The 63,052-nt window shown below is 49.5% G+C and overlaps 2 protein-coding genes across 7 annotated transcripts; one reads left to right on the top strand and one right to left on the bottom strand.

The window, feature by feature from the left end:
- The first annotated feature begins 2,368 nt into the window (after window positions 1–2,368).
- AGPAT2 (1-acylglycerol-3-phosphate O-acyltransferase 2) lies at window positions 2,369–23,959 on the top strand. Of its 2 annotated transcripts, none has more exons than XM_067541828.1 (6): window positions 2,369–2,689; window positions 12,735–12,868; window positions 14,929–15,104; window positions 15,478–15,567; window positions 17,724–17,796; window positions 21,010–23,959. In XM_067541828.1, exons 1-6 carry the CDS (start codon window positions 2,487–2,489, stop codon window positions 21,186–21,188), a joined length of 855 nt encoding a protein of 284 aa, XP_067397929.1. In that variant the 5' UTR covers window positions 2,369–2,486; the 3' UTR covers window positions 21,189–23,959. The 2 variants fall into 2 exon arrangements, with proteins under 2 accessions (XP_067397929.1, XP_067397928.1); XM_067541827.1 differs by having other exon boundaries at window positions 15,472–15,567.
- Window positions 23,960–25,732: 1,773 nt separating this feature from the next.
- Window positions 25,733–52,642, bottom strand: EGFL7 (EGF like domain multiple 7). Of its 5 annotated transcripts, none has more exons than XM_067541832.1 (11): window positions 52,553–52,642; window positions 51,912–52,187; window positions 45,731–45,801; window positions 37,729–38,003; window positions 35,419–35,541; window positions 34,826–34,938; window positions 32,502–32,597; window positions 30,992–31,171; window positions 29,278–29,342; window positions 28,699–28,861; window positions 25,733–26,044 (listed from the first exon to the last, which is right to left on the bottom strand). In XM_067541832.1, exons 4-11 carry the CDS (start codon window positions 37,806–37,808, stop codon window positions 26,022–26,024), a joined length of 843 nt encoding a protein of 280 aa, XP_067397933.1. In that variant the 5' UTR covers window positions 37,809–38,003; window positions 45,731–45,801; window positions 51,912–52,187; window positions 52,553–52,642; the 3' UTR covers window positions 25,733–26,021. The 5 variants fall into 5 exon arrangements, with proteins under 5 accessions (XP_067397933.1, XP_067397931.1, XP_067397934.1 ...); XM_067541830.1 differs by having other exon boundaries at window positions 37,729–37,926; XM_067541833.1 differs by having other exon boundaries at window positions 45,731–45,798.
- Window positions 52,643–63,052: the final 10,410 nt, after the last annotated feature.

Here is a 63,052-nt window from a genome sequence, read left to right as displayed (position 1 = left end):
TAAATCAATTGCAGGAACTAAGTGTAAGCCTGTATTTATTTTATTCACTGATCTATTTTCTCCCAAATCCTTTATAGACTTTTAGGTGCCAGTCTTGCAAAGTATCCTACACAGGCAGATATCTACGCCTACACAGAGCCCTACTGTGACTTCTTCGGGGCTCTGTGCAGATGTTAAGAGCGCACTCGCAGAGCCGCTTGCACAAGTGGAACTGAAGGCCTTATCTACACTAGAAGGAGTTTGTTGGTATAGCTATGCCAGTATTGATATAGTGTAGATGCAGTTAAAGAGGCAAAAGAGTGTTTTTGCCGGTATAGCTTATACCAGTTCCCCAAATGAAATAAGCTATCCTGGCAAAACACTTTTTTACCTGCAGAACTGTGTGTACAGTAGGGCATTTGCAAGTATAAAAATGGTGTAAAAATCACCCCCCCCCCCACCCCCCAAGCGACATTGCTATCCTGGCAAAAGTTTCTAGTGTAGACCACGCTTTAGTGAATTGTCTTAACCTTTTTGCTCCTTTTCTCTTTAAACACCCTCACATTTTTGGGCATGTGTTTGTGTTAGTCTGTGTTTAGTCTGTTTGTGTTTACTTCTGATCCTGCAACCCTGGTGCCATGTCTACACCACAGACGTCTCTGATATAGTTACATCGGTCAGCATGTGAAGAGTTATGATCCCCAACCAACACAGCTGTGGCAGCAGGCACTCATAGGGCAGACAAAGTTATATGAGCAAAACTGAGCTTTTAGCAGGTTACCTTGTTTGGCTTGGGGTGGCTGGAATAAGCTGTACTGGTAAAAGCACAACTTTGCCTCTATGACCTGCGACAACACTAGGAGCGCTTTGCCCATAAAGCATACTGATATTCCTATAATCGTAAAGCACTCCTAGCATAGACTTGGCCTTACTCATTTGAGTTGTCCCACTGTAGATCACCTCGACTGGATTTTCAGTGATGTAACTCCATTGCCTTCAAGGGAGTTGCTCCAATGTACACCAGTGTGAGATCAGAATAATGCCCAATAAGGATTATTCATGCATTGCGGGAGCAGCGCTATAATGGGTGGAGTGCGTGTACAATGAGAAGCGTCTGTCTCTTTCCATAATAAATGTTTGGCAATGCTTGCTGACTTCTCAACTCTTTGTCACTTTGGACTGTGACTACAACCCTACTGCCACCTCTACTGAGCAATCCTCACAGCAGAACCGGATCAAATCCCTGCAAGCTAATCAATATGGAGGAAAGAAAATTCAACTGCTGGGATGACACCAACCAGTGCAGCAAATGTTCTCTCCACTGCAAAGCACTAGAGGATAAAAGACTCGATCCAAATGAAAACTCCGTCATTCCTATGTATTATCAGTCCCTGGTCTCCAGCGACCACAAACCAGAGATGGAAACTGGCAGATACAAAGCACAGTCTAAAACCAGAGAGCAGGGACTGTGCAGCCCATGTGGCAGAGGAGAGATGGAAGCACAGAGATCCTTTCCACTCCAGGGTCTGAAAGGCCAGGGTTTCATAAGGAGATTTGCTCAAATGTCAGGGATCATAAAAGCTGCCTCATCAAAAAGACATGAAGGAAAACTGTGCCTGACCCGGGGAGAAAGGAGAGAGACCAAAGCCAGCATCACACCGCATAGCAATTCACCACTGGATCAGGAATGGACAACGCTGACAAACGGACCCAGGGAACGAAACCCTGGACACAGCGTGTGGCCCTCTCCTGGGCAGGTCAGACCCTCCTCCCCTGACGGGCACTGCAGGGGCCTGACTTTCCCTTTGGCAACACTTGCCTAGCTTGTGTGGTGCTGACAAAGTCTCACTCAACATTGCAGGAAGGGACCATCAGTGCTGGATAGCACCGGGCCTGGCCCGGGGGACAAGGGGACTGATTCCCCTGCAGCCCCCCAGAGGGTCTTGCCTAATAATATCCTTGGCTGGGAAGTGGCTGCTGGTGCTCAAGTGCCAGCGAGGAAAAAAGTGTGGGGGGGGGGGGAGAAGAAAGTGCAAGTGTCAGAGAAAGTGAAAGAGTGAGTGTGTCAGGGTGAGCAGGGGAAGTGTGTCGGGGTGAGAAGGAAGGCCAGAGTGAGTGTGCCAGGCTGAGCAGGCGGGGAAGGGCAGGGGAGCAGCGTGCGTGTGGCGGGGCGGGCAGGGACTGGGGCAGGGGGCCCCGTCTGTCAGGGCCGGGCCGAGCCGAGGCGCCCGGGCAGGGCCCGGCGGGGCAGGCGGAAGGGGCGCTGCGTTCCGCCCCCGCGTGAGGGAGCCGGGGCGTGCCCGGCCGTGCCGTTCCCCTCCCCCGCCGTGCCCCGGCCGGGCGCACCGCCCCTTAAGGGCGGCGGAGGCGGCCGGGCCGCACCTTGCTGCTGGACTGGCGCTGCGCGGAGAAAGTTCGCCGCCGCCGCCGCCGCCTAGCTCTAGACCGCCGCGGCCGGGCAGGCACAACCCGGCTCCCGCCGAGAGCAGGACAGAGCCCGGCCCGGCATGGACCCGAGCTGGCTGCTGGGGGGCGCGGCCCTGCTAATGCTAATGCTGCTGCTGCTGCTCCCCGCGCTCGCCGCGCTCAGCCCGGCCGTCCACTTCCAGCTCAAGATCAGCTTCTACTGCGCGCTCTGCCTGGCGGCGTCGGCGCTGGCCGTCCCGCTCTGCCTGCTGCGGCACGGCGGCCGCACGGTGCGCAACATGAGGCGAGTAACGCCGGGCCGGGCCGGGCCGGGGGATCCCCGCCGCGCCGCCTTGGAAAGCCCCCGCCGGGCCGGGCCGGGCCGGGGAGAGGGGGCGGCCGCGCGGTGTCCGGCGGGCGGGGAGGCGAACGCGCTGGAGCGGGCGGGCCCGGGCTGGGGGAGCCGCTGGCCGGGCTGCGGGGCTGTGCTCGCCGCGGTGGGGAGAGCGGCGCGTCGGCAGGCGGGGAAGGGCCAAGGCGGCGGGTGGCTCGTTCAGCTCCCCCCCTGGGCCCGTCACCGTGTGGCCTGGCCGCTGGGTTTGGTCAGCAAACGCCTAAGGGATCCCCACACCCCCACACCGGGGGCAATGAAGAGAGAAGAGCCTGGCACTGTCACCGCAGCTCTGCCCTCTCCCTCCCTGCAGCGGTGTCCCCATCCCGCCGTCCAGTGCCGTGTGGGGACCACCCTGGGGCTGGCCATGCAGGTAACCGCTGTCCCTGGGCTCGCCGGCCGCCTGGGAGGAGGCAGTGCCAGGAGATGGTTAGGGCTTTTTGTTTCTTAACACCGCTGCCTTCGAGGCTTACCACCAACTCGGGTAGTTCGCTCCTGGGAGCTGCCGAGGACCCCAGAGCAGCAGCTACTGACCTGGGCTGCTGAGGGTGAGTGGTTTGCCAAGGGAGGTCCGGCTGCAGGGTGCCGGCCCTCCTCCTCCTTTCCAGCTGTTAAACTGCATTAGCAGGTGGCTAAAAATACATTTAAATGTTTTCCTAACCTTGTTTGTCCATGGAACCAGTTGCTGTTTCAGCCCCCAGGGTGTAAATGCAATTGCAAATTGTGGTTATGAAGGAGAGGTTTCCATGCGGTCTCTGTTAAGATGTGATCTGGCCCATAAAAATACTTGGGAATCTTTCTTTATTATTAGACTGCCCCCCCATCTGCTGCGTACAGGTGTAGTAGTTTTGTTTTGTAGTGGGAGTGTGGGTTTGCTGTAGGTTTAATGCAGTCCATTGCTAGCTGGAAAACACGTGTTCGTGGGAACAAGGTTTTTTAAAATTGTATGACTTGAGTAGTTTTAATCTCTTTAGTTTCTTATCCGCCCCATTGCCTAGGGTAAAACACAACTGACTGAGAGGGGAGATCTATTAGACTGAGCAACTCATCACTCACTTATGCAGTAGTGCACCTGGTGGCTGAAAACTGGGAAGGAGGGTGTGAGGCTGAGCAGTCACTTAAAATGTATTCTCTGGCTTACTTCAATCTCCAAAGAAAGCTAGTGAGCTGTGTTCAGGCCTAGGTAACCTGTGCTAGTCGGAGCCCTGACTTGTTTTGCCTCTGCTTAACAATTTGTCCCAACTTGCATTTAGCTCAATACTGCTTCTTTCCCCAGACCTGAAAAAGAGTTCAGCATAGCTTGAAAGTGTGTACTTTATTGGACCAACTTCTGTTGGTGGAAAAGATAAGGCTTCCCTATTGCCTCACCAGTGCTACACTTGGAGATTATGCTGCTCTGATTTCGACAATGTTCGGTCCTGGCTGGGCTGAGAATCTGTGGGAAATTGCTTGGTCACCGGCTGGTGAGAACACTTGGGACTTTCACAGCAGCAGTGTCTTGATCATGCTGGCTCTGGCACTGCTGAAAGTGATGGTCCTTGCCTGGACTCTATACAACCGACCACTTTCCAGAAATCTGCAAGTGTGAAAAAATCCATTGTGGTAGCTGGGAGCAGAGGTGCAGTTGTGATGGATTTAGAGCAAGGGGTAGTCAATTATTTTTTGTCAAGATCCAGATTTCTTGGTCAGGGCATAGTCAAGGTCCAGACTCCAGAGAAATAATTAAAAAACAATGATAATAAGTAAAACAAAAACTTTAGGATCAGTTCCAAAGCGTCTGGCGGTCTGGATTTGACCCCTGGTCTGCCTGTTGACTATCCTGGATTTAGAGGTTATTTGTAATAATTAATGAAGACTATGTTGACCAGGTTATTGGGATGCTTACTATAGGACTGTATTGGTTTAGTTCAGTGTTTCTCAAATAGTAGAACCGCGCCGCCAAAAACAACTCCAATAGCGCGCCACGGAACCGCTGTGAGCGCACCGTGGAAACCAGCCTACACCGCGCTGCCAAAAAGGGGAAGATTTCCTGGACTTGTCGGCGGAGGGTATCGCATGGCCGCGCAAGGGTGCCGTGGCGAAATATAATTGAGAAACACTGGTTTAGTTTAATGGAGGGCTGCGGTAGGGAGGAACAAGCAGGAAGGAGAGAAAATGGCTCAAGACAAACCACTTCTCAGCAACCACTTGAGAATTAGGAGACGATGCCAGGACAGGAAAGGGCCTGGGAATAAAGACAATCAGAAGAATGGTGGCAGGTTTAAAAAATAAATTCTTGGCTATGGGGTATAGTTTGGTAAGCCAGACTGGGATGCAGGAACCTGCTACAGTGTCTGTAGAAGCTAAGCCTGCCTGGGTTACCATCGGTGGATCTTTAGGTAAGATAGATATGCTGGTAAACTTTTAAAATCTAAATGCTTTGTTCCTCCTGCAGTATGTGTATACTTGGTTTTAAGAAGGCTGTTTGATCACTGTAGACCATATGCCTTTGAAGTCTGACTAAACACAGTCAAAGCTGCAGGATAAGAATGGCTGATGCTCAATGTACTGTAACCCAGGGCCCGGTCTGAAAGTGGAAGAATTGTGGCATACCTCCCCTGGAGAGGTAAAGGCATGAGGCCTAAGGCATGAGAGGTTCACTCTGAGACCAGCAAGTGTTCAGAGGTGCAGCCAGTCCTGTAACCGACAGGAGTGTTGAACTGGGGCATGATGGTGGAGCCTCTCCTACAACAGAGAAATGCTGCTGTAGAAATTTTCCTACTGTTGCTAACACTGCACTGACTCCACGTGTCTTGGCTATACTGGGAGCCTTGGTGTAGAGGAGCTGCTGAATATTTAAACCACCCTGGGGATACCTGCTCAGAGCAGGGTTAAACTTCCTTGTTCCCAAAGAACGTCCTCCTGCAGTTACAGCTGTTCTGAAAGCAATGTGGTGTTTGCTCTTGTCTGTCTGTCTGGAGCACAGTAACCAGATTCTGCTTCTGTTATCTGTGTGCGCATGTGACAGCTTTGTTTTTATGTCCGCTGCCATAGCTCCATCTCTCCCCATGCCTTCCCACTTCTCACAAACCAGTTTAACTCATAATCACTGCTGTTTCATTTTAGTGTGGGGGTGCTTCTGCATTAGGGTCATATGAGTTTAATTATATCTTGTGAGCAACCAAAGGGGTTGCCACAGAGCAAACACTGATATAGCCTGATGCTAAAAATTGTCGTCTTTTTTTTGTTTCATAACTCAAGTATGTAGCTGGACGTGCTGTCTATTGAATGAGATGTGAAAACATGGGGCTCACCAGTAGCTGTCTAAGCTGACCCTCTTCTGAAGTGTAGGGGTTAACTTTGGTGTCCTAGCCAAATTCCAGGTGGGTTTTACATCTGTAAAGTCCTTGGATGGTTTCCACAGTCTGACATCTTTATAATCATGTCCCATCTCTAACTGTTGCTGTGTGCCATTAAACAGCTTGTGTTCCACCATGGAGGTAGCTATCTTTTAATGGTGGGTGGAGAGAAATATTCATGGATGGCAAATAAAGATTATCTGAGGCAAGCCAGTGACATTCAATCCTCACTACAGTGCAGTGGTGGTAATGCTGTCATGGAAGTTTAGTAGCTCGAGTGTGCCTTCTGCATGGTGTAATCTGTGATGCAGGAGCAAGCCACGCTGTGTTGTCTACCTATGGGCAAAAAGAGTTGATTCAGAATGGCAGTTTCCCTGCTTGCTTCAGGTCGTTATTTTAAATGCAAAGGCTATTGGTGTAGCTATAGAACCAGTGCCCTGAAACTGTACCTTTGACAGCAGTGGCCTGCCAGTGCCAGAGATAGGGATAGCCCACCTAGTGTTCACTTGGTGTAGGGATTGTTTGCGTGCAGCTCTTAATAAAGCCTTGCAGATTTGCGGATATCTGCATCTGTGGATGCAGCTCTCCGCAGATCATTTTTGCGGATGGGATGCAGCTGCAAATTTTATTCATGCAGGGCTCTACACCTAAGCCATTCCGAATGCACAGCCACAGGTACTGGGTTTTACAAAATCCAGGAACCATGCTGCATGTTACCTCCTGGCACCTTAGCTCTCTGTTAGCTGTTTACATATACAGCTGTCTCTCTTGCAGAACATCCTTATAACAGGGATCGTATTATTTTACTGAAGAATCTTTCTTCAAAGTATATACAAAATACTTCAGCTGAGGATACAGAAAGGCTTGTAGCAACCACCACAAAACCAGAAGACTCTTCAATCTATTGAGAACATACATTGGTCCTTTTCACTGAAAGTGTGCTGGATACAAAAGTACTTCTAAAAGCAAATACTTGTCCTGGGCTCTTGCTGTTAGTCTTGCTACTGTGATTTCTCTTTAGATCTGGAGGAAGGAAGGAAAATCTAATTGCACTTCATTTGACCTCTGAGGCAGCGTTCTAGTATTGTCAAAGCAACCCGCTGCACTTAAAGGAAAGTCACGCTACAACTGGATGTTTAAAAATTTCCTTGGGTCATTGACTGAGAACTCTGAATCTTTCATTACTCTCCCCATATATATCTGTTTCTTTTCTTTCACTTGCCTTGGGCAAGGAAACTAGGCAGATCCATTTCACATCCTGGCTTCTCTGTGGCCCATCGAGTCTCTTTGTTTTGTTGGTGATCTCTCTCTCAGGCACCAGAAGTTCTGTTGCCTTGATAAAGAGCCAAAAGCGTTCTGTAGGCATGGGTAAAATATATCAGCACATTGGAGAAATTGTCATTATGGCATCGTAGGATTTTTAGTTGCAACATCTGGTCTGAAGACTCTCGCTTCAAAAGGGGAATCTTATCAAGGGCTTTTCCTTGAACAAGCATTCTTTGGAGTGCTGATGGACTTGTCTTTGTTTGGCTTTTTGTCTCTTTTTAAATTAGTCCTCAGTATACAGCCATCCAACCATCTCCGCTACTCGGATCTCATTTCCCTTCCTTGCCCACATGTGTGAAGGGAAAACCCAGTAAAAACCCAAAGCCTCCAGGGAACTCAGGAGTTGAAAAAAGTAAAACTTGGCTACTGTGTCAATATTTTATTGTGACTTCTAATTTTGCATAAAGGATGAAGACTTGCCAGTCTGCTGCTGTTCTATTGCTTAACATAGGCCAAAATAGATGCAAACTTATCCGTTCTGACAATAATTTGGGGCCCCTTGAAGATCGTTTGGTGTGGCAAACGTCCCCTCTCTACCCCAGCTAGTGCTAGACCTGTCCAGAAGCAAACTATCTACTGAGGAATGCTCTGGGGGAGGCTCCTGGCTCTAGCTTGTTCTGGTTAGAACAAAGGTCAGGTTATTTTAAAGTGCAGCTCCACCGAGGCAGGATTGCACATGCCTGAATGATAGGCTTTCTGGCATGGCAGCTTCCTTTATTGTATGTGAGCCAAGTCCCGTGTTGGGAGGGGGAAGAGTATTAATGGAGTGTCTCCTGTTCTGTTTGGTACAGTAAATGCTATTGCTGTAGATTGGGGGGGGGGGAAGGGTCCAGATAAAGGACAGATCAGCTCTGCTGTGAAATCAGGTTCTGTTACTTTTTCCGGCTGGTGTTTTGAGCACAGCTGAACTGCCTGTGACTGTGTGTGTACTTGAAATAGTGCTTTGCCTTGGAATTTCTGTAAGCAGTTAGTGTCTAATCCAGCTCTGTGTTTAAGGCCTGATCCAAATGAACTGAAGTGTGATCTGCAGAAGCTCAGGCTTCCAACTTTGGGTTATGGGACCCAACTGGTTGCTGGGTTACTTCTGTTCTCAGGTGCTAGTGAGCCTCTGCCTTCAGACAGCATCACTGAAGTCGGTGCAGTTTCTTCTCAGACTGTCTCCAAAGGTGGCAGGAAAGGTGGGGGTAGGGCTCATGGCATGAGGACGGAGTAAGTGTGTCGATTTTGGCTTTTAACCATTAGCAGCAATCTTGTGGCATGTCACCCGGGCTCCATTCTCTGCACCTGGAATAGTAGATGAGGGTTTAACCTGCACTGACGAAAGTTGACTAAATAAATGAATGACGTACGCCGCTTAGAGATAGCAGTGGCGGACTTCATGACCTGGTACAGAGAGATCCCTGCCGCTGATTCTGACTCCTGGCTCCGTCACCCAATGTGTCAGGGAAGAGGTCCTTATACACCAGTGTTAAGCTCAGACGTCGCTTGTTACACGCATCCAGTGGTGAAATCTCATTAAGGTTGCCAGCATGTGGCCTGCCCCATTAGAACTCGAAAGCATGGAATGCATCCTACAGGGATAACCTGTTTTGGTGTCTGAGGATGTGCACGCACTGCAGTTAGATGTCTCTGTCTGGCCTGTGCCAGCCGACTCAGGCAGTGGGGCTATCTAATTGTCTGGGATGTCTACACCCCAGTCTGGCTCTGTTGACAGCTTGAGCTCTGGGATCCTCCCACCTTGCAGGGGTGCCAGCGTCTGCGCTGCAATTAAACAACCCCAACCCCGCAAGCCTGAGCGGTTGGCACAGGCCAGCTGTGGGTTTTTGATTGCAGTGCAGACATACCTTTGGAAATACTTTCTCAGGCCTCTGATAACACGTTGATTCGTTAGACTTAATGTGTTCAGTTTCACAATCAAGAGCAATTGTTGAGGCTTGTGAAATCGAGTCTGGTGGTCAAGAAGCTTCCTCAGGTGAGTGCTGGTGACAGGTTGTACAGAACTGAAGTGTCTCTTTTTAAAATAAGAACTTGGCCTCTAGCCTGTAGTGTTGCAAAGGACCTTACACACACGAAGCGTGCACAGCTGATCTAGTGCGGTTTACACACTGATAGCAGAGCCGTGTCTGGGGTCGCACCAAGCTGCAGCAGCCTTGGCTGCTTCTTCTAACCCTTTGGGCAGCCATGAAAACTGGCAGGCAGTTCAGTTCAGTAGTGCTGCTACTCCATGCAACTATGAGCAGCAACAGGGTCTGGGAAAGGAGAGAGACAGACTGGATTCATCTGTACTACAGAGTCTGGACAGTGTAGCTATGCTGGCAGAGTCTCCTAGTCCCAATCTACTCCTCTTCCCTCCCCTCTCCCCGCAATGAGTAACCAGGGAGGTAAAGGGATGCTCTTTCCTCCAGTCTCAACAGCATGAGGCATATGATCTTTGTAGTGCTGGATGCTGTCACAATGTACCGAAGGAAATCCTAGCTGTGATGCCCCTCCCTTTGCCCAGCTGGTGTAACAGAATGAGTTGGGCCCTGTGTGATGTGGCTCTGCTGTAGATTGGTACTTCACCCCTTGTGGTCTGAGCAGTTTCAGGACAGCCCCGGGAACACATTGTGCAATGTGGACCTTCCTCTTCCTGGCAGGAGTGGTTGAGGGTAGCTTGCTTTTGCATGTGCCCTTGGGTAATGTGTAACCAGCTCTTCCTGCTGCTTTCTCGCGAGCAGGCTAGTTTCCAGTGACCTCTCCTCTGGTTTGCAGAGAGAAAGGAGGCGGGGTTGGAATTTGGGTCGTTCTCGTGGCTAGGAGACTGGTGATCCTTACGCTGACGCTGTCACCTTGGCTCTTGTCACACTGTAGCACGCTCCTTTGACTGTGCCTGGAATGGGACAAAAGGGGCTAAACTCTGGTTTCTGCCAAGAATTTTTGTGTGTGATTTTAACAGGCTGGTGCACATCAGGTCTGAGCAATTGCCAATCTCCTGTTCCTGACTCTTCGTAGTAAACTGGTCTATCCAGAAGCAGACATGAAAGTAGCCTGGGCTGGTGATGACAGGACGCTTCCATCTGAGCCTATGAGCCGGTGCTCCATCAGATGCCCTGAGAACCAGAAAAAGGGAAATGTACTTTATTTGTAGTTTAGCAGACAGGTGCTGTAGGCTTCACTCCTGAAGCCAGTTGGCGGGCCAGTCCGTGGGCTGTAAAATGAGGGTAATAACACTGACCTCCTTTCTAACGTGTTCTGAGGTCTACAAATGAAAGGTGCCATATGAGAGCTAGGGGGAGGTAGTGGAGAGGAGAGCAGCCCCAAAGCCCTGTCCATGTTACATGTGTCAGTGGTGCTTGTGACAACTGTTGGCATGGTGCACGCTAAACATGGCTTGTGCCAGCACACCCGGTGTCTACAACTCTGCGAGTAACCATGGCAGCTCTCTCGAGCAGAGGCCGAGCTTGGGACAGAGATGTGGTGTGGTCCCGTGTTTCTTCTTGCATGCAGGATAGCAGTTTCTAACCATGTTTGTAACCTGCGTTCGCCAGTCTTTCTGTGCAGCGCTGGGAGGTAAAGCACCCTGGAGCGTGCTGCTCCATATGACTGCCCCGCCCCCCGGGCAGGCTGTGTGCTGAGGTGCTGTGAAGTGGAATGAGCTGAGCTGAGTAGGTCAGGCGATGGGGTGTGGCTGCACAAACAGCTGTGCTGGCAGAAGCTGCTGTGTGGGCATAAGTGAAACCACAACCTTTACCCTAGCTACCTTGCATGCTGGAAGATGGCAGGTGGTGAATCTATGCTGAACTGGTGCCTGTACTGGGCTCTTTCACTAGGGAGATCTTTCCCCCTGCGGATGGCCGTGTCTTACAGGGATGGCACAGATAGATGCAAAGAGAAATCAACAAATCTGACTTCCAGGGGGAGGCGTGGTCTACAAAATGCAGGAGTTCGTGGGTTTGATCACTGGGCTTAGTGGAGAACTTCGTGTTTGCCCTTCGCTTATATGAACCCTTCAGTTATGTTGCTTGGACTGGGAAAGTCAAAGGCGTTTTCCAGGCTGCCGAAGAAGGTTGCACCTTTTTGGCATGCCACTGGCTGGCAGCAGAATGCCAGTGTCAGCGGGAGAGCAAGTGGTAACTTGACTGACTTGCCGTGGCACTAAAATGCCGAAGGAAGTGTCCTGCAAGGGGAACGCTACTTCTCTGCACACTTCTGAGCTGGGCGTGTCACTGTTCTGCCTGGGTGCCGTAATGCTCAGAGGGGGAGCTGGTCCAAAGGGACCCTTGCCTAAGACCTGCATTATCCTTTTAAAGCACCCTGTCGGAGGTGGGGAAACAAGGGGAGGGGGTGAACGTGCATTGAGAGCGTCAGTGGGGGGGGCTGGCTGGGGTTTAGGGGAGTTATGCGATGGCTGTTGGACAGGAAATGAAGGACATTCCCCTCCCCAATAAACTGCAGGGTGAATAAGGCAGCATGTAAACCAGATTCCAGCCCCTGCAGGGCCATCCCAGGTTGTGTCTGAGGGAAGGCAAGGGAGAAAGGTGTTGACACAAGAACGAATGGCTATAAACTGGCAACCACCAAATTTAGGCTTGAAGTTAGGGGACTGTTTTGAACGGTCAGAGGAGTGACGTTCTTGGAACAGCCTTCCAACCGGAGCAGAGGGGGCAAAAAACCAAATGGGCTTCAAGACTGAGCTTGATAAGTTTATGGAGGGGATGGTGAAATGGGGGTATTTGCTACTAGCAGTTGCTAATGAGTCACATGCCAGTGTAGGCAGTCCCAACGGCCAGAGACTGGACACTAGAGGGGGAGGCCTCTGAGCTACTACAGAGAATGCTTTCTGCCCAGCGGGTCTCGCCCACACGCTCAGGGTCTAACTGATCACCATATGTGGGGTCGGGAAAGAATTTCCCCCAGGTCAGATTGGCCGAGACCTTGAGGGTTTTTCACCTTCCTCTGAAGCATGGGGCATGATTCACTTGCAGGTTTAAACTGGTGTGAATGGAGAATTCTCTGTAACTAGAAGTCTTTAAACCATGATTTGAGGACTTCAGTAACTCAGCCAGAGGTTAGCGGTCTGTTTCAGGAGTGGGTAAGGGTCTGGGGCCTGCAATGTGCGGGGCGTCAGACTGATGATCACCATGGTCCCTTTTGACCTTAAGGTCTGAGTCTGACACCTTTTTTGGTCTTCAGGCCTGACCCTTTGTCTTAAGATTCTTTCTCCTGTTCTAGTGCTGCCTCTTCCACACCATAATGCAGACGCTATGGACTCTGAGACCTCCTAACGTCTGACCTCTTTGCGCTCTTCTATGCAGAATCATCAAAAATATCGTCAAGACCTTCAAATATATTTATGGCCTGAGGTTTGAGGTGAAAGGTCTGGAGAACTTCCAGGTCGAGGGGCCGTGCGTCATCGTGTCAAACCATCAGAGCATCCTGGACATGATGGGTGAGTTGCTTGGGTTGGGAAAGGAGCGGTCTCGTTTGAAAGTGAACTGTTGGGTGTGCTTAGCTTTGCTGTTTGGGGAATCCTGGGCTTGTCCCTGATTTTGGGCCGTTTCCAAACTTTGTAGCAGAAGAAACCCCGAGACCTACCTGTCTGTCTGTCACAAAGTGCACTGGCCAGTTCTGTGTACAGGAATTGCAGTGTAGGGTGTGGAAAGCTACAGCAGTGTCCTGAAGGGAGAATGTGATGGGGTATTGAGTGAGCAGGGAGGGTATGCTGGGAGTCTGGGCTCTCTGAACAGAGCAGGGGAAGTGCTGAGCTCTGGAGTCTGGTACATAGCAATCTAGGAATTGCCACACTGGACCAGGCCCAAGGTCCAGCTCATCCGGTGTCCTGTCCATGACAGTGACCACCGCCAGAAGCTTCGGAGGAAGGTGTAAGATCAGCTGTGGGATAATCAGCCAGAGGCACACAGAGGGACTCTGAGCTGTATAGCGGTCAGTGTGGCTTAGAGCAGCAAGACCGAGGTGTGAGGATCCTAGTCACTGACTTGCTGTGTGCCATCTGGGGAGAAGAATCTGCCCGGGATACTTGTTGCTACGGAGAGCTGAGGCTCTGAACTGGTATCGCAGCACCGTCCCAGCTACTGATCCCATGGCAGGCACGGCTCCAGGCTAAGCCCTTATTGCAGGCCCAGAGCAAAAGGACCTTTCCACCAAACTTAAGGATAAGGTCTCTCCATGGCCTAGGGCCTGGTACGTCATTCAGAATGTGCGGGCTGCAAATCCACCTTCCTATCCTGCAAAGATACAAGGGGCAAGCGTGGAAGTGAAGAACATGGAGTGGCACCCGGAGGCCGGACTCACACTTTCTCCTGGTTGGGACAGTAACCGGGTACGGTGCTTCATCCTTCCACGGGTCACTATTCCAGCCGGAAGGCCGCTCGTCGCACTGGCTAGCGCGCTTGGATACATCCCAAGTGTTGGTTCGTCTTGACAGCATGGTTGGGGTAGTGAAAGTGTTAAAGAAACTTGACTAACCAGAAAATAAGCTAATGGAGAGCTTAGGGACAGGAAGGAGACTGGCACACTTACTTCCTAGTTGCAGCCTGTCTGCTGGCTCAGGAGTTGACTCTATTATTATTTATCATAGCAACATAGACCTCTCAGCCAAGGCCAGGACCCGATTGTGCTAGGTGCTGTATAAACACAGAACTAGAGTGTTCTGTGCTCCAAAGGTGGTGGGGTAGTATCCCCATCTTACAGATGTGGCAGTAAGCAGGGTGGGGTTAACTGTCAGAAGCAAAGTGATCTGCGCAAAGTCCCACAGGGATTCATAGCAGAGTTGGGAATAAATCCCGTGTTTCCTCCATAGCAGCCCCTTGCTCTAGCCGTCAATTCCTGCTCCTGCCTGTAAGTGCAAGTATAAAAAATTACCCTTCTGGGCTGCAGTGCCTGCTAGGGATGCCATGACTCCCCTAGCAATAACAAGCACAGCATTCTATCCGCTGTGTCCCTGCTGCCCAACCAAAGATCTCCTGAGGCAGAGCTGTGGGAGCTCCAACCCCGTTCTGGGTACAGGTGGCTCTTTTACTAGGTCTCCTTCCACTCCCCCATGCCCAGCTCAGTTCTCATTCCATCCTCTTGTGACTAAGTCTCCTCGGTGTCTGTCTAATACCTGAAAGCTGCCAAATGATGAACCAGCTACGCCTCTGAATCAGCAGGGGGTCATCTCTGCAAAGATCCATGGCGGTTACTGCCCTTCCTGAACATGCAGCCGGTTGCACCCATTACCTCCAGGTGCTTGTCGGCGCCCCTTCTCCATGTGGATGGCAGTGTGGTCCAGTGGGTGGAGCGCTGGTAGGCCTTTTAGTCTGACTTCAGCCCCGTTTCCTTCCCCTACTCCCAAGCGAAAGCCGTAGAAAATGTCTCTCAAACTCTAGCAAGCCTGGGCCGGGTCACCCATACGCGGCCGATCTGGTTTGTGGGTGTAGAGAAAGGTGTTCTTGTTCTTGTGGTTTGTTGTGGGTGGGTTTCTTACACTCTCTTTGCCCCTGGACTTAGGGTTGATGGAAATCCTCCCTGATCAGTGCGTTCAGATAGGTAAGAAGGAGCTGCTTTACACGGGCCCCGTGGGCCTGATCATGTACCTGGGTGGCGTCATCTTCATCAACAGGAAGAGTACAAGCAACGCCAAGACGGTGATGTCCGGGGTTGCCCAGGCTATGCTGGATGAGAACGTGAGTACGGCCTATGCGAATAGGTTTTATGAGCTGCTGGACGCTGCTTGCGTTGGTTACAGAGTAGATGGCTGCAAATATTGAAACGTCAGTTGGCCGCTGGATTAAATATAGGGGGAGGGTGGGACGCTAATGAGAACTATTGTCTGACATCTAATACCCAGTGGCTGGTGTGGACTTCAGATGCCATGCCTGGCTGTAGCTATATCCCACAGCAAAATCTTCTGGGGAGTTCCAGCCAGCTAAGAACAGAGGCATGCAATCTGTGATCTGACCTAGCTGTCGAATTGACCCATATAACACCTCGAGAGCTGGCTTCTGGTGTGCCGAGCCAGTGGAATTCATGGCTTCTATCCCTCTCTGCCAGGTGAAGGTGTGGGTGTACCCAGAGGGCACGAGGAACGGCAATGGTGACTTGTTACCGTTCAAGAAAGGCGCTTTTCATCTTGCTATACAAGCACAGGTAATACTGGCTGGCTTCTTTCGCAGGCCAAAGTACAAAGCAGGTCTTCGAGTGAAAGATCTGCCTCTGGTGACCAGGTACTGGCAACCGGGAATTCTTCAGCTGTCCAGAATGTGAGCATGATAAATGACACCCAGGCCCTTTCAAGGGCACACTGTGCTCAGAGCACCCAAGGTAGTAAACCGCAGAGAGAGGCAGCTTTCTCACTGGGCTCCCTGGAGTACGAGATTCTTCCTGGGAAATGGCACCTGAAACTTTTCAGATAAAAGGCTTTGAGGGGACATGGGTGGGGGCCAGATGGAGTATAAGGAGCTGCCATCCTGGCTACAGTGCATGGGGAGGAGATGCTGGCCAGCCAGTCCCATGGTGTGGCTGGCATTCTCCTCCAGGGCAACCCTATGGAGCGTGGCCAAATTCTGGCTAACGTGGCTCTTCCTACTACCGACTTGCAGAATAATTTCTAAGTCACGCATGTAACCTGCAGGAGCATGGGTTAGAACCTCCAGTTGCTTTGCCAGTGTAGATAGGCCAGCAGAACCCCCCTGTGTAGACTCCTTCACTGTGTGTGTCTGCTGGCGTAGCTACCTCCCCTCCCCACAGGGCGCTATCTATGCTGATGGAAGCGCTCTTTTATTGACATAGCCGTGTCTACATTGGGGGTTTTGCCAATGAGCTGAGGGGATGGGTGACTTTTTCTGACCTGCTCAGAGCCAATATAGTTGTGCTGCTAAAACTTTATAGTGTAGATTAAGCTGCCGTGCACATCCAACTCTCTGTGTATCGGGGGGGGACGACAGCTGCAGCTTATACGGGCTGTGGTCTGGATCGTTTAATTTCCAACTCTAATGGCTGGTTAGAGGAGGTTAATAAACTGCAGCAGTATGATACGTTCTACTACAGAAGATCAACTTCTGTCTGTGTTCTGAAGTAACACTATTTTGTGATTGTTTTTTCTCTTAAAAGAAAAAGCCCTCACTTGGGTAAATACAACTTAAATGATCTCAAGTTGCTAGCAGAATGGAAGGGGATAATGCTTGCAGTGGTGCAGTTGCCTGCTGAGCGGATATAGAAAACTCCAGTTTCCCGGGCCACTAATTTGGAACCTTACAAAATTCACTTGAAGAGAAATACCCAGACACTCTTTTTTCTCCCAGATTTATTCACATTTATATCAGACTCTGAAAACCAAACACTGTACTGCTTGATCTCTCAGGTCCTTTCTATATTTATGGAGGATATGATCTTTGTATGTAAACAAGCTTTAATATACCAGGAGTGGAAAGGAAGAAGAAAATATTTAGAGATTGTAGCTCTTAACCTATTTCTTGTGTTTGTCTCAACCTCCTTGATACTTAATGGGCAGATTAAACCCAGTGTGAAGCGTGTGATTTAACCAATTCCAGCTAAATAACACAAATCAATGTACAAATTAGCAACCCAATAAGTCATTAAAGATCCTTTCTAGAGACTGGGGTAAGGACAACATCTGAAGTGGTGGCTGGTTTCGTTTACATTCTTAGCAACTCACCAGCGCTAAATGTTTTCTGTTGTGCCAGATGTAAAAATAGCTGCCTCTTCCTCTGTCAGAGGCATTGCCTTGCTCATAAATGATTGCACACAGTGATTTCTGTTCCTAAATGTTTAACCAGCACCAGCTGGCCTGCCCCCTCGTGTGCTTAGAAACATGTGCCGTGCATGTTAGAGCTGCTTTCAGCCTTGGGAGCTACAGGATTAAACATGGCTAAGGAAGATGGTGGTTTGAGACTTTGCCTTGGGAGCACGATAGCTGTGTGGTTAGAGTACTGGCCTGAGGCCTGGGTTCGGTTCCCAGCACTGCCCCAAGCTCCCTGTGGCCTTAGGAAAGTCACTTGGGCCCCAATTCTCAACAGTATGGAGGGGCCTAATTTTCATTGATTCAATGGGAGTTAAACGCCTAATCCCTCTGAAGAGCTGGGTCTTAATCTCAGACTCTGTTCCCATCTGTAAAATGGAGAGTTACTTTCTTCTACCCTCTTTGGCTTTGCACTGTAGGATCATTGGGGTTAGGACTACGTGCCACGTTTTTGTGGAGAACCTCGCACAACGGGGGTGCCATGCTATTGTAATACCAAACAACCCTTGAACTTTCTGGTAACTCTCTCTCTCCCCCTCCCCAGGTTCCCATCATTCCCGTGGTGTATTCCTCATTCTCTTCATTTTACAATCCAGCAAAGAAGCTATTTATATCAGGTACTGTACTGCTGTGAACTCCTCTCCTGCTTTAGAGAAACCCACATTGCCACTCCAGCTGTATTCAGATAAGCCTCGTTTCTGGGTGGACTTTGTTTCTGGTCTCACAGCAGAAGAAAAGCTGGGCTGAAGGCAGAGGTGCTGAGACGCCTTTGTCTGGGCATTCATCTTGCAGTGGCTGCCCTCTTACAAAGTTCTGTTCTTTCAATTCCTTTGCGTTTTTCCAGAGCTGGATTGTCCAAGGTACTCAGCAGCCATGACCGGGGCTTGATTTTCCAGCAGAGCTCATTTCAAAGTGGTCACTCAATAAGCATACTGGGTGTTAAACTCTCCTGATAGTCCACCCCTTACATGCCTAATATAGGAGCTGGGCTCTTCTGAAAAGTTGCCTTCCAAGCTCCTTCACTTAAACAGTTGCAGTGTAACCCCAGTAGTGAAGGTAGCATTTGGACAAGAGGGGGCGATGCTTTGGGTTGTACAGGATTGTTTCTGTGTACTGTGCTGGGCCAGCTGCTTTTTAAATGCACCCTGCTTTGCCTCTTGGCACCTCCGGGGACCAGGGATTAAATTCTAGCATCTTACAAGTGTCTTGAGCAGTTGCTAACTTTCCAAAGCCCCCAAATCACTTGGCTCAAGAGGCAGCCTCTCCTTGGGGGGGTGGGCGGGCAGATGCTACAGCACTCCCCAGCAGCATGTAGTATGTCCGGTTACTATTAATCTTCACTTCAGTGAGCAAATCAATACAGAGATAATAACAGCAGTGAGTAAAACCTTAAAGGTTTTGTAGAATAATCCTTGGGGAGAAAATCAGCTGCATCAGTTCCACCGGCTCTCTTCTATTAGTTCCTTTGCCTCTTTCACCTTCCTCTTCCCTGTCATATGTCCCAATGGCAATAGCACACAACGGGCACCTTAATTTTTCTCCCACAGTCTGCAGTTTGAGTCATCTCACGGGTGGGCTTGCCCTTCAGAGTGGGTCCGAGGTGCTTCCCATGGCGAGCTTTGGGCAAGGGGAAACCAACCCTACATACTAGACCTAGATGGTTGCTCTTAAGCCAGGTGGCGTGGCAGAGTCTCTCGAGCATTGGATTGGGACTCGGGAGACCTGGATTTTATTCCTGGCTCTGCCACTGGCCTGCTGGGTGATCTTGAGCCGGTCACGTTCCCGCTCTGTGCCTCAGTTTCTCCATCTGTCATATGTGGATGACACTGACCTTTTGTAAAAGCCCTTTGAGATCTGGGGTTGGAAAATGCTATGTAAGAGCGAGTCTGTGGTATTATTACTTAAGAAGAGGCTCTGGACCTCTGGTAGAAATATCTCTCTGCTAGTTCGGGGCATAGGGAGAGATTTAGGCACCTTGCTGCACTAGAGAATGGGCTGAGACTTGGTCCAGTAAACTCTCAGCTGGCCCTGTACTTGCAGGAGATGATGGGCAAAAGGAGAGGAAAGAGTGACCAAAGCACCTGACACTGTTGGGTCATGCACAGCAGGCAGCATCCTGTTCTGTAGCAGTCAGCAGCTGTTCCCTGTCTTCTTGCCTGCTTCCTCAGCACCTGCAGGCAAGATCACAGGGCTGGCTTTTTTGGCTGACTCGTTATCTCAAATATCCCAATGCACCTGGCCCTGTGAGAACAAGCACCTGAAGAGCTCCTGCTGCCTAGTAACACTCTTGCAAGATGAGGCAGGAGTTTCTTTAATTGCTCACTCAGGAAGTCCTTCAGGGAATGAGTTATGATTTGCTCCTTTGAAGCCAAAAGCTCCTGAGTGTTGTCCTAGCTGGGTTGGGAGGCACCTGCTCTGCCTGATGTCTGCACCCAGCCCTGGTGACAGTAAAGGGCAGCGTGAGAGCTGAGTAACCAGGAGCCCCTTTCAGAAGGGGCTGTCGTTGCTTTTCTTGAGTTGGTGCTTAGCTGTCCTGTGGCCTGCAGTGGTTCCTCCTGCTGCTGCAGAAGAGGAGCTGGGGTATGTGGCTGGCTCATAACAGGCTTGTTGCAACAGCAGGATCTGTTGGTTTAATAAAAAAAAAAAACTCAAACCCAGCAAACCCCCAACCCCTTGCTCTGCACAGCAAACATTACCCTGGAGAACTGCCTGCTGGCGGCTGTGTGGTGAGTCGCTGGCACTTCTGACTGTGTCTAGGGAAAACCAAAGAGGATTGCAAAACTTGTTTGGCCCAGGTTCCAAGTGAATGTGTGCCCCCATGGGATGGGGATAAACCTCTCCTGAGCCAAATCAAAGGGGCGGTGACTTCAACTCTGAGAGCCAAGTGGGCTGGCCTCACGTGAAGCCCCTTGGCTTGGTTGTGGCTTTCAATGACCAGGACCGGAGCAGATGAAGTAGGCCAGCGGGTATGTAGCTCCGTAAAGGAGCAGAAGTAGTTTGCAGAAACAACACTTCAAAGAAAGTGGAAGTATCTTCTTTCAGACCTCACTCTTCTTGTGCACGTTAACTCACTCCTGCAGTCCCACCAGATACTCTCTGGGAAACTTTAGATCCTCAGAGGTAAGAGCTTGTTCCAGTTGACTGTGTTCATTCCCAAGGGTGAGGCCGAAGACGCACGCTTGGGCACCGAATGTAGAAACACAAAACCCTGTGACTTCATGAGGGGGCGTCCTGTGTCTTGTTGCATAATGTTGATGTTCCTGACAGGACCCATGTCAAAGGAAATCTGCTCAGTTGAATTCTGATCTCGCCTTGCTTGTGTACAGGAGGGGATTGTGCTGTCACAACCCTCTGCAGATAATTCTTTGGTAGTGACAGCCACAAACAGCCCACTGTCAAAATGTCACGCTGGTGCCTTTGTGTAGTGGACTCTCATCGGAGCCACTTACGGACTCTGCTGCTAGCCTGGTGGGGATAGGAAAAGGAGGCGCAAGTTCTTCTGGGCGAGCTGGTTGTTTGAGCGATAGCTGCAGTTTGCAGGCGCTTTCTGCAATAGGAAGCCATGAACCCTTGGGGTCTGGATGTCTGCTGCCAGGAGCTCCTTGCACGCAGTCTTGTGATGTAAATGGAAATGAGCGATACCCTCTAATGGCTGTTAGAGTTGACACAATGGTCTAGACTGGATCCTGGTAACCAGCCCATGTGAGCTTTGCTACGCGGTCTGCTATTGCCATGTCTGCTGGGCTCTGGTGGGGTTGCTCATCTCGGGGAGGGTGGAGAATGACCCTCGAATGGCAAAACGCTGAGTTTGTTTCTTCTCTCGTTCCCAGGTAAAATCCGGGTTGAGGTCCTCCAGCCAATTGAGACCAAGGGCCTTCAGGCCGAGGATGTCACCGACCTGACTGAGAGATGCTTCTGCATCATGAGGGAGACCTTTTTCAGACTGTCTGGCACGACGAGTGAGGCGAATGGCTCAGCCCAGGCCCCCGAGAGTAGTGTTCCCAAATAGCAGGGACTGAAAGGACTGGTTTCCGTTGCCAAAATATCCAAGGGGTTTCTCCCCTTTCTTTGCAGCAGGTTCGGGTGAATCCTAACTCTCTGCTTTGGGTAACCTTCGTTGACAAACACCATTTGTTGGGCCAGTTCTACTGTTCAGTGAATCTCTTTTGTGGGTTCTTGATCTCCCGTGGGGAAGTGTCTCCGGCACGTGGAGTTTCTCAAACACCCTACGAGTGCTGGTGGAGGGATCCTGTCCTGATGGCCGGGGCAGTGACCATTCGAAACACTTCGGCAAGCGCCTGTCGCACTCAGACCGCTGGGAAAATAGGTGTTGCAGAACACTGCGTTAAGGTCTGGGCACGGACTGGTGTCCAGCTGGTGCTTGCTCGAGCCGATCCCTTGGATGCTGAAAACAACATTATGTAAGTCTTCGCAGCCTCCAAATGACGATAACCCACTCTCTCCTGTACGTAGCCTTTGGTGCTTGAGGGAGGGAGTGGTAGCAGTTATTCAGGTGGCGCCCTTCCTGCAGCTGTGCTCTGCTTGTATGCTCTCAACACTTATGACTAGAGCATCAGTCCCTGCCAGTCAGCCTTGCTCACAGCTGAAGTTCAGCTTCGAAGGTCTCTGCCCAGCACTGAATTTTTACAGAAACTTCATTCTTCCCAGCCTCTCACCTCACAAAATTGGCTGTTGCTGAATCAGCCTGTCTTGCACACTCAGCATCTCTGATTCTAGCCAGAGACAGAGATGAGAGACCAACTGCTCACCCCTTCCTGACAGGAAGGTGCTCTTCTTCTGCTGGAATATCCCGGTCACAGGACTTAGCCGGGGATTTGAAATATCCAGGATGCTCTTACCAGAAGTCCTGGGGCAAGGTTTGCATAGATGTCAGTCCCCGACTTGCTCTCCAGACAGAGTGAATTCCACATCAGCATTCCTGGCAATCTTGCAGCCTATGGCTTTCTGTAGATGGGCCTCTACACTTCTTCCTTCAGGTTCAGCTGGGCTAAGACAGGCAGGCCTTGTGGGACCAGCTATTCTTGATGCTGTCCTTTGCTGAAGTCAAATTTCCATGTCCACTGAGTGGACAAACTACATGTGGACTGATTTATGGCTGGGGTGAGAGGGGGATATGAGGAGACCTAAAAAACCCAACCAGCCTAGTGTGACATGGCTTGGCAGATTTTATCCCAACACTTGGCTTGGTGACAGCAGCCCCATAGAGATTTGGGTTCTGGCAATCTACACACAATCCTTGGGTTTTGTGAGCCGTAGATTAACATGCCAAGAACTAAACTAAAAGGGTGAGATCAACCCACCAGTCATCCTCGCTGTTTTGCATTACAGCCAGCATCCCTGACTTAGTATGTGGTCTTGTACTGCACCAGAGGGCTTGCTTTTCGCAGCGTGCCAGGCATGATGGGATGAGGTGAGGGTAGATGTGGCACTTCCTTGGTATTTGTTAATGTTGCAACTTCGGTGCTCAAATCTTTTGTTTAAAATGTTCTAATCTAGGTTTTGTACCTAGAATATCTGTTGCTGCTTTTGCTCCCTAAGGGCTATGCTGTGCCGTTCTAAACGCTGCGCAGCTGAAGCATTGACCAAAAGACCGTGCCTGCCTGTCGGACCTGCCTGTCTTGGCGTGTTCGCCTTACTAGGACTGTTAGTGTGAGTTGCAAAAGCTGTCAGGTTAGGGCCATCGTACTGAAGGGCTCTGAATCAACGTTTTCTTCTGTCTGAATTTGCCAGCTGGGAAACAGCAGCTAGAGGGAAACCAAATAGGAGAGGAAGCTGGGAGCAGGGGGTTCGCATGGTTCAGAGCCCTAGGCTGAGCTGTATTTACAAACAAATATTCAGGTATCAATCGGGTACAATCCAGATGTTCAGAACTGAACAGCAGAGGGACGGCTTCCTTCCATTGGGTCTGAACTGAAATCCAACCAGCACTTTTCCCCCTCCAGGAGAATGGCAAACCAAGTGGCTATGTAATCGTGGCAAACATCCAAGTTCTGGTGGAGCTTCCCTACCCTTCTGGCCAGAGACTCTGGTCTAGGATGAGCGGTGGGGGTGTTAAGGTGGTCCTAGGGGATGGATATTTTTCTTTGACCAAAGATGACTGTCGAATGTATAAACCTAAATCTGTCTCTGTGGATGTAGGAGGTGGGGGGGCAAAGGGTGGCGCGAGCACAAAGGCCGTTGTCTGCTGTTCGGTTTTTTAGTTGTTAAACAATATATATTTGATCAAATGTACATTTTTATAAAGCAGTTATTTAAAGAGAGTCTCGTGTGGGCTGTTTGGAAACCAGCTTGGGTTGAATTCACTGCCTGTGGGGGAGTGTACCCTATATCATCCGTTTCACCTTTTGACAGGTGAGAATCTGCCTCTACCTACATCTTTGCCCAGCGTGAGCATGGTGAGGTAACAGGCTGAGAACGGTGTCTGTGCATCATTCAAGGTCTGCCACTTCCCTCCTCAAATGCATTGCTGTCTACTACAAGAGGGTAGGACCTCGCTGGATGCATGTCTGTGAACAATAAATGTCACAGGACTGCATGACCGCCTGGATCACTGACGAGATCCTGCCTTAATTACCCACTTTGGGGAAAAACTTCAGTGCTCTTCTCACCAAGTGCTGAACAGCTGGGCTGAGGCTGGCCAAGGGAAAGCGCCAAGCGAGCGTCCCGCGGATAAAGAAGCGGGACTGAACGATTCATGCGCAAGGGAGTAAAACCATGTTTTTGTGCCTTGTCCATGCTTCTGCAGTGAGGGTTTGTCTACACCGTGTATGAGCAGCCATGGTGTGAAGGTGCTGCACACCACTTCCTCTATAGTAACATGCTGCCTGGACGCTGCTACGGTATCCTGTCAGCCTGACTACAGCTTGGCGTACCCTGGGTGGCAGACGCTCTGTGGGAGTACAGCGGGGGCTCCCTTCCCCTACCCCTAAGGCCTGTACCCTCTCCTCCCCCCAGAAGCACCAGATGGAGATAGGAGCAGAAAAGATCAGCTAGTCTTGAGTAGCTTCTTTACCACCACCACCACCCCTGGGGCAGGGGAATAGGCTATAGGCACAGCTGCCAGCCTGCCCTCCACTAGACTTGAGCAGGGCCGGTGCCTGACACAAAGGGTCACCGTAACTTCAGGGTGTCTATGGCCCGTGCTCCCAAGTATGTGTGACAGGGTGGAGGGGCTGGCTTTGCTCCCTAGGGAGCTGTGTACCCCTAGCTTCGTGCAGGACACACCGTCCCCCCTCTCCTCCCCCAGCAAGCGAAGAGGAGAGATGCTACTGCAACCCTTCCCGTGTTACCGTGACTGCCCCCTTGCCCCAGAGAGAAGGGGAGAGACAGAGGCACATCTCCACCCACAGCCTCCTACCTCTGTGTGTGCATTTACATCCAGTTACACGCTGGCTCCAAGCAAAAGGAAGTTGTGAACCTCCCCAGCCCAACGCTGCCTCTGCAGCAACTGTGGCTGGAGGTGCGGAAAGGGGAGGGTCCCCGGAGTAAAGTCCTGAGAGAGGGTAGAACAAATTGCCTCAGTAACTGGATTCCCCTGGGTCTCCTTCATGGCTCACGTAGCTAGTGCCAGCTCTGTCATGAGCATGTTACAGCCCAACCAATGAGAAACTCGTGCGCTAATGTTGCACTGTACAGGACGTGACTTTAATCCACAAACTGCACCACCTTCCACACTGCTTGGCTGATAGGCCTGAGGTCTCCAGCTGCTTCATTTGTGCACGGGTAGGAAAGCGTTGTACCACGTCAAACTCCTTGTTTCTCTAGAAACATTGGGATCCTTCCTCCGCCAGCCTTGACGATCATGCAAAGAGACAGGTGCGCTGCAGGCTTCGCCCATAGCATCCTGGCAATGTGCATCCATTCCTACTTTAAATACAGCTGTTATTCCACTCCTAGTCTCTGCGGAGCCCAGACAGCTGTAGCTCGCCAAACTGCCTGGTTGTCTTGGCACGTAGACAAGCAAGTTTGCCAGGCTTCAGTGTGCAAATGAAACCAATTTTTAAGAAGCAAAAGGATTATCCCTCCCTTCTACCCAAACCCTCGAGCATTTCAGAGGGAGAACACTTACTAGTTCTCTCAGTGGGAAGGTTTTAGTAACTAACTTTGACTGGACCCATTGACTCTGTTGGGATTGCAGGTATGCAGAAGAGGGTGTCAGTGGAAAACCCTGGGAGCAGAATCCAGGCCTCCGAACTCCCCAGCCTCTGCTCTACCAGTGAAGTGATGCTGTGCTGGGCATTAGGCACCACTGACCTGTAACAACACAACCTTGCCCCATTGTGGTAACAATATGGAGGTGGGAATTGACAGGCTCTCACCCTCCGGTATGCTAAGGCAGCGTTCTAAGCTAAACAAGCTGTGGCTTGCACAGATCATCCCCTACTGCTGCTGTCCCACACAATTCATGGGTGCCCCAGGATTTCCCCTCACTCCGGCAGAAACAAATGGAGCGCCGCATGGTTTTCTTTTTTAGCAGCTCTCTGGTGTGGTACTGCCTGATCTTGTGCCAGCTGCACAAGTACTGACCAGAGCTTGGAAGAAAGTGGGTGTGGGGGTTTTATTGTGTTTGTTTTTTTTGTTTTGCCCTTATGGCACAGTGATGTGCGATACAGAGGGTTATACGTCCAATTTAAAAGCTGCTACATGGTCTTCGAGAGGTTCAATACTTAGAAAAACAAGAGAGGGCCTTTTGTATCAAAAGAAACTCGATCTTGCCATCCCACATCGTCCTGGAGGCATCAGGGCTTCTCTCACCAGTCTCGGCCAAGAGGTGCTGATGCAGGAAATCCAGGGTTATCAACTTGCTCTGCTCCTCTTATTATTAGCGTTCATTCTTACATGAACCTGCAAACAGACAATTCCAGAGCCAGTGTTAGGTGGGGTCTCTCTTGATGACAGTGAGGGGGCTAAGGCCTGGTCTACACACGGTTTTGTACTGATCTAACTACCTGGCCTGCAACTGGACTTTTTTACTTGGCTGAGCTTGCATGCTTTACGCTCAATCTGATGGTGCTTGTCTGCAAAGGGGGAACTTTAGACCATCACAGCTGATCAAGTCCCAAATTTCAGGGAATGTCCTACGCATTAATGGCCTTCCACAGGCAGGCTTGGAATGAATTTATACCCACACTTATACTAACATCAAATACTAAACTATTCAACCATAGCCAAAACACCAAACCCCCCACCACCCCCTCCAGTTTCAACTAACATTAAGGGCGTCATTATTTAGTCATTCTCCACAAAGCATTTCCTCATTTAACGCTTCCATCCCACTCCCCACAGGGCTACCTTTGGCGGCACATAATACAAGACTGGTACTTAAAGGTCACTTGCTCGTCTCTCAGGGTTTTGGGGTCTCCAGGCTCTGACAGGCCTAAACAAAGAACTCTTACAGCTGCATGTGCCTAGGGGTGGCTGCCAATCACTTCCCCTGACGATAGCCAAGTACCTAGAGCAATGTGGAAGCGAAACTGGGCCTCCGAAGAAAGGCGACCCTTTTTAAAAAACAGGGCTCACGCTGAGCATGGAAGGGCATTCCAGCTCTCTTTTGAAGCTGTGTTCAGTGTCTGGTTTTGCACCATCCGTGCTAATTAATCTAGTGAGGTGGGTCTTCGGTTGCATCTTAATTTTTCAAAATGGCAAAAACATTTGTCTAGCAGACAGGCTGCAGCCTGGCACAAATTACACACAGGTGTGAACTTTAAGCAACTATCACAAGGTCGTGTGGAAATGTTCCAGGTTACAGCTCCACATTCCAGTGTTACGCTGGTGCTAAGAATGTGTCCTTAAAAGACAGAGTTAACCTATTTTAGAAAAAGTCACTATAGTGCAGCTCCCATAACATTTCCCCCCATCATTTAAGGGTGGTTTTTTTTTTTAACAAATACCAGAAAAAGCATTGCCCCTTTATATCAGGAACCAATGGAAAACTGACTTTGTCTTGTAGGGCCTGTGTCTTTATTTGCACAAGCAACCTATACTGCAAATAGGTATATTGTAGGACTTTCTCTACTGTTTACAGGCAGGCTAACTAATCAGGAATTAAGCTCTATTGTTGCTGCACGCTCAGTTCCTGAGTGGACAAGTGATGTGCTGGTTTCTCAGCAAGTTTGATCAAAAGCATTTACTGGAAAACAAGGCTTTCAAATGCAAAATTCGTCAATGGCTGGCAAATTGCGTACTGAAACAAAGCACTTACAAATTGTAATGGGGAATAAAGCCTATCACAAGTTGCAGTGCTTCATTGAGGGCTCTGTACACTGAAATTAATGCAGCTGTGTGAAAAAACAAACCTCTGCATGTTGTATGCTGAAATTGACAGCAAGTATTGTGTTGATATTTCTTTCACTAAGTTGTGCCAATTTCCATGACCGACATAGTAGCTGGATAACTACAACAGCCACGAACATCACAGTGGGAAATTAAGCACCCTGCCTGGTCTTGTACTCAGCTATTTCTACTTCATTTCAGAAGTTAAGGTATTCATCGCATGCCTTTGTTCACAGTTGTGGTGCAGTTTTGCCTTTTCTAAACAGCACTGATTTGCTACACTGCAGAAGAATGTTCGTATGAATTTTAGCAGCAACTGGCCCCACCATTCCCTGTATTCAGAAATCTCACTACTTCTCTACTCCCCCAACTTATTTGCACTGTTAACTTTTGTATCGAGTTTCACCAAGGATTGAGTTATGACGCTGCGGCCAAAACCCTGAGAATCTCGGGCAGTTCTTGCAGTAGATGCTGATGGTTCCTGGACAGCGGTGGCATGAAAAGGAGCTGCCAGACTCTGTCCCCTCATTGCTGCCCTGAAAAAAATTGAGCTCCATGCAGCTGTTTGTTATCTTTGGATGCCAAATGAAGGCGCGGATTCAGCACCCGCTGAAACCGCTTTGACATGAAACTGAGGGCTGTGTACGATCATCTTTTATCAATTATGGGCTGAGGCGTTTGGAGTAGATTAACAGTGGCACAGACATAACTGAGCCAGTTGGTCTGCGCGTGTGTGGTACATATCTGCCATTCTACTTATTAGATCTGCTTTACAAGAGGGAAGCGATCTGGCATTTGCACTTTAAAGGGCCACTTTTTAATGCATTTTTAATGGGTAAATCAGAGCATGGCCCTGTTTCCCCCACGGCCCCTTCCAGGACCCCATACGTGGGCTTTTGCAGTGAGCTTGTATAGAGAGTGTGGTGCTGGTCATAATGAACTGGAGTGAAATTCCCAGAGTATTCTACCAAAGTGCAGCTGGTGAGCACTGTTTAAAAAAGGGCAGCTGCTAGGGCCGAGGAGGTGACGTGTTAGCCAGTTGTAGACCTGGGATTAGAATTCAGCAGCAGGCCCGTGTATACCCTCACAGGCCCCATGTCGAGGGCAGGCTCATAATAGCGAAGCGTGCAAGGGGAGAAGAGAACTCACTGGTACACTCTCCAGCAAGAACTAGAATCCACAGCCTTTTCCTGGCTGAGCATTTGCAGGCTGTGCTTGCCACTTACATGTCTCCAGTCGCTCCTCCAAGAAGGAGATCTGCTCGCTCAGGGAGTCAATTCTATCCAGCTGCCGCAGGGAGTGGAACAGCAGGCTGATGGGGTCCGTGCTGACATCATCCAGTGCCGATGGCACGAAGCTCTGGAATGGAGCCAACACTAACTGAAGTTTCTTTAGAGAGAGAGAAAGGAGCGATTAGTTTTCAGCCCTCTCTATGACACGATCAGACCACCCACTGCGCCCCTACAGCCAGGAGCGGGCAGACGAGCGCAGGGCTGGCGAATCCGAATGTTAGGGGGTAGTTGACTAATGCTAGGAGGACGCTGGGGGGGAGAATTGTTACCTTGCTCTCTGCGATCAGCAGCCAACGCAGCTGCTGATAGCAGAAGACAAGCCTAGATGAGGTGGCAAAATTGAAAATAGAGCTGGGGCCAGGTGAAAACTCTGGCTGTGAACAGCTGTGCAATGAGGACCAGGAGCCAAACGGTAGGACTCTGAATTAAAGCTGCAGCTAAAAAAGGCTGACGGCCAGTCGCGTTGCATGGCTGTCTGTACTCGCTGCATCCCCTCCTGCAACAGCAGCTCACCTGCTCCAGCACTTCCACCCGGCGTCTCAAGGCTTGCACTTCTTCCTGCACGTCACTGGAGCCGCCTGCCACAAGCATCACATACGTTAGTACAGTCCCTCGGCGTGAGCTGTCCTCATCAAAGTCGGGGTGACGGGGCGGGCCAGGCTGCCACCTCTGAGCTACCAAAAAACCAGGAGCCTCTAATGGCTCAGCTGGCCATGTGCACGGAGCCCCTGCCAGGGCTCCCAGGCCAGCGACCTCAAAAAAGGGACGATCCGCTGACGGGTTAACAGGGAGGCGGTCTCACGGCGCGTGAGGGAAGGAGCTGGGGGGCTCTGCCACCCCACATGCTGAGCTCCAGCATGCAGCCTGAGACTAGTTCTCCATTTCCCTGCCCAGGTGTGGGTCTGGTGGGCAGGCGGGGGCGGGGAATTACCTTTGTTCTGAACGGGAAGGAGATGAACGCTTAGAGTGATGGGCTGGCTGTGGCCGAGTTAAGCCGGGGTTTCCATGAACGGCTGCTGGTTAGAAGAGGCCTGTGTGCCCTCGCCACAGCCATTGTGAAAGCGATTTCACTCGGTGAAAGTCCCCCAGCTCCCTAGAGCTGCACCCCTTGGGCAGAGCAGGCCTGGCCTGACCCCCTGCACCCAACGGGGCCTGCCCCAAGGGGCCATTAGCAGTGGGCTGCCTCATGCTAGAAGTTGTCCATGGGGCAGAGACAACGTGGCCGTGCCATGATTTCACGTAATGAGCTTGTGGGAGCCTGATCGCCATCAGCAAAGCCCACAGCCCTAGCCGGGGGCCCGGTGACCCTAGGCAGAGCAGCCAGTGCTGCGCGGTGGTGTGGGCATGGGACGTCCTGCCCTTCCGCTGGCGTGGATGACAGCAACGCTGGGGTTGGATCCACAGCAGGGGAAAAGCCAGCGCAGCATCGTTGACGTCAGCGAGGCTGGATCCACCCAGTGTGAAGAGTTAAATTGCCCCTGAACCCTGAGCACCTCCCTGCTCCTGGCGTTCAAAGGGGGGGGTGGGGGGGGCAACTGGGGTAGCAAAGACTTTGGGGCCCGTTGCACCACTACAGAACGAGTGATCCACATGCTGCACTTGCACAAGTGGAGACGGCAGAGGTCACCCCACAGGGAGCCAGGCCCCTTGCCCCGGTGGCTCTGAAGAGGAGAAAGCAGAGAGGGCTGGCCGCCCGCGTGCCGCCCTTCCGCCCGTGCTGCTCCCGTCTGTCGCCAGTGCTGGCCTCGGCGCATTATTACTCACGGTACGAGTTTGAAGTGTCACAGCGCGTACCAAAAGTAATAATGGGCCGGCACCAGCGTCGCCGCCGCGCCCGTCCTCCCGGCTGTGGAGTCGCCCTGCAGGGGCCGTGGCAAACACGCAGAGAACAGATGACGTCGTGCCGACCCACTTGGCTCCCTGGCGGCTCTGGCCTGGCTGGTGTCTGGTTTCCAAAGCCCCGAATTCCTCCCAGCTGGGGGGGGTCTCGCCAGAGACCAGTTAAACTTCACAGCAAGGCATTGTCCCCATGTTATAGACTGACCCTGGATCTCAAAGCAAATCACATCAGAGCTGGGAGTTGAACCCAGGATTCCTGGCTCCCAGGCCCCTGCTCCAGCTACTAGAGACCCCCCCCGCCTCACATGCTGGTTACTGCCATGCAATTCCCATGCAGCCAGTGCGATGGCCAGGGACCGGCTCCAGCTCATGCAGCAGCAGCTGTTACCTGACGGGTTAAGGGCAGGGGAGGCGGAAGCTGCTGGCTCAGCGGGTGGTCCCCAAGCGTGGCACGATTTCCCGTCGCTGGCGAGCCTCTGCCCCGCCTCGCAGGCACAGCCGTAGCTCCCGGGCATGTTGACGCAACGCTGGCTGCAGCCGTGGCGCGGACCAGCGCATTCATCCACGTCTGAAAGCAGAGGTGTAAATTCAGAGGGGCGGCCTTGTTAAAGCCGGGTTCACCCAGCACCCTGCAGATTTACCGGCCGTGTTACAGCGCCAGGCGAGATCCGTTCCCCTCACACAGAGCACAGCAGCCTGACTGAGGGGAGTGATGGGCCTGCCCGCGACCGCTTCATCCAGGCCACAGTCTGGGGGCCGTGTGATGAGATGCGGCAGTGCAGGCTGGGCTAGTTCAGGAGCTAGGGGGGACGGGGACACACACACACACACACACACACACACACACGAGCTAAACTGCATGGCCTGCTTCTCCACTGTGTCACTCCCCTTTTATGCCACTGCTGCTACACCTGATCAAACTGGCGTCACCCCAAGACACAGCTAAAAAGGGCAAAAACAAAGACTCAGAGCTGCCGACTCCCAAATGCCGGCTCTGGCTCCAAACGTCCCCAGCTGGCGTGAGAGCTGGTCCACGCTGGAGCGAGGGCTGGGGCACAGGCATACGGCCATGCCCTGCCCGCTGGGCTGTGGGCGCCACGGGGGCACTGAACAGCGCTCGGGACCCAGCCCTATGGGCAGGTTACTGAACTTCTCCCCAACAGCACAGTCACCCAGCGAATCGGTGTCAGCGCCCAAAGCTGAGAGCCAGGCCTCCTGCCCCACCCCAGGCTCCAGGCATGAAGGACAAGGGGCCTGGTTCTGCCGACGCCCAGGGGACGTCAGCCCTGGGTCTAGATGAAGGGCTCATGGACAGGGAAGCACGGAGGGGCTTTTGCACATGCACTGGACGTGCCCCTGGCGAGGGCCCACGGGGCGGGGGCGGCACTGGGCTGTTGAACAGTCCTAGGACGATGCATGCCGGCTCACTGCAAGCGCTGGGTCCCAGGCTGGTTCTTGGGGAGGCAGGGCCCACGTCTCGGAGGGGTTGCTATGGGACCCAAAGCATGCGATGCTGGTACTATGTAGCTGGCTGAGGCCGTTGTGCGGAGGGTAAGAGGGAGGAGTCCATCTTCGTGGGCAGAGCCACGTCAAACGTCTATTACAGCCCACGGAGACTGGCGTCACGCGCTTAGCCAAAGGGTTGTGCACCAGCAGCGTCCCAGGGGCCCGGCTCAGGTTCACTCCCTGCTGAGTTTCCACCAGCGGCACCCACCCGACCTACAGGCTATTCACAGTGCGGCTGGCCAAGCCGGGAGCTTGTTGTCGGCTACTGCAAATCACTTTCTAGGCGTCACCCACCATACCTCCCCCCGGCATCGTCCTGGCGAAGGGACGCCCAGCAAAGATACTGACATACAAAGCAGGGAAACCAGCGTGCAAAGGCCTGTGGCGGTTACCTGTCTGGCAGGCGTTCCCCCGCCACCCTGGGGGGCAGGTGCATCTGTCTGGGGCCGAGCAGCTCCCACCGTTTTGACATGGCAACCTGCAAATTGCTGGAAAACAAACAAAAAAACCCCACAAGGTCACAAAGCCGCTGAGGCAATGGTCTGGGAGTCCCGACACCTGCAGCCGCGTAGGCGGACGCACCCCTGCGAACGCCCTGTTTGGGGGGTTTTATGACACGGGCCTTCTGAACTCAGCGCTGGCATGTGTCCGGCCAAGAGCAGACTTCTGGCGCATATGAAAGGTGAGCGAAAACATGGGGCCAGTCCTCAAGTGGGGGCAACACCCACAGCGTCATTAACGCCAGTGCAGTGCGGTCCCCCCTTGCCACCAGCTGAGTTCCTCCCCCCCCCCCCCCCGTGAATGCAAGAGCTGCCACGCTGGTTGGCGGCGTGACTCAGCTCTGTAGTACACTCAGCAGGCGGCCCGGCCAGTGAGGCTGGAGGGCGTTCTGCACGAGACGAGGATAGACGACACCACGGTGACGCTTGGAGGGCAAAGGCTGTGAACGCCTTACTCCCATGGGCGAGCAACGAGACGAAGTGTGCAAAGAGCTGTGCCCCTGTGGACGTAAGAGGCTCACCCGGTGGCCCGGGGTTGGTCAGAGACCCCCCCCCTGAGCAGAGCAGAGAGGAGGCTTCAGCTCCAGAAGCTCAGCCCTTTCATACAGCCTTCTAGTAACGCCAGCAGCTGATCAAGTGACGCAACAGCGCGAGGGTGGTGTCATGACTAGCACTGAGATGATGCCCCGAGGGCAGAAGTCTGCCTTTCCCCTGGTGTCCGCCAGCAGAATAACCCGTCTTTCATTTGTAGCTTAACCCATTCCAGGCCTGGGCCGCGGAAGACGTCCTTACAGTCAGTTCAGGGAGGGGGGAAAAGGGGATTGCAGTAGCTCCCCCTCAATGACAGGCTCTGGGAAGTGTTATTATATTGCAGTCTGGTTTGCTCTGGTAAGAGATTAGCATCTGCGGTGCTTGGCACTTATTTTGCGCTGTACATCATCATTTCCCGCTAAAAGCATGGCTGCTCCATTACCACTGGTTTATATGGCAGGGTTTATTAATTTACCCCCGGGGATAAACCAAGCTAATACCGCTATATATAAGCAAGGCAGGCAAAGCCAGGCTATAAATGAACGGCTAATTGAACCAGATCGGTTCTTACATGCGGCTGTGAGAAAGATAAGTGCCTGCTTAGTATGAGAGAGAATTATACTGATTTCAGACGGATCTGGTGAAAAGGGCATTGACTGGACAGGCTTTTCAGGCACACTCTGTACAGGGTTCTCAGCACCTCTCCGTTCATGAACTTAGTGTTAACAGCTCCTGTCTACACCCACATGCAGTGGGAGCAGAGCGTGTGCAGCACGTTATAGGAGGTATCCAGCATCTGGTAAAGATCAGGCCCCAGGAAGTGCAGGGGACACGTGTCATACAGAAATCCAGCTGCAGGGCAAAATGGCCCACCGCTTAGCCGCCCCGTGTACTTCTAAGGCACAGTCTGACCCCCACTGGGGGGGCTGCATGTGGAGTGAGTGCATTTGGCGAGGTTTGGAGGGTGGAAGAGCCAAGGTGCAGAGGGACCATTTTACCCGAGTTAGACCAGCCAAGGTTCTCCTGTATAACGGGCAAGCCAGGCCGCTCCTGTCTGCACCGTGCACCTTTGACCTACGGCTAGCCCTTAGCTTAATGCTCTGCACTTGGTCTTCATGCAGCTGCCCCTAGGGTCAAAACAATCCTTAGTGGTACTCACTGAGCCCGAGAGACTCACGCGCGGCTCCCTGCAATGGGGCTTCCCTACAGGATTTGGAAAACCAGGGCCATGCTGTATTTCCTTTCCACCAGCGTTCTGTGCTAGTGCAGCCAGGCCTGCCGGCGCTGACGCTGATACTTTTCATTCAGCGATCTCAAAGCTCTTTGTCAATGTGGGAGCAGTGGTTCCTGTCCCTGCGTTCCAGATGGGCAAGCTGAGGCTCGGAGGGGGTGCGATTTGCCCGTGGTCCCCTACCAAGCCAATTGCAAAGTCAAGAACACAGAACCCCAATCTCCTGACTGTCGGGCCAGTGCGCAATCCAGTAGGCTGTAGCTGTCCCTCTCAAGGCTGTGGGTCTGATTCTGCTCTCGTTTACAGCAGTGTAGATCAGGCAGAAATCCAGTGATGACGATGAAAAAAAGACTGGTGTAAAACCGGTGTAAGAGAGAGCAGGATCAATGCGCCAAAGGGGAGATGCTGCAGTCCCATCATGATCCAGATTCTTCTCTCTCTGCCACTCATTTACCTTTGCTGCATCTGACGGCGTGGGCACTCGCTCGTCTCCATCCAGGGCAGCACGTATACACGGGCTGGGAAAAGCTCCTGTAGGCCTGGCGATAGGCCACCTTGTATGTGGTCCTGCAATAAGGTTCAGGAAAGGCGTTAGGGACCGAGCCCATACCTGGCGCAGAAAGATCCGACTGCTCCACCCTGGGGAGAGTCAATATCCCTCCCCCGCCTTGCTCCTGGGGTCGGGGAGCAAACCGGGTCATCCCTTTGCTGCTTACTTCCCCTATTGTGCCAACCTGGCTTCGCCCTCCCTGGCCACCTGCTCCCTGAGGAGTAGGGGCCGTGCTCTTCCCCACACCCACGAGCCATGTAGGGCTGTCTCTCCCAATAGTGGCATGGGAGAATGGTCTTCCTCCCTCCTCAGTGCGCAGGAGGGGTGCAAGTCCCAGGGTGCGATCGCTCTTCATGCACTGCCAGGGGAAGCCATTTCTCTGGGCGAATCCTTGCACTCAGCTTCTCCGGAGACTCTGGAGAGGACGGGCTATTCCGGACCCAACCTGTCTGCAGCGACGATGCCCTTCGTTCCCCGAAGCAGGATGCTCTCCTCACCTGTACGTACTGCAGAGCCTGTGTCCCTGGCATGTTGTGATGTAGGGCTGGTAGACGGGCTGAACGTGGGACTCCACGTAGGAAACGGCTCTGTTCTGCATCGCTGCAGCGCATACTCTGCGGCTAGACACAAGACATCATGTCTCACACGAAGGGAAAACGACAGGCGTAAAGCAATAGGGATCAGAAAAGCCCAATGTAGGGCCAAAGCCAGCTCCAGTGCAAGAGGATGCAAGGCCATTGGATTCTGTGCAACTGTGCCCTCTTACACCAGGGCTGGATTTGGCTCATGGAGGGGACCAAATTCTCAGCTTGTGTCATTGCTCTCTAGCCTTCAGTGGAGCTGAGGATCTGGCCAATAACCTCACAGAGGGTTGGTTAAGCTGCAATTACTCAAGCTCTCTTAAGTGCCTTGTTTACTGGAGCACAGTGATTGGTGAGCGGCTGGGAAGAGGAGCTGATAAGGGCTTCCAAAACGTAACCCAAGTAAATGCCCGTGAATATCAGCTCTACCTCCTGCCCCGCTGCAGCAGGCCTTAAGTGTCTGAGAGCTTTCATCCGACACCTAGCTTGATGAGGTTCTACATTCCCTCCTACCCGCAAAGCTGCAAGGCCGTCCCTACAGTTTACACCCAGGCGCCCTGGTTGGACATCCCCAATGTCACTGATAACCATGCTACTGAGTCCAATATCAGGACCAGGTATCCACAGGGAATGGGTGGCCGGAGTGGCTGCCAGCCAAAGTCTCAGGACAGAGTCCTGGGAAGATAGCAGGGCTTAATTACTGAGCAAAGGAGAGGAATCCAAATCTGTCAGTGAGGGGAATCATTTCCCCCTGAACAGCAGACGGCACCCCCAGATTAAGGGGGACACATTAAATCTGTAAGAAACATCATTTGCTTTTTAGGTGGCCTTTGATTTGTTTTCGCTGCGAGATTGTTGTAGCGCTGAAAAACAACACCTAGGCGAGGACCAAAAATGGACAGCAAGGGCCACATTTTGCTCCGTGGGGTAAAACCCCTTCCACTGAAGTTGCTCTAAATTTGCACCGGGGTTGCTGAGATCAGGATCTGCCTCCTCCCACCCACAATGCAAAAGTTCCATGAGATTCACATCCAAAGAGTCCTTGGTTAAAGATTTTTGCACTGTTTTGCTTTTTGCCAGCTTGAGAGGTTCTGTCGAGGTGGATGTTGTCTGGCATGGATCTCTTAGCCTCTGGAGTAGAAGCCCATTAAGAAACTCGCTTATTTGTGGCGGCTTCCCATCCAAATGAGAAACTTGAACTAAAGCACTGAAAATTAACATTGACATCAGCTGCCTTCCATTAACTCAGGATAGCTTATTTCACCCTGCTGGATTAATGGTACAGACGAGGCAGTTCTGCTGACAGTATTATAAAGATATATCTACTCTGTGTGTGTGTATATATATCAGCAGCCAGCCTTTTCTCTCTGTGTGCGCGCACGCAACACGAAACAGAGAGATTTGGCTTGTGTAGTTCATTACTACAGGACTGCAAAATATGAAATACCATTGCAAGGGCTGGGTCACTTTCACTGTAAAACCAAAGGAGGTAAGATCAGAACTACAATAATAATGGTAGTTATGCATGATCAGATAGGAGACATCAAATCCCATGCTTCAGAGCACAAACTGATTGTCACTGACTTTGGTCAGGAAGTATTCATTCCACCATCTACAGCATTGCACACCTGGCCACGTTCATTAGGGGTGTGAGTTTTTGCCCTCCCCTGGAGCGGAATGTATTGGCTGCTACCGCTGGCAGGATATTGAACTTCGTTTACCCATCGCTGGTGTGTGCGTGCATATATATGTGGGTGGGGGAAGTGCATGTGGAGGGTGTATGTGTGTGTGCAAACATGGGGGTGGGGGTGTGCACAGGGGCATGTTTGGGAGGGGGTAAGCATGTGGGGGTGTGCACTGAAGACACAATAAGAAATCATTAGCACTTGGCAAAGATGCTCTCTTTGAATACGCTGCTCGGAACCAAACCGATGCACTTAAATTTACCGGGAGGGCTTTCTGCTTTATGGACACAGCAAACCAACATCCCAAAAGTTCGCCAAGACCTACACTACTCAGGAAGAAACAGCAAGGTTGTCGCTTGCCTGTCCCTGCACCTAGAGAGCTGCCCATTCACGTGCAGCAATTTGCTGGATTTGGCCTTTAATGTCTCCTGGAGCCTGGCCCCCTGAAAGGTGGCCAGTCCTTATTGTGGCTTGCTGAGAAGCCCAGCGGTATGCACGCGGCAAGCCAGACGTCTGCAATATGGACAAAGAAGAGGCTTACCCTGACCGGGCAAAACCCTCGGTGCTGGTCACACCCAGGATTAAGACAAATCCCATGAGGAGGCAGTTGATTGTCTGCATTTCCTGTCCTCTGCTGGGTCTTTCTTTCCTGCTGTGCGATATTGCGTGGCATGAAGGAATGTCACTCTCTGATGGGACGCTCTGGCTCTCACTGCATGTCTATCTTCCGTGGGGAGCCCTGCAACCGAAAGAATAATGACCACACCATGCAGCATCCTTTCTGGGATGGTGACATCTCAATGGGAACCTTTGGGTCTATAAAAAAAGGAACACAGGGAGCAAGATGGATCACAGCTTTAACTCTAAGGGACTAGGAATTTCCCTGCTGTGCAATTGCAAAGCAATATGGAGCTATGGCTCTTACAATTAGTGTGAGCTAAGTAGGTTTTAAAAGTTCAGGGGCAGAAACAATCATTTGATAGTGACATTTCTGGATGGGGGACCCAGGCGAGCTGGGTTCAATTCCCAGCTCAGCCAAAGTCTCCCTGTGTGACCTGGAGCAAATGCTTCAAGCTCTCAGGGCCTTAGCTCCCCATCTGGCAGTAGGGATAATAATATTTCCTTTGTCTCTTTAGACCATAAACATGTCGGGTCAGGGACTGTCACTTCTTATTTGCCTGTATAGCATCCAGCACAACCTAGTGATTGCTGCAATATTAGTAACGTAAAGGCAGGAGTCACCATGTTCTCTGCTAGTTTAAAATAAACAAACATCAACAATGCCAGTGATTCACCACTCCTGAGTAACCCTACAACATCCCACGTGCAGCCCACGTGTACGAGTAGCCCTGTAATAACAAACCAGTGTATCTGGCCAACACTCGTGACCCACCCTACAATAACAAAGCACCCGTGCAGCCTGCAACTCATAAGTCGCTCTACGATAACAACCTTCCAACCTCAAACCATTGTGCATGCCCCAACAAGGGTAAGAAAAGAAGGTAACAGAGTTGAGCCCCAAGGGTATTAAAGGTAAAAGCGTTTAAAAAAAAATAGCAGCAAATGTCATTGTTATTTCGCCTCCGATTCACATTAAATCCTTATGGGTCAAATCTTCAGTGGCATAAAAATCCACATAGTTTCAGTTAAACCAATGGAGTTATGCTGATTGACACCATCTGAAGATCTGGCCCCACAAGTTGAAGAAGATTTATTTTTTTTAGTGATAGAGTAAATGGCTTGTCGAGCTGAGAGAAAAATCTGTATCATTTTGAAATATGCCACTGATGCCAGACAGGCAGGCCAATACAAAGGTCTACAATATATATGGCATCATAAAGCTGCATGTTCCTCACCAAATGAAATAGTGACTTTGAATCTCCATCCCTCTTAAACACATGGGCCCTCTCCAGTGCTTTAGAAGACGGCATGCTCTCTCTGCAAAGTCAATAGGAACCACGTTGGGAATAAAGAGGCATTGATTCTGTTAGCAGAAGGCAAATATATGAGGCAGAGTTCTAGCAGGTCAATAACAATATCTACTTTAAACAAACTGTTGACCTCCAGGTGATGGAAGTTAAAGGGGCGGAACCCAACTCAAATACATTAAAGAGGGTCAGCCTTGCTGATTATACCATCTGAAACAAACCACTTTTATTGGGGGGCACAAGCTTAATAAGAATCAACCCCACTGAAACTGGGAAATACCACGCTGATATATTTAAAACCTTTTGCAAGGGGAAATCAAGGCTGGAAATGGAATTGGAACGATCCAGGCTTGTGGCACGGCACTTCTTTGGAAGAATTTTCAGCTCTCCAGATAGTGTCCATCGGCAGAGCTCCAGCGAAGCCCGTTGCTATGCCAGCTAAGCAGCTGGTTCAACGCAGAAAAAGGCGCGGATCATAACGGCTATGGGGCACAAACCAACCCCTGGCGGGTTGGCCCCTATGTCCGGAGGTACTATGGAAGAGGTGAGAAGCAGAGAGGGAGGTCTGGAGTAGAGAGGGAAGCGAAGTCTAGAACAGAGGAGGACGAGCAATGGGAAAGATAACATGGGCCCTTCAGCCAAACAGGCTTGCTCAAGGAGCGGTTTGATTAGCTCAGCTACAGTAAATGCGGGGACTCACATTAGCAGGTGGGCTGTATCCTTGTGGAGGACAAGTGCAATGACGCCCAGGCACAACAACCAAAGGCCTCATCCAAAGTCCTCTGAAGATTGGCAGTTTCCATTGATGCCAACAGGATCTGGATTGGGCCCCTAGAGAACATGAGGGAAACGGCCCACAGAGAACAAGATGGATGGCTTGACGCTGATTAAAATCCTGAGCTCCGTTTCACCCCTGAAGCTGCATGGCCTAGATTCAGAGATTTGAAGGCCAAAAGGGTCTTTATAGTCCCCAGGCCATGCATAACCCTAGGCTAGGCCATCGGGAGTTATTCTGTCATTCCTGCGGTGGGGGAACTCACCCTTGCAACCTGGTGTTTTGCAGCAGTACGTAACTGACATGTAGAACAGAGCATGCAAATCCCACACAGCATAGGCAAATATTAACACCCTCTTCCTGCTTCTGTGTTTACCTGTGGTGCTGAAAGCTTGTTCGGTTTTCTTGCCTGTCTTTCAGCATCATGATTTCACCAGGTTTGTTTGTTTTTTTCTGTTGTTATTTAGGGAAATACAACAGCTGAAACCAAGTCTGTGTAAGTAGCCATTTGTCCCCATCTCACCGCTAATGGCGGCCATAAGCACGCTGCACGGCTTTGTACAGTTGTGTACTAATAAGCAGGTCCCAGCTCCTGGTGAGTAACTGTGAACTCTTGCTTCATTAGACACAATCGGCTCCGCAGCTATTTCCAGGGTACCAGGCCAATTTACACCAGCCAAGGATCTGGCCCCACCCGCACAGCCGACTCCATCAGAAGGCTGACGACCAACCCGCCCAATTTCCGGAAAGGCACAGAGGCCACCATCAAATCATCCTGTTTAGTCTGACTGATCCCAAACAGTGTGTATTTCTAAGGGGAAATTCCCATCTCTGCACACAGCCAGCACAGGCCTGTGTGCGCACCACCTGGGCTCCACTTATGCCGTTTTGAGGACTGAAGCGGGATTTAAATGCAGGACCAGCCTCCAGGGCAGATGATCAGGGTAGCTGCCCTGGATGCCAACCATCAGGATCCCTGCCAGTGTTGGCTGCCTCCCATGCATCCCCGTGTGGCCAGAGGTCTTTGTGCCATGCCCTGCTTCTGTTTTCCCCATCTTCAGGGCTCCTTAAACTCTCAACAGTCCAAAGAAAATTAAAACCCTCCCCCCTGGGTGCCAATGTATTCCCTTCTTAAGCACGGCCAGGCCCTCCAGGCCCCATCCCCAGTACAGTTCAGTGTCTCCACAGGAACTGCTCCCGACAGCTGCTTCTTCAAGCCAGCTGCAGCTCCTAAGACTTCTGTCTCCCGAGCACCCCCCTTCACTGCAGTCACCCACTGCTCTTTACAGAGAATGACTTGACCCCACTGAGGTGGGGCCCATCCTGTACTCAGGGCTGACTGACCCCAGGCACTCCAGCTACCCCGTTACTGATGCCAAATCATGGCCAAGTTGTTTTGTTGCACATTTTTGGTGGGGAAGGGGAAAGGGGGGGGGGGGGGCAAAAATCTTCTCCACCCTGGGTGACAAAAACACCTGCTCAGACACCGCGCAGACCTGGCGCTCTACAGACTTTCACCCTCTCGTTAGTAATTCGTGGTGCCGCCCTCAAAGAGAAATCACGCTGAGGTTCATTTACAGAAATAAGAACAACGACGTCAACAGCCAATGGAGAGAAAAACTCTTCTGCACACCTCTGTGCCCACAGAGATATCTTGGGGGGCGGGGGGGGGGGGGTCATCAGAGCACTCAAGACGTACTGACTCCCTCAGACCTCACTTAGGCTAGAGTACGTGAAAATCATAATCCTCCGTGCCAATGGTATTTCTTCAGTGAGGCTGAATTCTGCGTTCTAAATCAAACCCCCGAAGATCATCTCAGACCTTCAGCAGAACTCCCATTGACTGACGTGGGAGTTTTGCCTGCATAAGGGTAGCAAAGGATTAGAGGTCTGACCCAACAGGACAATTTGTTTGGTTTGGTTTTTAAAAATCAAAGATGTTAACCAGAATTGTTTTGCCCCACAGCACTCAGAATGTGTCTCAGGAGCCACTGTGTCTTAAAATCACAGTTGTTCAACATCAGATAAAGAGCCAATCTTGAAAAATATTATAGATGTTCTACACGTTTTTAATGAGCTTACGAAACCAGGACCCCTAGGAGCTGTAGAAGAAACCTAATACTTGTTTGTCAAATTGTAATTTAGCATTTTCTTTGCTCTGATCTCTTTTCTAAAATGATTGGCAGCAGTAACAATGCTTTTCCTGTTTATGGCATAGAAAAACCTTTGTATGATAAGAACAAAAAAACCCAAACACAATGCATTTTTGCACAGTCTCTCTAATCTCAAGTTTTATAATGTAAAGTCTGTTGCTCTATTAATATAAAGCTACTGTATGTAGATCTATGCTCCTGAAATGTTAGGAGGCATCAAAGCCTTGTACTATGAACATCTGTAGCCAAAATAGGATTCCAGTGGTTGCATCTGACTTCTATCCAATAATATATGCTAAAATTTCTGCCCTCAAAGCTGTTGCCTAAACTACTGCGGGAACCAACAGAAAACGTTATCACGTGTTGTGTGCGAACTATGCTACTTTCTCCAGCTCTGCCGATGAAACCCAAGCACCAGCTAAAGTATATTATTGAATCATTGTGTCGGGGCCTATTTTCAAAGTGGCGCAGGAGGACTCAGCTTCACAGCTCCCATTCACATCAGCGGGCGTAAAAATGTTCTTTACGGATCCATTCGGACTTTCTTCATGTGGGACTTGTGGGAGTCATGCTCCTGTCACTGGGGTGCCTGATCCCACCTGTGGATGTGTAATTCACACTCTTCCGGACTGGAGCAGGAGACAGAGCAACTTCTTAACGGCCCCCTCCCCAAACTACTCAAAACAATTCTTCCTCCCGGCTGCCTGGATGGGCGCAGGGGCTCGTTAGCATTCCACAGGCCATTGCTGTAGCATGTGTGTAGCTGAAATGCCATATTCTGTAAGCAGATCCTGCAGTCAGTGGTACTAAAACTAGCTAGCTAGCTGGATGGATGTGTGGGGAGATGGATGGCTAGATAGATACTCAAAAATCTCAAATGAGCCCCCGCCTGCACCCAAACTTCCCCAGAGCCAGGGGGTGTCTGGTGAAGAGTTTGGACTCATCTCTATTATTTTTTTTAAAGGTTAATTTAAAAAAAAAAAAAGAGAGAGAGAGAGAGAGATGGGTTCAGATTCTGCCCTGGGGGCTGACAGGGAAGATTTGCCTCCTTCCCCCAGCAGGATATGATCCTGCTAAGGCTGTCAGGCTGGAAGGTCCAACACCCACACCTACAACAACCATAAAGCGTCCGGCCCTACCGAGCGGTCCGTGCCCTGCAGCCGCCGCTCCGCGGGGCAGTGCGGTCTCAGGGCCGCTAGAGGGGGGCCTTTCCTAGATGTCCAGCCGGCCCCCCCCCGGCCCTATGCTGAGCGTCCCCTGCGAGAGACAAGCCGGCCGGGCAGCCGCGGGTGCGGCAGCAGGTCCCGGTACCCCGCTGGCGCTCACTGGGCCGCCGGGTCACCCCGGCTCCGCCAGGGCGGGCCGAGTCAGCGGCTCAGCCGGCAGCTCCCGCCCACGGGTCCGGCCACGGGTCTGCGGTGAGCTGGGCAGGCCGCCTCTCTGCGCGCCCGGCGCAGCTTGGCCGCTCTGCAAAGCCCCCCCGGTCCCGGCCCCGGCTCGCCCCTCGCGGCGCGGACCGCGCTGCTTTGGGGACCCGCTCCGGCCGCGGCGCGCCAGCTTTTGCAAACGACCGAGTGCATCCCCCTTCTTCCCCCCCATCACCGCCTGTTCGCACGGGGGCGCTTCCCCATTACACCGCCCAGCGCCGGCCCTGCAATCCGAATTGCAAAAGGGGGGAGAAAACCCCGCCACGCCTGTGCGTCCAAACTTTCCAGCCCACGCCCGGGTTTAGCCACGACGCTGCAATCCGCCGTGTGCAGCCTACTCACTTACTGCGCCGGGCGCCGCCGGGGAGGCGGATTTGCAGCCGGAGAGGGAACCGGAGCCGGAGCCGGAGCCAGCCAGAGAGCGCCCCTGGGCTCGCCAGCCCCACATCAGGAACGGCCCCCCTCCCCAGATGAGGAGCCCCCCAGCTGCCGTGCCGCGCCCCTCTCCGCTCCGCTCCGTGCGAGGAGCTCGCGGATCGGACCGCAGCCCGGCCGGCGTGAAACCCACCCGCAGCCGGGACGATCCTTGCTGCAGGGAGGAGAATCCAGCTCCCCCCCCTCCCCCCCCGCTTCCCCCAGCGTCTCCCTCTTTGATCCGCTTCCTCCCCCACCAGGAGAGGGGGGAGAGACTCCCCTCGCCGTTGCACCTGTGCCCGATAGTCAGCTCCCCCCGGGGGGGGGGAATCAGAGATCCGGACAGGATCGTGTCCTGGGGGGAGGAGGGGGGCGACTGCTTCCCCTGGGGGGCAGGCCTGGGGGAGGGAATCCCAGCGGCGCGTCCCCCCCCCCCCCTCTGCATGATACCCTGAACTGGTTTCTAGCACGGAGCGCGCCGATCCCCAGCTGCGGGTTCCCCCAGACCATGTAGCTCGGTGGATCTGATTTTTAAAGGTAGATCTGGCCTAACAAATCCTGTGACAATCCAAGCACCAGGCATAAAAGCTCAAGGGCATAGGGTCCAGTTTTTCTAGCACGGCCGGCGGTGCTCAGCAGTTCATGGGATCGGCTCCTTACACATTACCTTACATGACTGCATGAGATAGCAGCAGAAACGCTCTGGCCCAAAGGTATCCCTGATGCAACGCCATTTAGTCTAACCCGGTTTCACTGAGAGAGACACATCAAAGCCCAGTACTCCAGCTGCCCACAGACCTCCTCAACTTGCATGTTATTTTGTTAGACCTCCTGGTCATTTATCAAAGAAAATTGTTCTGTCCATTGGCGCCAAACCGGGATTTGCTTTGTCTAGATCTTCCCTCCTAAGGAATTAGAGCAAATTAGCACTATTGTTTCTATAATGACTTCGCGCTGTCTTCTGTCACCAGGCGGTGCACAGAATTGGCATGTGAAGGAATGTCAGGATTTGGTCCACATGGGGATATTTGTTACCATCCCGCTTTTGGTTGGTTGCTTGGTTGGTTTTAGCACATGGACGTTTAGGGGAATAGCTGATGGACAACAGCAGCTCAAAAATCGCCGGCACTTCTACTCTATGGCAGTTGTGCAGGCTGCTGATTTAAATCCAGCTGCCCGCTGTCCAGTCAAATCAGCTGAAGGGTTGTGCTAACCCAGTGCAAGGTGATCCCCTTTTGCTGCACTGGGGCTGATTCTCCAGGGCTGTGCATTCATTTATACCTGTGCAAAGTGGGTGTGAAACACTCTGCGCCAGATCCTCAGATGGGCCCTAGCTCCATCAGCTGGGGAGCTCACGCTACCATTGTGACTTGATATCATGATATCCCCCCCTTTACCCTGGCGTGAACGACAAGCAGCAGAGAATTAGATGCAATGCGTATGATGGGACAGAACAGGCACGTGAGAGGAGTCCGGACCCCCAGAGAGAGAGAGGTGATAACCAAATACATCAAAGGAAAAGGTTATTGGCTCTGATTGTACAGCATCTTGCATTATCTACGCATGAAACAGGAATTAGTTTATTACTCTGCCTGGATACATCTAGCCCTTGGGAATTATTTAAACTCATTTAATCTCATAAACTCAAAGCACAGACAACCCTTCCTCGAAGGGATAGTAATAATCTTAATGCACGGTCTATTATAGCGGCCCTAGTGCCTGGGGAAAATGAACTGTGTCGGCTATTGAACTCTGCTTCCAAATATATTTCTATCTTCTAGCTAAGTCAAAAGCTTGTCCTTCTGACCAAAGCTGTTGGGTTTGATTTCACTGCTGAGACACTCACCTGCTCTGTTGAAATAGTCAGTTGTCATGAACGGGGATGCTTCCTTTAAACGGCACCATGATTTCTTACTGCTGGAACAAATAAAACCCAGGTTATGAACTACTATTCTCAAGAAGTATGATTTCCTTGGTTCAGATCTCCATCATTCTGGGCCTGATCCTGGATTCCTTGTGCGTGCAACTCTCCCTCTGAACTATTTGGGTGGGGCACGAGTGCAGGAGCAGGCAAAATCTCAAGCACGCTTTTGACAAATATTTATAATGAAACCACACTGCAAAAATACAACGATGTGTTGGTGGGGAAGTGACTGGAGCTATTATAGGGCAACATCCATGCTTTGGCATGGTACATTTTTTTCTGTGCAACGCATGTCATGGAGGACACATTTTCACTGGGGGCTTTGCATGAGGAGACCGTGGGCTTGAGTATCCTCCCATTTACACTGGTGTAAATTGGGAGTAAGCCCACCAAAACCGGTGGAGTTACACTGCTATAAAACTGGCAAGAGAGGAAAGTCAGGGCCGGTGTGTCTTTAGATTATTCCAAAGTGCAGTTATAAAATAGGCAGGAAAATGAACATTCAAAAGAATTCCAGGTGATACCACCTAACTCAGAGTGGATACTTGTCCCCCAAGCAATATTTTATGCTGTATCCAATATTCATTCCAAAGCAATGTGTGAGGCTGAGATTTTCAGAGGAGCCCAAGGGAATTAGATGCTTAATTCCTATTGAATTCTGATGGGCTTTGAACACCCATCTTCCTTGGACTCTTTGAAAAATCCCAGTTTTAAACCATCCCCGGTACACATCCCCAAGCAGTGTGTGACCCCAGCCCCAGTACTCCTTCCTAAGGGCTTGTCTGCATGGGGAAATAGCCTGGGAAAGCTATTCTGCACTAGCTTCCCATGTGGATGCTCTTTGGGCACTTTATTTTGATCCACTTTGGAAGCAAAAAAAGCACTCCGAGTGGGATAAGAATGCACATGGAGAGTTACTGCGGCATAGTTATTACGCTTTAAATTCACACCCTAGCTTATTTCACAATAGCTTCCTCACATGCACAAGTCCTAAGCCATGTGCTATACCATTCTCAGTTCTCCACCCCAAGGAGCGTGCTAAACCACCCCCAAGCCAAGTGTTAGCCCATCCCTAGGACTCAAGCAATGTGTTATACCCTACCCAGTGCTCATCCCGAAGCATTATGTTAGACCATCCGCAGTACTTTCAGACAACTGATGTAGACCTGCCAACCAATACAGAAACACAATTCCACAAACAAATATTCAGTTCCCTATGAATTCCTAGCACATATAATGCTCCGCCAACATTGCCCAATGAATCCTTATCTCATCCCTTGGAGGTAGGTCAGCGATATCATCCCTGTTCTACTGATGGGGAAATGGAGGCAGAGAGGTTATGTGACTGGCCAAAGACCACAGAAAGAGTCAGTGCCAAAAGTAGGCAAAGAATTCAGGTATTGCTGGCACCCTGGGCTGTGCTCCAGTCACTACACTTCTCCGCTCTTTGCTCAACAGCAGATGGATTTAAGGTGAAACATGTGACTGAAAAATTTGGGGCCCAATCCTATAAGATTCCAAGCACCCTCCGCCTCATGTTCATGAATAGCTGATGCTCAGCTTTGCAGGATCATTCCTTAGCTATATAACAGAATTGTAAAATCATACTCAGATACCGATGTGTGAATTAGGGTGGATTAATTCACATCTAACTGCATTCAAGGCAACAGATTTTAACTTCGCATCTAATAACATGCTAGGTAGGAATAAATACAACATCATTCAAGTTCTCTATCTTATTGCCTATTTGTTTCTTAAGTGCACTGCAGCAATTTATAATTTTGCAATTATTTTAGTTGCTATAATATTTGTATTTTGGCTCCTTTTTCTGGGACAAATCTTTATTCAGGCAAACTCCCACTGATATCAGTGTCACCTGCGTAAGGACTGAGGATAAACCGAAAGAAGTCTCATTCCCTGTCTGTACAGAAGCATTCAGTGCCCAGGACTGTAATATTCACTTCACTGGGCCAACGCCCAGATCTTCAAAATTATTTAAATACCATTGAGCATCTGGGCACAAATCCTCAACTGGTGTAAATTAGCATCACTGCACTGGTCTAAATGGAGCTGTGATAATTTACACCACTGAAGATCTGACCTATGCTATGGGATTTCTAAAAAGAATTTTCACGTGTTTTAATTCTTGAGTTTAAATCTATCTGGATTTGATGCCATCCCTCCACTAATCTTCTGGACGATCCACTCACAAGGCATCCCCTTAGACATTACAAGTGGACTCCTGCTACATCTATTATTAATATTTGTCTCAAGACAGCGAAAGAAACATTCCTGCATAATCACTTCTTATTGTTAACAAAGTTGAAATCTATCTGCCACTGCAGAGGTCTTATAACAGCAATGCTGCTTTCCCCCCGGACGAAAATGTAAATTATTACACACTCCAAAGGCTTTACATTATTAGGTCTAAATTAAAAGCCAGGTTAAATGTTAAGGGTAAAATACTTCTCCCACACCATCACCCTCATGTCACCTGCAGCGCAGATTCTTACAGCATGTGCTGCAGACATTCTAGGTGCATAGCTCTGTTGATGTCAGTGGGCTTATGTAAAGCAGACGTGAGATCCTAGGTCCCACTGAAAGCTGAGTGAGGACTAACAGTGTGATCCTGGATTCCCTGCACACCCAGTTCCCAGTGACATCAGACTTTTGGGTGTGCAGCAAATGCTGCAGGAGGGCCCTGAGGGAGGAGTTCAGGCTTTTGCTCTACAGCCACAAGAGAGCGGTGGCTCTGAGAGAAAATGGGGCCCTGCATGTATGAAAAATGGATATGAATGACAAACAGAGGAGACACAATGGGAGGTTCAGCACTAAGGCTCCGACTCAGAAAACTATCCCTATTCAGGAAGGCGTGTACATAAGAACAGCCATCCTGGTCAGACCAATGGACCATCTGGCCCAGTATCCTGTCTTCCGACAGTAGCTGGTGCCAGATGTTTCAGAGGGAACAAACAGAACAGAGAAATTTATCAACTAACCCATCTCCAGTCTCCAGTCCCAGTAAGTCCCAATGAAGTCAATGGAATAGGTAGACAGACAGATAGATAGATAGATAGATAGAAGTAAATTCTTATAACCTATTTGCAATGATTTTGTTGCCAACTCAGGACTGACCCAGCAGTTGCTCTTCCCAATGACTTCTCCTAGGCTGCAGCTGGGCTGGTGCATGCAGTAGAGCAGCAGGAACAGATACTCTAAGGTAACAATGATTCTTTGGTGCTGCTTTTTTTAAAAATACCAAGCATTTCATTTTTGAAGGGGCAACTTTTCCAATCGGAATGCTTGAAAGACTTTTAAAGGGTCTTTTACATTTTACAGTGAAGGAAACTGAGGAGCAAACTCCTATTCCATGAAGCTTGCTAAGGAAAAAAGACCGCCCACCATTCTGTTCTCTACTGTACCTTTTGTAGATCAGACTCTGATCTCATTTACAGTATGTAAAACCAGAATAGCTTCACTGAAGTCAATGAGGCTTAAAGCAAGTGAAATTGAGACAAGAACTTGGTCCATAGCCTTACTGCACGATGCAGTGGGTACATCTGGTCAAAAGTCTACAGTCATTATTCAGGCATAACTCGCACGAAGTAAATGTTTTGCCTGAGTAAGAACAAACACTAAGTGAGACCCTCAGGACTGGCCTCTTATAACTAAATATTCTTGCAATAATTCACTGCAGTCTAACTTTCTCCTCCCTAAAGCAAATGCATGAACAAGGGTAACATATTTTATTATTTAGCCAGGTTTCATTTATATTATTACTTATGCTTGCATATTATTTTTATACATTTAGATGATACAGTGCTGGCTGCTAAATAAAAATCAATGAGAGAAACTTACAAAACTTGGGTCTCCATTGAGCCTGGATCAATCAAGAGTAACTCCATTAACTTCAGTGGAATTACACTGGTGTAAAATTGGACTAAGTCTGGAGAGAATCAGCCCCCATGTTTTCCCTGTACATTCACCCAGAAAAATTACTCCCTAAGGGACATAAATCGACCTGAGTTGCATGCATGGATCAAATTGGTCCTTAAATCACGCCTATGCCAACGAATAGTTCCTTCAAGAAGAAAACGGTTTTAAAATAGATCATTTTTCTCTTATGGTCTTTTGATTCAAAGAGGCAGTTTCTGGTTCAAAAGGATTGCACATAAGCATGTGCTAAATGAACCAAAACAGAGCTTTCCTAGTATATCTGCTTTACAAGAAGCAGATAAGCTAGGAATACAAGAATTCACACTACTGTAGGGTGGGTATTGTAGGGAGAGAGGAGAACAGAGAGAAATTGAATATGGCAGCATTTTAAATTATCCAGTTGGTTTCTTCTGACACCAGTTCTCTCCCCATCATTCCTTTCTTTTGTTCTTTTATGTCTCTTTTGAAGGCACAACCTAAATCTGCCCCCTTGTGCTCCAAATTAAGTTACTGTTGCCCATGTTGATTGAGACTTAGATTTATTTTGCATCTATTGCCCCTCAACAGGCAGACATATTAGAAAGAAATATGTCAAAATGAGCAAGCTTCTGAGATTCAATTTCTCTTCATTAGCTGTGGGGGAACCAAGCAGAGTTGAGACTCAGGTATTATCGAAGGGTGCAAATGCAGACCCCAGAATTAGTCTGTGAATCACAGGGAATAATGTTTAAAAAGTCAAAAGGTACTGTCAGTGTTTTCTTACCCCAGTGCTAATTCCGCTGTGATCCACAGTAGATCTGGATTTAATGATGGCAGTGTGAGTCCAGCCACTATATCTGTGTCGCTGACTCATTCAATCAACTTCCCATGGCCTGATGAAGACAATGTTAGAAGCTTGCTCACCTACAATTCCTTGTTGCTATTTGTGTTTTTATTCTTTGCTTAGAGAATTAATTCTACTACCATTGCTGCACCCTGCCCCGAAATATGCGCTCAGAAAAAAAATACCCAGTGAGAGAGCATTCTCTAACATTATACTTCCATATATCCTCTATCTCCAGGGCCAGCCACGTTTTGGGTATTACAGTGACTGACCTCCAGAGTACCCTACAAACTTAGGACGAATATTGTCCTTAAACCACAGGTTATATATCGCCTACCACTGAAATGCAGCTCCCTCTGGGGTGAAATGTGACAGCTCTTCGGCGGCACACAGAACAGTTCAGGGCAGAAAATACACAAATCACCCAGCCACACAGCTGTAATTTCAGATGATCTTTGACTTCTTGCTGGCCAGAATCAGATAATTATCAGCAATTGGAAGCACAATAAATATCCAGGAGATGCTGCCCCTATTTGAGATTCCTGGAATGTTGCCAGGCCCCGGGGATCGTTCAGCACTGTACAGTTACTAATTACTTTTTAGTATTGGTAATCAAAAACAACTGGATCTGATTCCTAATCAGCTTTGCATTAGAGCTCTTGGAATCACTGTCACATGGGGAATGAGGGGAGGAGAGTGATGCATATTTGCACTGTATAGCTATGGAACGACATGCATGTATCCTAGCATCAGTACAATAATTAAGAGTGCTAATGCTCTTGCATATAGTAGGGTGGGGGGGGAAAGAGAAAGAAAATAACTTTATGGAAACAAATGAGCTCCAGTCACCACTGTGTCTGTGTGCTCCCATAGTCTTTGAGCTATACATGTACAGTACACAAACTAAACCTATTACATTTGACCCCCATGGCTCTTTTTTTCAAGACAAACCACGTGAGTGGTGGTAAAGCGAAATTAAAATTAGCACCAGGGGTTGGATGCTGCCCTCAGAAATACCGAAGTCAAAGGAATTCCTCCGGATTTACCCCAGTGTAACTGAGAGCAGAGTCGGCCCTGCAGAAAGAAGCGAAGAGTTGCTTTAAAAAAACCTCCGTGCTGTAAGAATGGTTTTGTATTGTTATGTACTGAGCCAAATCCTGAGGGTTAGTCACTTTCTCTGTTCTTCAAAGCCTCATTGAAGCCACTGGATAGAGATCTCAGGAACTGGCCTGTTGCTAGTGGGATTAAGTAGGCTCTGATTTAACCCTCAAGCGCTGACTTTCCAACCCACCCACAGCACCCTGCGGCCCTGGGGCGCTACTCCCACTCTGGCATATACGGTACCTGCTCTGTCCTCCTCTTCTCTCTGCGCCCCTCTGCAGCGGCCATGGAAAATGGGCCACCTTCTCCCGCTCCAAACAACTCTCCACAACCCAGCCGCCACCTCTTCTGCTGCTGTTGTTCGCTGCTGCTGCTGCTGCTGCATGGTTGAGGCTTCTCCTCCCCAGCCGGCTGCCTCGGCTCCTCTCTTGTTCCTCGCCAGCGTGGCCGGTCACTGGTGCGGCAGGCAGGCAGGAGGTCCCTTTAGAGGTGGAAGGGCGGCTTTTTATGCTTTTCTTCCTGTATAAATCAGGATTGGAATGGACAGTCCCAGACAGGACTTCCTGTGTGTGTTGCTCGCTGATAACGAGCTCAGTGAGCAGAACAAACAGGGCGGGTGGGCCGCTCACAGTGGGCCGAGCGAGGGAGTGGGCCTAGGGATGAGACAGCCCCAGCAACTCCCCCGGGCTCCCCACCCTCTGCTACGAGGGACCCAGCCGTGTCCACAGGGGCTCCCTTGAGCTGGTGCTAGAGGGGACATGCCCACGCACCCAGCCCACAGGCCGCAGGAATGGGGAAGGCCTAGGCATGAGAAAGGCCCAGCAACCCTGGTGGGCACCCCCGTGACACCCCGGTTACAGCTAGAGAGGGGCTAAAAGGGTTACCTTCACGCAGTGCCGTGCCGGGCCCCACAGACTGACAGACCACATGCCGCCCCCAAGTGGCTGCAGAGACAGCCCCTCTCTGGGGCGCCCCCACGCTACTCTGAAGAAGGGCACCCCCAGACAGGGCAGATAGGTGCGGGGGAGCTTTTCACAGGCACTGGCCCAGCTCAGTTTTTAGCCAGGAGCCTGTTTAGCCCGGCCGCCCCTCCGGCTGTATAGTAAGCCCAGTTCATTAGACCGGCTGCCTTTCTCAGAAGTAATAAACCGCTGCCCAGCTTTGGGATGGGCGCTGGGGGAGAGCTGGGGGGGGGGGTGAGCTACTTGTGCACTGAGTGGAACTGACACTCTCCTCCCCCTCCATGCCTGTGCACACCCCGCTGCTATCCCTGGAAAATCTGCCTGCTCTCAACTAGGCCACGATCACCGGGACTATTTTAGACGTGTTAAAAAGCCGCCAGGAACTTGGCCTGCCTTTCGCGCCGACCGCACTGACTCCGTCTGCTTCCACACTGAAGACACTTAAACACACAGGCTCTCAAGTGTCTTCTGGGTGAATGAAAGCAGCCCAACCCCCAACCCCGGGTGAGCCAGTAAACCCTGGCCAGGCTGTAAGTGCATCAGGCAGAAGTCCATGAGCCTTTCAGATCTGCTTCCTCTGTGGGAACTCGCCCCAGGGCAGCAGCGAGCGAAAGCCAGCCGGACCGCCAGCACAAAAGGAGTCTCAGTCAAGTTCCCAAGGGGCAGGTGTGCATGTCTCTCGGTTGGTCCCTTGCTGGAAGCCAAGAGCTGAATTCCCCTCTCACATTGTGTCTCCATGTTCAGTTTGGGCCACACTGGCGGGAGAAGCTTGCACAGTCGATGTTGTGCCTGGATTTGGATTAATATCTAATTATATCGATTATTAATTACTATATCTATTCATATCTAACTACGGAATTTTACTTCACAGTCATTAATGGATCATTTTTTTATTCTCCCAATATCCCTTGTGAGGCAGAGACATGTTACCCCCATTTTACAGATGGGAAACGGAGCTACGGGGTAGAATAAGTGACTTGTCCCAGATCACATAGGAAATCTATAGCCACATGGGGAAGTGAACCCAACAGGCCATCCTTCCTCCCTCATTACTTAATCTAGAGATAGCAATCTGACACTTAGCCTCAGCATTAAATTCATTGGAAAACAGAAGAAATAAATACTGGGGTGCATAATATGACAGCCCATCGGAACATGAGGTTTTTGTCCAAATTCTCCCCAGGCCCAACCCATCAATTTTTTCATCAACATTTTGTCAGGATTTCAAAATTCCCCCCAATGCAAAGATCAACCAGTTGCAGCTGGTCAAAGAGCAGGAGACGCAGGGAGGTAGAAACCTGTGCATTTTTCCCTTTTAAAAATATTGAAATTCACAATTTTGATCAAATATAAAATATTTGAAGCTGTTGCTAATTTTCTCTAATCCACTTGAAAGGAAATAATCTGAAAACACATCACGGGTCTTTACAGCTGCACTGCCTCAGTTTCTCTGTGCTGCTAAGGGGGAGATCTTTGCTTACAGCTGTGCTCATGTACACCTGATTCCGTCAAACACTTAAGCATGTCAGCACATCCCCATTCAGCACAGCATTTAGTCATGTGAGCAGGCCCATTGAAATCAAAGAGACTCAACACATGTCTAAAGTTTTGTCCATACTTAAGTGTTTTAAGGTCTTGAGATAGCAAAATGCTTTAGCATGTGCTTAGCTTTAAGCCCACAAATGATCCCATCCCTATGCAGCAAAACACTTAAGCATGACCTTAATCTTAGCTGAATCAGGGCCCTATTTATTTCCAATATTTACTTATTTTCCTTGGTGGAAGCCTTTTCAGTGTTATTTTTACTACCATCATTTTAATTTGCCTTTTTCAACAATATGCAATCTCAAATTGTGTACAATTCATTATTATTATTATCATTGTTTTCAGAAACATGTATGTGTCGCCCATCACCATGGTATCTGGGTGTCTGTTGTACTGGATAGTGTATTTAGGGTCTTTTCCAAGGTCCACTGAAATCCAGGGAATGCTTTCCATTGACTTGAGAGGGCTTTGGATCAGGCCTCTAGAGGGCTAAGGCAGATGCATTATACACTGAAAGCAAACTATAAATAACCAGAGCTAGAAGGACGGCGTAACCTCAGAGCGGCGACCCCGCACACTGGGAAGTTCAGCTCCATAGCTGATCTAATGCGCTACAATGTGTAGTCATGGGTTCAGTGCTGCATCGGACTGAGCACTCATGCCAAGTGCTGAGTGACCTCATGTCGCAGGATCCCCAGATCTCCAAGCTCAACCCCCCTGAGTTTTGGGAAAGTTCCGATCTAGACCCAGTTATCAGCTCCAGGGACTACCTCTCGCGCTAACCCATCCTTTCCCATGTCTTCTTGCCTGTTCATAGGAAAAGGTCACAATCCACTGTTCAGAGCATATCGGCCACCCGCCCAGCAACAGATCCCGTCGAGACAACAGGAGGACTCTTCTTCTGACCTCTTCATTCAAGCTAGCAGGAGTGAAAATGTGACGTGTGGGAAACATTTCCTGTTTACTGAGATGTGCCAGTAGCATTAGCTGGTCAGGCTGGGAATGGTCACAGGAGGCCACAACACCGTGTATTTTTACATTTGAAATAATAGTGACACTTCATCTCCAAGAGATTCGTTATCCTCTTGTGGAGGTCAGGACTTTGGGTGTGTGTGCACACTGAGAGTACTGTCCTGACTCACAGATAGCACCGCAATCCATGTGGGGGTGGGGGTGCACGCGCGTGCGTGTGTGCGTGGTGTTGTGCTGAGAGGGAGGCAGCTACGGCTTGGGAGGTGGCTCCTGAGTTTGAATGGGGGGGGGGGGGGAATGTGCTAGATACATGCCAGCAGGGGCAGCACAGATCAGGTCAGACAAGTGCTGTGGAAGAGAGGCAGGTCTCCTGTTGTAAGTGCTCAGGCAAGGCACTTGTGGGATGTGACGAATGCTGAAGAAAAGGAAAAAGGCAAACAAGCTGGGCTTCCTAGCCCCTGGGAAGGACAAGGAGCAAAATGCTGTAGGCCAAATTGTGCCATTTAATCTGCCTTGGGCAGGGCGTACGGCGCTTTGGGAGACAAACCTTTAGGATCGTTTAGCCTGCTCTCCCCATGCGCCCCAGCCCTTTGAAGGACAATTTGCCCCCCAGCGCACATGGAGGGGCGGTCCTCTCTATACCCCTGCACCCATGGTCTCCATGTAGCCTCCTCTGAAGTCCACCAGGCACTGACATGGAGATCAAATAGATCAGCTCAGTACTCATGTGCTATGCTGACGGGCACTACAGAAAAGCCTGAAGTGAGAGAGAGAAGCCAGGACATTTCGTTTCAAAGCAGGTGACCTGCATCCTGTGGTTGTGTTCGATCTCTGTGGCTTTGCATGGTTCTGATCATTTGTCTCTAAGGGCAGTGGAAGCAGTAGAGAACCACCAGCTAACCGTTACTGTCCCACGAGAGGAGATCCATTTGCTCATAAATATATATTCTTCCTCACTCCACCCCCCCCAAGTCTAAATCTCTTTTGCAGAGAAGCTGAATTGCACCTAGTTTGAACTTTTGTCTTTTGGAAGCTCTTGGCATGAATTCAGTCTGTCGCCCGTAGGATATTCTGTTTGCTCACATTTGGATCCACAACCTGTGGAGTGATTTTCTGGGAGGCTATTATTCCACACCAAGGCGTGACGTTTTTATTAACGATTGTAATGTAGTGTTGGAACAAGCAGGGAGCAAACGAAAGTGGATGGCACAAGCCCCATGGCGTGCTACGGAGCTTTCATTTACACGAGTTCCACGCATGCAGCCCCTTTTATGCAGCTTATTCTTGCTTAGATCACATTTGTTTTAGGCACATGTGTGGGACCAGTTGGTCTAACCCAGCTCTATGGGCTTCAGGAGAGCTGTGCTGAGCTACAGCAGCTGAGGATCTGGCTTGTGACTCTTTAGCATTTAACTCTGCTAGCGTTACAGCAACCTATGAAATGTGGCCAGTGAATTAACCAATCGTTAGGGAGCGGAGTAAATCCTTTGCAGGCTCCCATGGCAACACATAGAATTTGGGACCAGTATTTGCTAGTGCTTGGGCTGGGGCCCTAGGTCTCCTATGTTCTAGTCCCAGCTCTGCCAGTGACTCCTCGTGTGACCTTGGGAAAGTTATTTAACCTGTCGTGCTGATGTTTTCTCACCCAGGGATAATGAAGCCTACAGTCCTATCACAAGGCTGTTGTGATGCTTAATCAAGTGAAGTCTAGAAAGCTTTTTTAGATGACTGCATGAAATGTGCTATTTAAACATAACACCTTTTACTCCAGATGACATGGAACACCACCGGTTTTCTTATCCTTGTCAAAAGAGAAATCAGATACTTCCCTGAGCTTGAAAAGGTGGCGGGAAACGGTATTTTAAACCTGAAACTCTTTGGGGACCACGGGAAAAAACCAAAACCTTTCAGGGCTTGTCCTCCATTGCACCTGGTTAGCTGCTCTCTTTTCATGCCTCATTGATTTGATAGAAGTGGAGGGCGCACCTGTCCATCAGCAGCACAGCAGGTGCTCGGAGGACCTGGAGTGATCAGCAAACACTGAAATGAATGCTGTTCTCTAATGAGCCCGTGTGGCTCCCATTGAATTCACACACAGCCGCACAAGCACATCCAAAAACATGGGCCCAGCGCATCACCCAAAACTTCACCCCTAGTGTACGTCTTGTTTCTTACGCATGCTACTTTCCTTGAGTTGCACTACAGCCATTCTTTTCTTTAATAGGATTCTGATAGCGGAGATGGCCAGGGATGAACTGCTGGATTCAGATTAAAGCCACTTCTGGGACCTGCATGCACAACTCTAATATTTTTCCCACAGGGGAATTAACTTTGGGAATCCCACCTGTCCCAGAGACATTGCTCCTGACAATCCCATTGGAACAGGCAAGGGAGAGCCTGCCCCAGAGAATCCATCCCAGATTTTACAATGAACCTAGGGCACGCTAGGCCACAACTTTGGGAGGTTAGCTTAGGCAGTGCGGTGCAGACATGGTTAACGGAGCTCAGAGTTTTTGTGCCTCATTCTTGATTATTTGAGCTTTGAGGAAACAAAGTGGACTCCCGCAACAGTGAACCTGGCGCCCCACTGTACAACAGGTCAAAAAGCTCGGGGTGCTGAAGGGGAAGGTCGGGCAGGTTTGGTTGGTTTGGTTTTTAAACAAAAATGAAAAAGATTTTGTCAACGTTGATCGTCAGTTTTGGGGATCTCATGGAAAATCTGAAAGCTGCACGCACCAAAATGGTTTTCAGAGTTGTGAAAACAGAAAGAGTACTTGACATAAGACATTTCCTACAACCAGTTGTTCTGATAAAACAACCATTTAATAAAAAAACCCCAACAGCGACAAAATAACATAAAATGAGTCACGCAACAAACAAAAATATTTCCGTGACAACATACAACCAGATCTGAACAGCATTCCCCAGCATTTCTCAGTGGGGAACCACACAATGCACTCGGATATTACGGTGATGGGGAATGGAGGGCATACAATTCCTCAAATAGCCGGATTCGAAAGACTAATTGATAACATGGGCAGTCGCTTCAAAATGGCCAATGATTTGAGTTAGAGTCATAGAATCATAGAGTTGGAAGGGACCTCACCTCTGCTCAAAGCAGGACTAACCTCAGCTAAATAATCCCAGCCAGGGTTTTGTCAAGCCACAGCTTAAAAACCTCTAAAGATGGAGATTCCACCTCAGTTTGAGGGGGACCACCTCATGGCGCGTTCTGTATTTCACATTGGGAACCAAAAAAATGGAAACACCAAAATTAGAAATCATTTTTGGACAATTTGTTGCATTTATTGGTGTTTGTGTGTGTGTGTGTGTGGGGGGGGGGGAGCGGTTTTGTTTGGTTGGTTGGTTGGTTGGTTTTTTTTGCTCTTGTTTTAAAGAGCTGGTTTCAAAGAAACTTTTTTAAAATAAGCATTTTGGAAACTCTGTTCACTTCAAATCTTTCCCGTGTTGTTTCAGCTTGCCTGATGCTTGTTATTAATTCATATTTCACAGTAAGTGCTTCCTAGCTGTATGAAGATATGAATTAGAAAAGGTTTAAGTTCCAAGATCAAAGATGCACCTTTACACACCAAAGGAAACGGAAATATCAAATTCTACCGCATCTCATTTTGAAACTCCAGGATTGTAAGATCAGAAACAATTCAAGAGAGTCTCCGCCCTTTCCCCCCAAATAGAATTAAAGTATAGCACTTCTTGGAGCAGGAACCATCTCTCATCTATGTTTGTACAGCACCTAGCACAATGGGGCCCTGACCCCTAAATTGGCCCTCTAAGTACTAGCAGAATATAAATAAAGAAACAGTTTAATAGCCGAATCCAGCTGCACTGAAATAAGTGTGAGTCTTCCCATTTCGATCAGGACTTTTATTACTACTTATCATCATTTAACATTATGATTTTAACATCATTATTGATTCACAGATTATTTAAACGTTCATTGCCCTGGGCACAGCCTCACTTTGGAAGTGAGAAATGTTTTGACCACATACACCCTGAGAATACAATCCCACAAAGGCTGACTTGCGTGAGCCGTCCTTACTAAGGCCAATGGAGTGACTTGCTCAGGTAAGGCGTACTTGGGGTGGGTAAGAGCTCACTGACTCAGGACTTAAGACCCCTATTCAGGAAAACATCTCTGTGTTAAAACACTTGAGCATGTGCTTGAAGTTAAATATGTGCTCACGTGCGGATGGGCAGGAGCACATGCCAAAGGTTTTCCTGAAATGGGACCAAGGTGAGGCCTATACAACATGGCTTGGATGATCGTGCCAGGTTATCAGAGCATCATTACACAGCCTACTCAGCACCGAGGTGCTTGCTGTAGTTTGGCTTATATACCGCACACATTAGCGGTGGAAATGCTCGACTGCATTCTCGCTGCTGGCACGCCGCAACGGAAATTGTATAGCAGCTTTCTCTGCCCCGACAATGCTGCTCCATGCAGCCATGCTTTCTGTAACTTGTTTATTAAGTTCAAGGTGGCTGTTGCCGAATCAGACAACCCACGTGATATTAATCTTGCCTCTTGCTTCTTGTATGATTCTGATCTCAGAGGAAAGTTCCAGGAAAACCAGAGGAAAGAGGGAGGGAAGGATGCTAAAGAGCATGGCAAATTAATATCTTTCTCACAGGTCTTGAAATCTGAGTCTAGCAACAAACAGAGAGGAGGAAAGTGACAGAGGAGCACAGTGAGTTATCAGAGAAATTGTAGCTGAAATCTTTAATGCTGCCTAGAAGATTCGGATCCCTAATTCCCATTCATTTTAGCGGGAAGTGGGTGCCCAAATCCCTTTGGCAGCATTGAAATGATCATCCTTTATTTTAACTTTCTAATGTCATTCATTCTCCAGCATTCCTGTAAGACGGAGAGAAATGTCATGGATGTAACAAATGAAGCAGCACTGATGTTTCAGTTGATATGTATTTGAGGAAGTGGTTGTGAAGGGAATGAACTCACCTCATTCTAGGGAGTCAGCCCTTAGTATTATTATTTGTAGCATGATAGGGTCAGGGATTGAAAGAAGAAAATCCAGGGCAGTAATTTCACAGCCTCTCTTTAGCCAAGTTGACTTGGTAAAAGTTTCCTGATGGATTTCTTTATCTTCTCTTCGGTGTGGGATAACGGTTCATGTTTGTCTTGCCAGAAAGAGATTTCCCTTATCTCAGAGATATTTCCCTTGTCAGAGCTAGGTGCTGCTCACAAAATATTTGTGCAAGTCAATGTCTCTGTGAAGCCACATTAAAAGGAAAGAACCCAAATGTGGGGCAAATCAAATCTGTGATTTCAGATGTTTCTCTTTGTACAGCTGGGTACTAATGGGCTGTGTTCAGAAAAGGCACAATACACCAAGATGAATAGATGTTTTTTCAAGTGCTCAGCTACTTTTAGGATTGGACTCTGATGGCCTAACCTAGTTCTCATCTTTAACTGAAGTCCATGGAAAAAAGACTCCCTAAGACTGAACAAGAACCTGAGTATTCGGCCCAAAATGATTTACATTTGCCAATTTACATTGCTTTGAAGATTGGGTAGTGTGCGTGTATTATACATCTATTCTTTGAATATAAAACAATTAGATCACTGGATTTACCAAGACCTGAACCACAGCCCAGAGAAGTCAAACTCTCATTGACTCCAATGGGCTTTGGATAAGGTCTGCAGTGAGGGCCTTTTATATTATAAAAACTTACATAAATCCAGTCATTAATTTCAGCTAGCTTTCATTTCCATTAGAAGGATCTGTACAAACAGCTTACCATGACTTCCATAATCACCCCTACATATATTTTTGGAAGCAAATATAACTTAATGTTTGTGTCTTTCATTTTTTCATTTCCCCTTAGTTTTATATCAGCACAGGATACGTCAGAAAATGTCAACAGATCATTACCTAATGGCTGATATCTGCCGCATGCTGTCTTGAATTACATGCATAATAATTCATCTTTTTTACCAACCGCTTGCCAACAAAGTGTAACGCCTAAAAGCAGAGCTCCTCTTTCAGCAAATAAATAAAATATACATGTGGAATGGTCTCTAGTAAACGACATTAAATGATCAAATGAATATAAATAAATAAATAAATAAATCTCAGGCACTTCCTGCAAAGAAACATTTTCCCCTCTTTCCAGCCTTATCGATCTGCTTTCTGCTGTATGAAAATTGTTAGAAGTAAATCAAGTTTAAAATCAGTGTATTGCCAATGAGTGATATATCTTATTGCACTCTCTCTCTCTCTCACACACACACTCACACACACACACACACACACAGAGGAAAAACATGAACTGGACTTTTACTGGGTCAATTACCATTGTCTGCAAACGCCTTTGCCTGTGTTTGCCCATTGCTTCTCATATAGGGAGCCTAATTATACAGGTCTATGAAAGCCTCCTTCTGCTGTTAACTTCAGTGACATAAAATAACCCTTCAAGATTGGGCCTCTATGCGGGACCATGAGTTATGGCTCCAAAAAGGAGACGAGTCATTGAAAAAGGGTACAGAGACTGAAATTCAGCCCTGTGCAGTATAAAGCCTATGAAGCATTGAAGTTCCATGTCAGCCCATAGGACTTGTCAGCTGAGTAAGTGGGACTGAAATGATACATATGGATTACTCACCATAGGGCTGAAGTAGGACTTGAATAGTACATTTGTTTGGGCCCTCTGCACAGAGATGGATTTGATCCCATATGAAGAGACCTCACAATGAGAAGGCAAGGATGACACAAGATGGGTTAGAATCCTGGAGGCTGTTTCTGGGTGATACTTCCATCAGTCTTAGTAGTTATAGTAACGTGCACGTCACTGAGCATCCGATTCCAAACATCTTCATAAAGATATATAAAGAATGTAAAAGAAAAGAGAAATTCAGAAGCATAGAAGAAAGGAATAAACACCACGGATAGACAGTGGCTTGATATTAGATAATGATGTGGTCCTATTAAAGTCAACGAGAAAAGATTTGCAGGATTATTGGTTAATAGATTAGTATTAAGCAATTAAGAGTTTTCCTTATTAAAAATCTTTTTATGGTGAAAAATATACACTAAGGGCCTAACTCTCATCTCAGTGGCACAGCTGTAAATCCGGATTAACTTTCCTTCTGGAGCAGTCCTATAGAATGTAATAGACACTAAGCCCAGCAGGGTTCTAGAGAAATGAACTAGGGATCTCTAGATATTACTCTAAAACCTAGAGAATCGAATGCAGAAGCCAAAACTTAGGAAATAAGAACAACAAAAAGAACTGTTGACACGTTTCTTCTTTGAGATTTGAAATGTATCAAAATAGGGCACAGTCATTTATTTTGTTGAAGAACTTATCTCAACCAAAGGAAGAGGAAATTCCCAAGAATGCGTGATCGTTAAAAATATTAACTAAATATGATGATTATTTCTGGTAGCTAAAACTTCCTGGGCTGAGGGTTTTCTGCTCGCACTGGGCTTTACTGAATATTTCAGTGCAAGTTTCATAAAGACCCATTATACTCAACTCACTATACAGTTTACAATTCAATTGGTAAAGGGTGGAGATGTGTTTCTCTTTCTTTTGTTTTGTAGTCCATTGGTAAAGTGCACAGAGTTACACTGAATTAGCATTTAGTTATTTTCTTGTATCCTCAAATAAAGGACGCTGGTTCACACAGTCAGAAATCTCTGTTTCCTCTCTGGCAGGAAACAGGAAGTGAATGCAACGGGGAGATTTGGAGCTGCTCATAAGAACAATTAAACTCTCATCCAGAGGGGAAAGGGATCTGCGTCAAGAGGAATTCACCTTTTTTTTTTGGCAGGGAAGAGAGAATGACCTTTAGTTTAAAAGCCCGGAAGAATAAAAAGTCTAGGCCTGTAGAGCTGCCTGTACAAATATAGTCATAAAGACCTT

Source organism: Emydura macquarii, unplaced genomic scaffold (assembly GCF_026122565.2).
Source record: "Emydura macquarii macquarii isolate MOO-44397 ecotype Brisbane River unplaced genomic scaffold, CSIRO-AGI_Emac_v2 contig_691, whole genome shotgun sequence".
Taxonomy (NCBI): domain Eukaryota; kingdom Metazoa; phylum Chordata; order Testudines; family Chelidae; genus Emydura; species Emydura macquarii.
Note: the sequence above shows the minus strand (reverse complement) of the source record. Positions and strands in the feature narration are given on the sequence as shown.

Bases quoted from the DNA above. Each gene is read 5' to 3' on its own strand.
- AGPAT2 (XM_067541827.1), top strand. From the start codon at position 2,487: ATGGACCCGAGCTGGCTGCTGGGGGGCGCGGCCCTGCTAATGCTAATG. The intron at 2,690-12,734 runs GCGAGTAACGCC...TCTTCTATGCAG, and splicing joins CGCACGGTGCGCAACATGAG to AATCATCAAAAATATCGTCA. The intron at 15,568-17,723 runs GTAATACTGGCT...CCCCCTCCCCAG, and splicing joins ATCTTGCTATACAAGCACAG to GTTCCCATCATTCCCGTGGT.
- EGFL7 (XM_067541832.1), bottom strand. From the start codon at position 37,808: ATGCAGACAATCAACTGCCTCCTCATGGGATTTGTCTTAATCCTGGGT. The intron at 35,542-37,728 runs GTAAGCCTCTTC...TCTTGTGTCTAG, and splicing joins GAGGGTTTTGCCCGGTCAGG to CCGCAGAGTATGCGCTGCAG. The intron at 26,045-28,698 runs GTAAGTGGCAAG...GTCTGTTTGCAG, and splicing joins GGAGGAGCGACTGGAGACAT to GTTCATGTAAGAATGAACGC.